The sequence below is a fragment of the Pristiophorus japonicus genome, chromosome 1 (assembly GCF_044704955.1).
Source record: "Pristiophorus japonicus isolate sPriJap1 chromosome 1, sPriJap1.hap1, whole genome shotgun sequence".
NCBI classification, from domain to species: Eukaryota; Metazoa; Chordata; class Chondrichthyes; family Pristiophoridae; genus Pristiophorus; species Pristiophorus japonicus.
This window is the reverse complement of record NC_091977.1, coordinates 195,218,178-195,290,266: the sequence shown is the minus strand read 5'-3', so window position 1 is coordinate 195,290,266 and position 72,089 is coordinate 195,218,178. Positions and strand designations below refer to the sequence as shown.

Genomic DNA, 72,089 nt, shown 5'->3' with positions numbered 1-72,089 from the left:
GACTTGCTTCCACACTAATATGAGTTCTAAGGTGACTGATGAGTCCAATGCAGGATCTACAGACTCTGTCACAGGTGGGGCAGATGGTGGTTGAAGGGATGGATGGGTGGGGTGCTTGGTTTGTCGTACACTCCTTCCTCTGTTTCTACTTGGCTTCCGCATGTTCCCAACGGAGAAACTCAAAGTGCTTGGCACTTTCTCGAATGCTTCTCCTCCACTTTGAGTGGTCTTGGGCTAGGGATTCCCAAGAGTCGGTGGGAATGTTACATTTTTTCAAGGGGGCTTTGAGGATATCCTTGAAGCGTTTTCTCTGTCCTCCTCGGACTCACTTGCCATGACGGAGCTCGGAATAGAGCGCTTCTTTCAGGAGTCTTGCATCAGGCATGCGGACAATGTGACCCGTCCATTGGAGCTGATTGAGCGTGATCAATGCCTTGATGCTGGGGATGTTGGCCTAAGAGAGAACACTGACATTGGTATGCCTATCCTGCCAATGGATTTGCAGAATTTTGCACAGGCAGCATTGGTGGTACTTCTCCAGTGCTTTGAGGTGCCTACTGCATGTTGTCCATGTCTCTGAAGCATATAGGAGGGCAGGTATCACTACTGAGAGTGACTGCCCTTGACATCGAGGCAGCATTTGAATGAGATGGCACCGAAGAGCCCTAGTAAAATTGAAATCAATGGAAATCAGGGGGAAAAATCTCCACTGGCTTGAGTCATATCTAGCACAAAGGAAGATGGATGTGGTTGTTGGAGTTCGATCATCTCAGCCCCAGGCCATAATTGCAGGAGTTCCTCAGGGCAGTGTCCTAGGCTCAAACATCTTCAGCTGCTTCATCAAAGACGTTCCCTCCATCATAAGGTCAGAAGTCGGGATGTTCACAAATAATTGCATAGTGTCCAATTTGTTGTGGAAGCTAAAAGAATATAGGATTAAACTGAACATATTCTAGTTAAACAATATAGTGCTAAACAACATTTAGTTGTAGCAGTATGGCAGAAGCAGGATGCATGTACACAGGATGTCACACCTCAAGATAAGGGTGGAAGCGGCCTTCACGATGGTGTAAGGAACCAGTTGCTCAACCCGTAACAGTGGTCCAATGGGCTCCCCAGCTCCAAGGACATCTTGTTGTATGGCACCTAGCTTTTGCACTTGAAACTTATTTGTGCACACAACCACCCAGAACACGCCCGTATATGGTGTGGGACAATACAATGTAATGTCTATAAGCATGATGCTCTAATTGTATTTGATTGAGTTGGAGGAGGCAGACAGCCATACCGCTCCTCTGCAAGCTTGTAATAAAGGTCATTTCGATTGGACTCAACATCTGACTAAGTGGTGAATTCCCACAAGTTCCATTCGCAACTCCTCAGAAAATGAAGCAGTCCATACCCGGGACTGCCAGGTACAGATTAATGGGGGGGGGGGGGGGGGGGTGGGGGGCAGATGGGGCCCAAGCCTGGAGTGGGGCCTATACAGGGTCGGATTAAGGGTAAGGATAAACAGTATTGACATAAGTGACGTAGCAACAACAGAGCGAAGCCGCGAGGGCTCAGGCGCATGTTATTCTCGACTTGATGTAAACAGACTCTAGATGCCCTTTTTCTAGAGATGCATTCTACACACAAATCGGAGGCAAAAAAAAGGAAAGAGCACCAGCTACGCGAGGAGCCAAAGAGATAAGAAGTAGCTCAAATGCTTAAACTAGATAATTTTTTTCCACTAAAAGCTCAAGATCATGAAGATGAAGGCCAAGGCAACGCTGTGCAGTCAACTTCAACATCATCATCATAGGCAGTCCCTCGGAGTGGAGGAAGACTTGCTTCCACTCTTAACATGAGTTCTTAGGTGGCTGCACAGTCCAATATGGGGTCAACAACAAAACCACTAATGGCACCGGACCTGGAGTTGGCCGAGCTGGAGCTCCAAGTCCAAAAAGCTGAACATGAAAACCAACTGGTGTATACTGAGCTGAAAGAGATGCAACTTACGAGTGACACTGGGCTGTGGGGAGACAATATCTCAGAAGACATGCAAAAGTATTGCATGTCTTCTGAGATATTGCAAAAGGTAGTGAGGACTGCCGAAACTGTGATAAAGACTTCCAAAACTCCGGCGTGATTCATGCCAAGGAAGGTTGTCACCGATATTGCTCGAAGCCCTTCTTCACACGTGTGCACCCGCTGACAGGGGAACGTCTGGAGCGAACGTAGCTCTGTTTAACACCTTCAGATGGTTGAGAGTATACTGCTTTTCTTGCAAGGTCACAGCACGAACAAGTAGCCACTTTACTCATGGGTTTAATGACTGGAAGCATGGAGAGGAGAAGATTTCATCTTACAAAAACAGCCTCCAGCATCGAGAAGCCATGGTAGTAATGTGCACTAGACAGTTGTGTGGATGGTCATATTGTCTTCCAGTTTGAAAATGAACGGCAGTACTAGTGCAAAGTACAAGCGGCTATCTGTGCGATAACATTTCTTTGTGAACGAGACATTTCATTGCGAGGCAGAGATGAAATCATTGGGTCTCCAAGTAATGGTAATTATCTGGGTGTGTTGGAGGTTCTCACAAACTACGATGTATTTCTTGCTGAACACATCAAATGGTTCACCAACAAAGGCAAGGAGCATACTTCATACTTGTCTTCCATCACTTGTGAAGAACAGATTAGTCTGATGGGTGGCAAAGTACTTGAGACGATTATCCAGGAATTGAAATCAGCGAAGTTCTGTTCAATATCTGTTGATTCAATGCCAGGTGTCACACACTCAGATCAACTGATATTTGTCATCCGCAGTGTCCTGAGGCAAAGTTCCTAAAGTTCTTGCCGATAAGCAGGGATAGTGGACAAGAAATAACAGAAATAATAATGGCCTTTCTGGATGAGAACGGGATAGACATACAAAATTGAGGCGGACAATCTTATGATAATGCTTCAAATATGAGTGGGAACTAGACAGGTCTCCAAACTACCATCAAAGAGCAATGTCCATATGCGATGTTTATACCATGTGCAGCACATTCACTCAACCTTGTGGGGAAAAACAGTGCCGAATGCAGCCCAGTGATTGTCAGATTTTTTGACATTGTACAAAAGTTGTACGTTTTTCTCTCTGCATCGACGTATCACTGGTGACTGCTTTATGAAAAACTAAAGCCTTTAGAGTTGTCTGTAATCAACAGCTTTCTGCTACTCGATGGTCAGCAAGGTATGAAGCAGTATCAGCCCTATTCATAGATAACATTCCCATAAGTGAAGTGTTGGAATCCCTGGCAACTGACGTGGAACAGAAAGTTGAATGCCAAAATGAAGCTCAGTTGATCCTTAAAAAACTGGGTGAGCTGGATTCAGCTATTCTCATTGTTATTTGGAACATAGACTTGAAGCGCTTTCACCTGACCAATCTCTTGCTTCATGAGACCGGCTTGAATCTGAATATCATGGTGTCCTGACTCGAGTCCCTTGTCGATTTTGTCAAGATCCAACGGACAGAGTTTGAGGATTTCGAAGACCTAGGGATTAAACTGTGTGGCCACAACAAGTACAATTCAGCTCAGAGGTACGTCCGGGTACACAACCATCGCTATGACGATGGAGATGCTGAAAACACTGTGCTGTTACCCAAGGAGAAATTCAAAACTGAAGTGTTCCTTGTCATCACTGATCAGTTAATCAGTACCTTGAAACACTGCCTTGAAGCATACAAGGAAATCAACTGTAAGTTTGGATTCCTGTCCAAGCAAGCCGCTCTCTCAACTCATGAGATCAAGTAAGCTGCAGCAAATCTTGCCCACTCCTATCCCAAAGATCTGGAACCTATGATTGAAAATTTTCTAGCTTGGTGGCATCCTCAACAGGGCTTCAAACCTCAATTTGTGTCAAACAAACTAAGTCAGCAGAGCTGAGAATGTACCAATTCCTCCATACACACGCCTTCACCCAAATCTTTTCTAACATTGAAATAGCTCTTCGAATATATCTGTTGATGCTGCTATCTAATTGCAGTGATTAGTGGTCCATCTCGAAACTAAAATGCATCAAGGAAAAGGTCAGGAACCGAATGGGACAAGATCGACTGAATAGTCTTTCAATCATGAGCATCGAGAGCGAAGTACTGAGAGGATGTGACTTCTCGAAAATCATTGACGAGTTTAGCCGATAAAAATCTAGGAAAAGATCAATGTAATTGTTAAGTATGTAAACATGTAAATACCATGTCTAACCACCAGAGGGCTTATCCCCTGGAGTCCCAAGGGATCCCACAATCCCTTGCGAGCACCTGCATATAGGGAGGCCTCACAGGCTGGAGAGGCACTCTGAGATCTGTAATAAAAGACTACGGTCACACCTTACTTTGAGCTTGCAGTATCTAGTCTGACTCTTTCTTCAAACATAACAACTGGCGACGAGATACAAATGACGAACCCCACCGCAACAATGCAGAGAACCATGGGCATCCGGAGAAATTTTTGGAGGGAGATGATTGGGAAACCTTCGTGGAGCGACTCGATCAATACTTCGTGGCCAATGAGTTGGAAGGAGAAATGAATGCTGCCAAACGAAGGGCGATCCTCCTCACGGTTTGCGGGGCACCAACGTATGGTCTCATGAAAAATCTGCTCTCTCCAGCGAAACCCACAGAAAAGTTGTACGATGAGTTGTACACACTGGTCCGGGAGCATCTAAACCCGAAGGAAAGCATTCTGATGGCGGGGTATTGGTTCTACACGTACAAGAAGTCTGAAGGCCAGAAAGTAGCGAGCTATGTTGCCGAGCTAAGGCGCCTTGCAGGACATTGTGAATTTGAAGGACATGTGGAGCACATGCTCAGGGATTTCTTTGTACTTGGCATTGGCCATGAAGTATAGTTCGCAAACTTTTGATTGTAGAGACCCCAACCTTGAGTAAAGCCATAGCGATAGCCCAGGCATTTATCACCACCAGTGACAATACCAAACAAATTTCTCAGCACACGAGTGCTGCTGCAAGTACTGTGAACAAAGTAACGTTGTTTTTGAATCAAAATGTACAGGGCAGGACTTACACACCTACAGCTGCACATCTGCAGATGACTCAGAGTCCACCATCAAGGGTGGTGAATACAAGGCCATTAACACCTTGTTGTCGCTGCAGGGGTGATCATCATTTCCATTCATGCGGCTTCAAAGGATACATTTGCAAGGACTGTGGAACAATGGGACATCTCCAATGTATGTGCAGGCGAGCTGCAAACCCTGCTCATCCTGCAAATCACCATGTTGCAGAGGAGGACAGATCCACGGTGGATCATGATGAACCAGAGCCTCAGACCGAGGAGGCAGAGGTATATGGGGTGAACACATTTACCAAAAAATGTCCCCCGATAATGCTGAAGGTTGAATTAAATGGATTCCCGGTGTCCATGGAGCTGGACCCTGGTGCAAGCCAGTCCATAATGAGCAAAAAGACTTTCGATAAATTGTGGTGCAGCAAGGCCTCAAGGCCAGTCCTGACTCCCATTCATACTAAACTGAGAACGTACACAAAGGAACTGATTCCCGTAATCGGCAGTGCTAACATAAAGGTCTCCTATGATGGATCGGTGCATGAGTTACCACTCTGGGTGGTACCGGGCGATGGCCCCATGCTGTTTGGCAGGAGCTGGCTGGGAATGATACGCTGGAAGTGGGACGACGTCCGAGAGCTTTCGTCCGTCGACGACACCTCATGTGCCAAGGTCCTAAACAAGTTCCCCTCGCTGTTCAAACCAGGCATCAGGAAGCTCCAAGGAGCAAAAGTGCAGGTCCATATGATTCCGGGGGTGCAACCCATCCATCACAAGGCAAGTGCGATACCTTATATGATGCGAGAGAGGGTGGAGATCGAACTGGACAGGCTGCAACGAGTAGGTATCATGTCACCGATCGAATTCAATGAGTGGGCCAGTCCGATTGTTCCAATCGTCAAGGGAGATGGCACCGTCAGAATCTGTGATTACAAAGTAACTATCAATCATATTTACTGCAGGGTCAATACCCGCTACCGAAGGCAGATGACCTATTTGCGATGCTGGCGGGAGGGAAAATGTTCACGAAACTGGACTTGACATCGGCCTACATGACACAGGAGCTGGAGAAATCATCAAAAGGGCTCACCTGCATCAACACACACAAAGATCTCTTAATTTACAACAGATGTTCATTTGGGATTCGATCCGCCGCGGCGATATTCCAGAGGAACATGGAAAGCTTGCTGAAATCGGTCCCGCGCACCGTGGTCTTCCAGGACGACATCTTGGTTACAAGTTGGGACATCGTTGAGCACCTGCAGAACCTGGAGGAGGTTCTTAGTCGGCTTAATCATGTGGGGTCAGGCTTAAACACTCGGTGCGTTTTCCTGGCGCCTGAAGTGGAGTTCCTGGGGAGAGGAATCACGGCGGAGGATTCGAAGACGGAGGCAATCAAGAAAACACCGTGGCCACAGAACGTGACGGAGCTGTGGTCATTTCTAGGCCTCCTGAACTATTTTGGTAACTTTTTACCGGGCCTTAGCACATTGTTAGAACCCCTGCACTCTTTGCCACATAAAGATGAATGGGTATGGTGTAAAAGCCAAGAAAATGCCTTTGAGAAAGCTAGGAAGCTGTTATGTTCAAACAAATTGCTTGTGTTGTACGATCCATGTAAACGTTTGGTACTAGCATGTGATGCATCGTCGTACGGGACCGGGTGTGTATTGCAACAAGCTAATGAATTTGGGAAATTGCAACCAGATGCTTATGCATCCAGAAGTCTGCCTAAGGCCGAGAGGGCCTACAGTATGATCTAAAAAGAAGCGTTAATGTGTGTTTACGGGGTAAAGAAAATGCATCAATATCTGTTCGGGCTCAAATTTGAATTGGAAACTGACTATAAGCCGCTTATATCCCTCTTTTCTGAAAGCAAGGGGATAAATACGAATGCATCGGCCCGCATCAAGAGATGAGCGCTCACGTTGTCCGCATACAACTACGCCATCCGCCACAGGCCAGGCACAGAAAACTGTGCCGATGTTCTCAGTAGGCTGCCATTTCCCACCACAGGGGTGGAGATGGCACAGCCTGCAGATTTAGTTATGATAATGGAAGCATTCGAGAGTGAGCAATCACCTGTTATCATCCGACAGATTAGAATCTCGACAAGCCAGGACCCCTTACTGTCCTTAGTAAAAAAAACTGTGTGCTCCACGGGAGTTGGTCTAGTGTCCCATTAGAGATGCATCAGGAAATAAAGCCGTACCAGCGGCACAAAGATGAAATGTCTATACAGGCAGACTGCCTCCTATGGGGTAATCAGGTAGTGGTGCCAAAAAAGTAAGGGGTACTTTCATTAGTGATCTTCACAGCACCCACCCAGGCATCATAATGATGAAAGCGATAGCCAGATCCCACGTGTGGTGGCCCGGTATCGATGCAGACTTAGAGTTCTGCGTGCACAAATGTAATACATGTTCACAGTTTAGCAATGCACCCAGGGAGGCGCCACTAAGTTTATGGTTCTGGCCCTCCAAACCATGGTCCAGGGTCCATGTCGACAATGCAGGCCCTTTCTTGGGAAAAATGATCTTAGTGGTTGTAGATGCATACTCCAAATGGATTGAATGTGTGATAATGTCGGCAAGCACATCTGCTGCCACCATTGAAAGCCTATGGGCCATGTTTACCACACATAGCCTGCCTGATGTCCTTGTAAGTGAAAATGGGCCGTGCTTTACCAGTGTCGAGTTCAAGGAGTTCATGACCCACAATGGCATCAAACATGTTACATCTGCCCCATTTAAAGCAGCGTCCAACGGTCAGGCAGAACGAGCAGTTCAGAGCTTGAAAAGGGTAACTGAAGACTCACTGCAGACTCGCTTATCCCGAGTCCTGCTTAGTTACCGCACAAGACCCCACTCGCTCACCAGGGTCCCTCCCGCCGAACTGCTCATGAAAAGGGCACTTAAGACAAGTCTCTCGTTAGTGCACCCTGATCTACACCAACAGGTAGAAAGCAGGCGGCTTCAACAGAATACATATCATGATCGCGCAATTGCGTCACGCGAAATTAAGATAAATGATCCTGTATTTGTATTGAACTATGGACAAGGTCCCAAGTGGCTTCCTGGCACTGTTTTGGCCAAAGAAGGGAATAAGGTGTTTGTGGTCAAACTCTCAAATGGATTCACCTGCAGAAAGCACTCAAACCAAACCAAACTCAGATTTACAAACTATCCAGAACAACCCACAATAGACTCCACCTTTTTCGACTCTCCAACACACACACAAGTGGCAACCGACCCAGCAGTTCACCATGAAGCAGAATCCATCACCCGCAGCAGCCCAGCAGGACTTACCACCCCAGCAGTCCAGCAAGGCCAGCTGCGCAGCAGCCCAGCGAGGGTCTAACAAACGACTCACCAAAACCAGCATTTGCACCGAGATGATCAACCAGGGAAAGGAAGGCCCCAGATCGACTCACATTGTAAATAGTTACACTATTGACTTTGAGGGTGAGTGTTATATATGTAAACCTGTAAATATCATGTCTAACCACCAGAGGGCTTATCCCCTGGAGTCCCAAGGGATCCCACAATCCCTTGGGAGCAACTGTATATAAGGAGGCCTCACAGGCTGGAGAGGCACTCTGAGATCTGTAATCAAGGACTACGGTCACAACTTACTTTGAGCTTGCAGTGTCTAATCTGACTCTTTATTCAAGACATAACAGTAATGTTATACCTGTAGTTGCCTCTGTGGAGAAAATGGAATGCAAATGACAAATGATGGTTTTCCAAAAGAATTGCGCTGTCTTGTTCTAAATTGTTGCCTTTGTCGATTTAGTTTCAAAATGTAAGAATTTTTTTTAATTAAAGCATTGTTGTTTACTATTTATATAGGGTTTCATCAATATATCGATTTGATTGTTTGGAAATCTAAAATATTAAATGAGTGTTGTCATAGTATCAATGAGAACATAACCTGAGATGTAGGATGAGGATTTTGTGAATAGCATGTTTAGTGAGTTGGTCACACTGCAGGTAAAGGGTACACAGCCAGATAGGGGATGGGTGATCAACAGGAAGGAAGGTAGTGCAGGGTCCCCTGCGGTCATGCCCCTGCAAAACAGATATACCGCTTCGGGTACTGTTGAGGGGGATGACTCATCAGGGGAGGGCAGCAGCAACCAAGTTCATGGCACCGTGGGTGGCTCTGCTGGTTTCCATATTTATGAATGGATATATTTGCTTTGGAGGCAGTTCAGAGAAGGTTCACTAGGTTGATTCTGGGGATGAGGGAGTTGACTTATGAAGAAAGGTTGAGTAGGTTGGGCCTCTACTCATTGGAATTCAGAAGATTGAAAGATGATCTTATCGAAACGTATAAGATTATGAGGGGGCTTGACAAGGTGGATGCAGAGAGAATGTTTCCACTGATGGGGGAGACTAGAACAAGGGGGCAAAATCTTAGAATAAGGGCCGCCCATTTAAAACTGAGATGAGGAGAAATTTATTTTCTCAGAGGGTTGTGGTATTCGCTGCCTGAGAGAGCAGTGGAAGCTGGGACATTGAATAAATTTAAGACAGAGATAGACAATATCTTAACCGATAAGAGAATAAGGGATTATGGGGTGCAGGCAGGAAAGTAGACCTGAGTCCATGATTGGATCAGCCAAAATCGTATTAAATAGCGGAGCAGGCTTGACGGGCCGTATGGCCTATTCCTGCTCCTATTTCTTATGTTCTTATCTCAGTAGACTACGAAATGTTACTGCAAAGCCACACTCAACCTCATCCTGCTGTGCCATTCATCACATCCCCATCACTCTGCCTTCCCTACCCTACACCTATACATCCTTACTCACATCAATTTACCTTGCACCTCCACTCATCTTTCTCTATCTACATTAGCGGGCAGGTACAACAGGAGCGGCAATGTCAGGGCAGAGGAGCAGCGAGAGTTCGTAGAGGGACGTGATCGGTGCCCAGGAGAGGCACGAGTTCGGGGCCCAGAAGAGGTGAGGGCCTAGGGGCAGCACGGGCCAGCCCACACTGCAGTATGTGTGCGCTAGGTCCATGCAGCAGAGCTGATCTCCAGTCATCTTGGTTAATCCTTGCCACTGGACAAGACCTAGCTCTGTCAAGCCTGTGTGGTGGCTGGTGTGCACCCTTCAAGATGTAGTTCTGGATCTGGAATATTAGGTCCTTCATTGAAAGACCTGTGAACTCATGCCTTTTTGCGTGGAAGCAAGTCATCGTCATTTTGAGGGACGGCCTATGATGATGATCTATATTAACACTTCCTCATCTCACTAGCCACCCCTCACCCTCATCCTAATGAAATTATACCAACTAACAACACACAAGAGTAGGCACGTGTGTGTTTTATGCAATGTTCATGTGAAGTTTCTATTAGTGTGGTGTCAAAACATTGAAACCTTTATTTTGAACACTTTGCGTTCTTGGACAGAATTGTGTGCACCTTTGGAATTGGCTTAGTGAGTTGCAGTGAATGATGAGACATAACGGTAATGGTGATGAGTGTGAAAGGAATGGCTTGGGCATTATAGGGATGCTTTATGGTGTTGGTGTGGGGTGGTGCCAACCTGGCGCATCATGTGGCAGCCAAGGTGTACATCGCCAAGTGACATAAAGCTGTCATGGTGAGGCCATCCCTGGCCTTCCAGTCAGCAATGTGGTCGGGTGCTGATGCCCTCTATGCTGTGTAGAATCAATTGATTGTGGAGAAGATTGATGTTGTAGTTGGTGCTGCTGGTGTGCCTGGTGTTGGGGATGATCGTGGTGGGATTTTGAGGACCAAGGTGAGATAGTTTCAAGGGCACCGATGCTGATGTAATAGATGGCAGGTGAGCTTGAAATGACAGAATTAATCTATCAGTGGTGAGAGAGGTTGTTCCACTGGATAGAGAGTTTACTCCAAACACTTGCAACCTGAATAAAGGTCAATCTGTCTTCCAAATGCAGTAAGCAATAGCTTCTGAGCTTGAAAATTGAATAACTGTGAGATGGGAGTTTTTAATAACACATTTGCGGTTGTCAAGTAATGAGATTATTCCATGGCCATTCATCTCCCAACCTGTTTATCTGACATAATCCCCGAGCAGCGTGGACTCCGTGGTGACCTGGTAAACTCTGAAAGTGAGCTGAAAATAGTTTTTAATCCTCTGTTAACAAAGTCATAATGAGCTAAATTGCCTTCCCCGCCATTGCATGTCGGGTCTGGTCAGCGCTGACAAATCCAACATTTGGGAAAGGTGCGTGGCAGCGAGTTAAGTGTGGGGTCCCATTCTGCTGTCAAAAAAAAACATTTTCCCACCTGACCCACCATGGATTGCGCCCACTCAACCCCTCCCCCCACCCCCCCGACCACTCCGCAAAATCCCCCCCTATAGAGTAGAAAAGCAAGGAAGTTATGCTAAACATTTATAAATCACTGATTAAGCCGCAGTTGGAGTTTTGTGTCCAATTCTGGGCCATTCACTTTCGGAAGGATGGCAAGACATTAGAGAGGGTGCAAAAGTGATTTACTGGAATGGTACCATGGATGCGGGACTTCAGTTATGTGGCGAGACTACAGAAGCTTGGATTGCTTTCCTTCGAGCAGAGAAGGTTAAGGGGAGATTTAATAGAGGTGTTCAACATTTTGAGGTGTTTTGATAGAATACATATGGAGAAAATAATTTTTTTACCCAGCAAGTACTATGATCTGGAATGCACAGCCCAAAAGGATGATGGAAGCAGATTCAATAAAAACATTTCAAAATGCAATTGGATAAATACTTGAAGGGGAAAAGATTGCAGGGCTTTGTGGAAAGAGCAGGGGAGTGGGACTAATTGGGTAGCTCTTTCAAAGAGCCAGCATAGGCATATTGGGCCCAATGGCCTGCTTCTCTGCTGTATCATTCTATAATTCTCTGAAAACCCCAATGTTAATCAGCGCTGTTATCACTACTTCCTCAACCTGTCCACAAATCATGGGCACTGCAGGTTGGAAGGCAGCCACCTCCAGTACTACTTAAAGGGATCCTCACTAATATGTCCTTACTATACAGTACAAATGCACACGAGGCCCATACTAGAGAGAAGGTCACTCTGTGACCAGTTACCTTTATTTGCCAGCACTGAAGTGATGAAGGTGGGTGGAGCTTCCCCTTTTATACCTGAAAGTCCAGGTTAGGAGTGTCTCCCACAAGTTCACCACCTAGTGGTCAATATTCTCACGGTGTACAACTTAGGTCAGTTTATACATGGGTTACAATGACAGTTGAATACATGACACTCACCTGCTGTAATTTAAAATGCTGCAATGGGTTAAGAACATAAGAAATAGGAGCAGGTGTAGGTCATACGGTCCTCGAACCTGCTCTGTCATTCAATAAGATCATGACTGATCATTGACCTCAACTCGACTTTCCCACCCGATTTCCATATTCCTTGATTCCCCTAGACTCCAAAAAGCCATCTGTCTCAGCCTTGAATATATTCAGAGACTCAGCATCCACAGCCCTCTGGGGCAGAGCATTCCAAAAATTCATAATCCACAGTGAAGAAATTCCTCTTCATCTCAGTCTTAACTGGCCGATCCCTTATCCTGAGACTGTGTCCACTAGTTCTAGACAATCCAGCCAGGGGAAACAACCTCTCAACATCTACCCTGTCAATCCCCTTCAGAATCTTGTCTGTTTCAATGAGATCACCTCTCATTCTTCTAAACTCCAGAGAGTATAGGCCCATTCTAGACAATCGCTCATCATAAGACAGCCCTCTCATCCCAGGAATCAATCTAGTGAACCGTCGTTGCACCGCCTCCAAGGGAAGTATATCCTTCCTTAGATAATTGTAGCAAGACTTCCTGGGGCCAAAATTCAGCCTCCCATTAAGGCCCCTTTCCAGAAAGCTGCAGCCATGCAATGGAGTCCAGCAGTCGCTGATTTGCTGTCGAATGGCCGCCGCTGGCGAAATTCCCCTCGGGGGTTTCTGCAGCAGTGTGGAAATCCGCCCCACTCCCCTCACTACCGTTGCACTCCTGTAGATGCGTCATTAAAGACATCACCAGAGCGCGCACTGCAACCGCTCCACCCCGGAAGCTAAATTCTTTTAAAAGTCGACTGGCCTCTAGTGGGTGCTCCTGACAGCTTTTTGTGTCGGTGCACTGTGCCGGCTCACTGTATCGGTGCACTGTGTCGGAGCACTGTGTCAGCACACTGTGTTGGCTCACTGTATCGGTGCTCTGTGTCAGTGCACTGTGTCGGCTCAATGTGTCGGCTCACTGTGTCAGTGCACTGTGTCAGCTCAGTGTGTCGGCTCACTGTGTTGGTGCACTGTGTTGGCTCACTGTGTGGGATCACTGTGTCGGTGCACTGTGTCGGCTCACTGTGTCGGTGCACTGTGTCGGCTCACTGTGTCGGCTCAATGTGTTGGCTCAGTGTCGGTGCACTGTGTCGGCGCACGGTGTCGGCGCACTGTGTCAGTGCACTGTGTCGGCTCACTGTGCCGGCTCACTGTGTCGGCTCACTGTGTTGGCTCACTGTGTCCGTGCATTCTGTCGGTGCACTCTGTCGGCTCACTGTGTCGGCTCACTGTGTCGGCGCACTGTGTCGGCTCACTGTGTCGGCGCACTGTGTCGGCTCACTGTGTCGGCTCACTGTGTCGGCGCACTGTGTCGGCTCACTGTGTCGGCTCACTGTGTCGGCTCACTGTGTCGGCGCACTGTGTCGGCTCACTGTGTCGGCGCACTGTGCCGATGCATTGTGTCGGTGCACTGTGCTGGCTCAAGACCGCCAGCAGAGTTTAAAGGCATGTTGCGTGCATGTCAAGTATGTACATTCTGTTTGTAGCCACCAGATGGTGTCATTGTTGGAGGCCAATGAGCAGCACGCACATGGTGCTGCTCTGGTATAAAAGGCCAGCCATTTTGAGAGTCAGGCACTTTGGCCTAAATAAAGCAGAGCTATGGCTGTATCTTGCTTAGTTAACAGTACTCAGTTTGAACCTTTATTGCATACATAACATTTAGCGACGAAAATACAAGAACCTTTGTTTGCAAAATGAGCACGATTGGATTTTTAGAGCGATTCCTGAAGGGAGAAGATTGGGCAGACTTTATGAGCCATTTGAACCAGTACTTCGTGGCCAACAAAATGAAGGGGGTCGACGATGCAGATCGGCGCCGGGCCGTGTTCCTCACTGTGTACGGTTCAGAGATATACAGTCTGAGAAAGAATCTAATCATCCAACAGAGAAAACGTACAAGGAGTTGTGTACATTGATACAGGAGCACCTCAAGCCAGACGACGGCATCATCATCTCGAGATACAGGTTTTATACACACGTTCGATCGGAGGGCCAGAGCGCGGCAGAATTCGTTGCCGACCTGAGACGTCTAGTGGGACCATGCAAGTTCGGGACGGTGTTGCAGACATGCTGCGGGACTTCTTTGTTATCGGTATCACCCACGAGTTGGTACTGCGCAAACTTCTGACAGTGGAGGAGTTGGATTCAAAAAGAGCCATCCAGATCGCTCAATCATGTATGATGACGGACAGGAGTCTAAAGCAAATAGCGGTGAAGAACCGAACCTTGGCAAGTATTGTAAATGCGATTTATTTGGCGTTCGGCAGAGCGACACATGGCAGGGCCTATCCGGCTGAGTTCGCGAAACCTGTGGCTGCCCAAATTCCGCCAGCGGGAATGTATCCGACTCTCCGTGTTGGCGTTGTGAAGGAAATCATCGGCACCAGCAGTGCCGATTTAAGCAATATAGTTGCAAAGGCTGTCTGAGAGTGGGGCATCTCTAATGCATGGCGACTACATGTGCGGGAAGTGCATCCGCCTGCAGCATCTCACAGACCGCGTTGCAGCACTGGAGCTGCGTGTGGATTTACTCTGGAGCATCCACGATGCTGAGAATGATGTGAATAGCACATTTAGTGAGCTGGCCACACCGCAGGTAAAGGGTACACAGCCAGATAGGGGATGGGTGACCAACAAGAAGAGCAGTGAAGGAAGGTAGTGCAGGGGTCCCCTGCGGTCATCCCTCTGCAAAACAGGTACACCACTTTGGGGGGATGACTCATCAGGGGAGAACAGCAGCAGCCAAGTTCATGGCACCATGGGTGGCTCTGCTGCACAGGAGGGCAGGAAAAAGAGTGGGAGAGTAAAGTGATAGGGGATTCTATTGTAAGGGGAATAGACATTTCTGCGGCCGCAACCGAGATACCAGGATGATATGTTGCCTCCCTGGTGCAAGGGTCAAGGATGTCTCGGAGCGGGTGCAGGATATTTTGAAGAGGGAGGGTGAACAGCCAGTTGTCGTGGTGCATATAAGTACCAAAGATATAGGTAAAAAATGGGATGAGGTCCTACAAGATGAATGTAGGGAGCTAGGAGCTAAATTAAAAAGTAGGACCTCAAAAGTAGTAATCCCATGATTGCTACCAGTGCCACATGCTGGTCAGAGTAGGAATCGCAGGATAGCTCAGCTGAATACGTGGCTTGAGGAGTGGTGCAGAAGGGAAGGATTCAAATTCCTGGGGCATTGGAACCGGTTCTGGGGGAGGTGGGACCAGTACAAACCAGACGGTCTGCATCTCGGCAGGACCGGAACCAATGTCCTAGGGGGATTGTTTGCTAGTGCTGTTGGGGGGGAGTTAAACTAATATGGCAGGGGGATGGGAACCTATGCAGGGAGACAGAGGGAAGTAGAATGGGGACAGAAGCAAAATATAGAAAGAAGAAAAGTTAAAGTGGAGGGCAGAGAAATCCAAGGCAAAAAGCAAAAAGGGCCAAATTACAGCAAAATTCTAAAGGGCAAAGTGTGTTAAAAAGACAAGCCTGAAGGCTCTGTGTGCCTCAATGCGAGGAGTATTCGGAATAAGGTGGACGAATTAACTGCTCAGATAGCAGTTAACGGATATGATGTCATTGGCATCACGGAGACATGGCTCCAGGGTGACCAAGGCTGGGAACTCAACATCCAGGGGTATTCAACATTTAGGAAGGATAGACAGAAAGGAAAAGAAGGTGGGGTGGCGTTGCTGGTTAAAGAGGAAATTAATTAATAGTAAGGAAGGACATTAGCTTGGATGATGTGGAATCGGTATGGGTGGAGCTACAGAATACCAAAGGGCAGAAAACGCTAGTGGGAGTTGTGTACAGACCACCAAACAGTAGTAGTGAGGTTGGGGACAGCATCAAACAAGAAATTAGGGATGCGTGCAATAAAGGTACAGCAGTTATCATGGGCGACTTTAATCTACATAGTGATTGGGCTAACCAAACTGGTAGCAATGCGATGGAGGAGGATTTCCTGGAGTGTATTAGGGATGGTTTTGTTGACCAATATGTCGTGGAACCAACTAGAGGACTGGCCATTCTAGACTGGGTGATGTGTAATGAGAAAGGACTAATTTGCAATCTTGTTGTGCGAGGCCCCTTGGAGAAGAGTGACCATAATATGGTAGAATTCTTTATTAAGATGGAGAGTGACACAGTTAATTCAGAGACTAGGGTCCTGAACTTAAGGAAAGGTAACTTCGATGGTATGAGACGTGAATTGGCTGGAATAGACTGGCGAGTGATACTTAAAGGGTTGACGGTGGATAGGCAATGGCAAACATTTAAAGATCACATGGATGAACTTCAACAATTGTACATCGCTGTCTGGAGTAAAAATAAAACGGGGAAGGTGGCTCAACCGTGGCTAACAAGGGAAATTAAGGATAATGTTAAATCCAAGGAAGAGGCATATAAATTGGCCAGAAAAAGCAGCAAACCTGAGGACTGGGAAAATGTTGTAATACAGCAGGGAAGGACAAAGGGTTTAATTAGGAGGGGGAAAATAGAGTATGAGAGGAAGCTTGCTGGGAACATAGAAATGACTGCAAAAGCTTCTTTAGATATGTGAAAAGAAAAAGATTAGTGAAAACAAACATAGGTCCCTTGCAGTCAGATTCAGGTGAATTTATAATGGGGAGCAAAAAATGGCGGACGAGTTAAACAAGTACTTTGGTTCTGTCTTCACGAACGAGGACACAAATAACCTTCCGGAAATACTAGGGGACCGAGGGTCTAGTGAGAAGGAGGAACTGAAGGAAATCCTTATTAGATGGGAAATGGTGTTAGGGAAATTGATGGGATTGAAGGCCGATAAATCCCCGGGGCCTGATAGTCTGCATCCCAGAGTACTTAAGGAAGTAGCCCTAGAAATAGTGGATGCATTGGTGATCATTTTCCAACAGTCTATCGACTCTGGATCGGTTCCTATGGACTGGAGGGTAGCTAATGTAACACCACTTTTTTAGAAAGGAGGGAGAGAAAAAATGGGTAATTATAGACCGGTTAACCTGACATCAGTGGTGGGGAAAATGTTGGAATTAATTATTAAAGATTAAATCGCAGCACATTTAGAAAGCAGTGATGGGATTGGCCCAAGTCAGCATGGATTTATGAAAGAGAAATCCTGCTTGAGAAATCTTCGAAAAATTTTTGAGGATGTAACTGGTAAAGTGGACAAGAGAGAACCAGTGAATGTGATGTATTTGGACTTTCAAAAGGCTTTTGACAAGGTCCCACACAAGAGATCGGTGTGTAAAATTAAAGCACATTGTATTGGGGGTAATGTGCTGATGTGGATAGAGAACTGGTTGTCTGACAGGAAGCAGAGAGTCAGGATAAACGGATCCTTTTCAAAATGGCAGGCAGTGACTAATGGGGTACGGCAGGGCTCAGTGCTGGGACCCCAGCTATTTACAATGTACAATAATGATTTGGATGAGGGAATTGAGTGTAATATCTCCAAGTTTACAGATGACACTAAGCTGGGTGGAGGCGTGAGCTGTGAGGAGGACGCTAAAAGGCTGCAGGGTGACTTGAACAGGTTAGGTGAGTTGGCAAATGCGTGGCAGTTGCAGTATAATGTGAATAAATGTGAGGTTATCCACTTTGGTGGCAAAAACACGAAGGCAGAATATTATCTGAATGGCGGCAGATTAGGAAAAGGGGAGGTGCAGCAAGGGGAAGTGTCATGGTTCATCGGTCATTGAAAGTTGGCATGCAGGTACAGCATGCGGTGAAGAAGGCAAATGGTATGTTTGCCTTCATAGCTAGGAGATTTGAGGAGCAGTGAGGTCTTACTGCAGTTGTACAGGGCCTTAGTGAGGCCTCACCTGGAATATTGTGTACAGTTTTGGTCTCCTAATCTGAGGAAGGACGTTCTTGCTATTGAGGGAGTGCAGCGAAGTTTCACCAGACTGATTGCTGGGATGGCAGGACTGACATATGAGGAGAGACTGGATCGACTGGGCCTGTATTCACTGGAGTTTAGAAGGATGAGAGGGGATCTCATAGAAACATATAAAATTCTGACGGTACAGGACAGGTTAGATGCAGGAAGAATGTTCCTGATGTTGGGGAAGTCCAGAACCAGGGGACATTGTCTAAGGATAAGGGGTAAGCCATTTAGGACCAAGATGAGGAGAAACTTCTTCACTCAGAGAGTTGTTAACCTGTGGAATTCCCTACCGCAGAGAGTTGTTGATGCCAGTTCATTGGATATATTCAAGAGAGAGTTAGATATGGCCCTTACAGCTAAATGGATCAAGGGGTAAGGAGAGAAAGCAGGAAAGGGTACTGAGTGAATGATCAGCCATGATCTTATTGAATGGTGGTGCAGGCTCGAAGGGCCGAATGGCTTACTCCTGCACCTGTTTTCTATGTTTCTATGCAAGTGTCCACAGATGAGTTCCTGGGTCTACTCAACTACTTTGGGTCCCAAATTGATCGCTGGTATGGTCGTGGCCAAGGAGGGCAACAGAGTATTCGTTATTAAGCTCAAGAATGGGCACACTTGCAGGATACACATGGATCAGACAAAGCTGAGGCACACAGACGAGCCGGAACAGTCGGATGAAGAAACCATCGAAGACCAACCAACCTACCAGCAGTCTTCAGAGGACTCGAGGGTCATCAGTGAACCCAGAATTTCCATCACAGACCTGTTCAACATAAATGGACTTGCAAATTCCTGTCATGGCCACTGCCACCCCCAACAAGTCAGTCATCCAGCCATCAGCCACAACAGACCCAGCACACTCACCCAAGGCTGGAATCGAACTGAGACAGTCAACCCGGGAGAGCAAAGCACCGGACCGTCTCAACCTGTGAAAGAATGAGATAAGATCTCAGAGGGGAGTATTGTCATGTATGTACATTCTGTTTACAGCCACCAGATGGCGTCATTGTTGGAGGCCACTGAGCAGCACACACATGGTGCTGCTCAGGTATAAAAGGCCAGCCATTTTGAGAGTCAGGCATTTGGGCTTAAATAAAGCAGAGCCAAGGTTGTACCTTGCTTAGTTAAACAGTACTCAGTTTGAACCTTTATTGTATACATAACAGTGCATCCCCATTTTTTTTCCCCCAAATTTTTCGACTTCTGAAAACTTTGACACTCGCCCTTTTCACAGCAGCATTGAATGCTAGTGGACTGGGGGCCTCAACCTGTACTCCACAGGCCTCATTGTGGAGGTTGAGCTTGCAGAGGCAATGGGCTCAATGCTGGCAGCGGAACGCCTCCTGCACATTGTGCGCGGCAGGGAGGCACGCAGGAGAAGGCGGCGGCGTCTCCAACGGCTCCAGCGGCAGCGGGCGAGGAACGCAGCAGACATGGATGCCCAACATAGAGAAGGGCCGGAAATGGTGACAGACCACATTGCAGAGAGGTGGCCCAGGAAAGACCTGGCTTGAGGAAGAGGGTCAGGTAGACTGACCCCCCACACCAGATAGTGGGTGACATAGAAAGAAGGCAGGATGCTCAGGAGGCGGCAGATGCTTGCCAGCAGCAGGCTGCAGAGGCCGAAGAGCATGAAGAGCATGAGGGAGAAGACAGTGAGCCAGCTGCCATAGGAGGAGCCGACCATAGGTTTGGGGGAAGAAAACCCCATCGTGCAACGGTCTACAGGCAGCAGTTTTCCTTCATGGACCTTACGGATGACCAATGTCGCAGGCTTAGATTCAGCAAGGACATTGTCAGGGAGCTGCGCAGTCTCCTGCGGTACATCTGTAACCTCAGACAAGGCTGAGGACAGCTCTGAGCATCGCAACCAAAGTGATCATAGCACTAAATATCTAGGCCACAGGCTCTTTCCAATCTGTCACTGCAGACATTTTGAACATTTCTCAGTTCTCCGCCCAGTGCTCCATTCGTCAACTGGCAGATAATCTCTATAAGAGAAGGGGTGAATACATTTCTCTCCCGATGAGCAGGGAGAAGCAGATGGAGCGGTAGACCGGATTTTTGCACATTGCAGGGTTCCCCAGGGTACAGGGCGCCATAGACTGCACCCACATCACATTGAGGGCCCCACAAACCAATGCATAAATGTTCATCAACCGAAAGTGTTATATATGAATGAAGAGTCTGACTGGATACTGTGAACTCAAAGTAAAGTGTGACCTTATTATTTTATTGCAGGTCTCCAGAGTGCCTCTCCATCATGTGAGGCCTCCTTAAGTACCTGTGCTCCCAAAAGTTAACAGTGTAACTATTTACAAGGTGAGTCGATCTGGTGTCTTTCTTTCCCTGGTTGATTGTCTCGGTGCAAATGCTGGTTTTGGTGAATCGTTCGTTGGGCCCTCACTGGGCTGCTGTGCAGCTGGCCTTGCTGGGCTGCCTGGTGTGGTGAATCCTGCTGGGCTGTTGCAGGTGATGGGTTCTGCTTCGTGGCCAACCGCGGTGTCGGTTGCCACTGGTGTGTATACTGGGGGGTCAAAGAAGGTAGGGTCCAAAGTGGGTTGCTCAGGATAGTCCGTGAATCTGAGTTTCATTTGGTCCAAGTGTTTCCGGTGAATGAGTCCATTTGAAAGTTTGACCCGAAACACCCTGCTCCCCTCATTGTCCACAATAGTGCCGGGAAGCCACTTGGGACCTTGTCCATAATTCAATACAAATACAGGATCATTGATTTCAATTTTGCGTGACACATTTGCGCTATCATGATATGTACTTTGTTGAAGCCGCCTGCTCTCGACCTGTTCATGTAGATCAGGGTGAACTAACAAGAGCCTTGTCTTAAGTGCCCTTTTCATGAGCAGTTCAGCAGGTGGAACCCCAGCGAGCGAGTGGGGTCTCGTGCGGTAGCTAAGCAGAACTCGGGATAGGCGAGTCTGCAGTGAGTCTTTATTTACCCTCTTCAAGCCCTGCTTGATAGTATGCACTGCTCTCTCTGCCTGACCATTGGATGCTGGTTTGAACGGGGCAGATGCAACATGTTTGATCCCGTTACGGCTCATGAATTCTTTCACCTCGACCTGATAAAACATGGCCCGTTGTTGTTCACAAGGACATCAGGTAGTCCGTGTATGGCAAACATGGCCCGCAGGCTTTCAATGGTGGCAGCGGACATGCTTGCCGACATTATCTCACATTCAATCTAGTTGGAGTATGCATCTACAACCACAAGGAACATTTTACCCAAAAACGGGCCTGCATAGTCGACATGGACCCTGGACCACAGTTTGGAGGGCATTGAATTAATTGGATCTGCACTTTTGCTCCTTGGAACTTCCCGATGCCTGGTTCGAACAGCGAATGGAACTTGTTTAAGACCTGGGCACACAAAGTGTCGTCAGCGAACGACAGTGCTCGGACGTCGTCCCAGTTCCAACGTATCTTTCCCAGCCAGCTCCTGCCGAGCAGCATGGGACCATCGCCTGGTACCACCCAGAGTGGTAGCTTGTGCACTGCTCCATTGTAGGAGACCTTTACAGCAGCACTGCCGATTACGGGAATCAGTTCCTTTGTGTAAGTTCTCAGTTTCGTGCGAATGGGAGTCAATATTGGCCTTGAGGCCTTGCTGCAACACAATTTTTCGAAAGTCTTTTTGCTCATAATGGACGTGCCTGTGTCCAGCTCCATTAACACCAGGAGTCCATTTAATTCAACATTCAGCATTATCGGGGGACACTTTGTGGTAAATGTGTGCACCCCATATACCTCTGCCTCCTCAGTCTGAGGCTCTGGTTCGTCGTGATCCTTGTGGATCTGTCCTCCTCTGCAACATGGTGGTTTGCAGGTTTAACAGGATCAGCAGCTCGCCTGCACATGCATTGGAGGTGTCCCATTATTCCACAGCAAACGTACCCTCTGAAGCGGCATGAATGGAAACAATGATCAGCCCCGCAGCGCCAACAAGGTGTTAATGGCCTTGCATTCATCATCCTTGATGGTGGACTCTGAGACATCTGCAGACATGCAGCTGCAGACATGTGGGGCATCACTTTGTTCACAGTACTTGTAGCAGCACTCGTGTGCTGAGAGATTTGCTTAGTATTGTCACTGGTGGTAATGAACGCCTGGGCTATTGCTATGGCCTTACTTAAGGTTGGGGTCTCTACAGTCAAAAGTTTGCAAAGTATCACTTCATGGCCAATGCCAAGTATGAAAAAGTCTCTGTGCATGTGTTCCAAATGTCCTTCAAATTCGCAATGTCCTGCAAGGTGTCTTAGCTCGGCGACATAACTCGCCACTTCCTAGCCTTCAGACCTTTTGTAGGTGCAGTACCTCGCCATCAGAACGCTTTCCTTCGGGTTCCGATGCTCCCGGACCAGTGTGCACCAGATTTCTCTGTGGGTTTCGCTGGAGTAAGCAGATTTTTCATGAGGCCATACGTTGGTTCCCGCAGACGGTGAAGAGAGTCGCCCTTCGTTTGGCAGCCACGAAGTATTGGTCGAGTTGCTCCATGAAGGTTTCCCAATAATCTCCCTCCAAGCATTTCTCCAGGATGCCCACTGTTCTCTGCAACATTAGGTTTGTCATCTGTATCTCATCGCCAGTTGTTATATATGAATAAAGAGTCTGACTGGATACTGTGAGCTCAAAGTAAAGTGTGACCTTAGTCTTTTATTGCAGGGCTCCAGAGTGCCTCTCCAGCCTGTGAGGCCTCTGTGGGATCCCTTGTGGGACTCCAGGTGATGAGCCCTCTGGTGGCTGTACAAGGTATATTAAAGCTTACCTACATAACAGAAAGGGATTCCACTCGCTCAACATGTAGCTGGTGTGCAACCATCACCGCAAGATCATGGCACTTGATGCCCAGTATCCTAGCAGCAGCCACGATGCCTTCATTCTGCACCAGACGGATGTGCCCGCCGTATTTTCCGGGCCAAACCAAGATTGCGACTGGCTGCTTGATGACAAGGGGTACCCATGGTGCACTTGGCTGCTGACTCCCCTTCGCAACCCCAGGACTGCTGCGCAACAAGCCTACAACAGCTCTCATTAAGCCACCTGGTTCATAATTGAGAACTACATCGGGATCCTTAAGCAAAGCTTCCGTTGTCTGGACCGCTCTGGTGGAGTGTTGCAGTACTCGCCAGAGCGAGTCTCCCTATTCATGGTCATCTGCTGCATGCTTCACAACCTGGTAATCATGAGGGGCCAGCCTGAGGAGGCACAAGAGAGGGAGGTGGAGGAGGAGAAGGACCAGGATGTGGGTCGCCAGCCACCCAGGAGGCGTCATCGCCATCCAAACCCTGCAAGGGAAGTGCAGACCCGTCTCATTGCTGCTCGTTTCCGATGAGTTAATGGCCAGTTCGCCCTTCATCTTTGCATTTCCATGGCTATCCCAATGAGCACTTTCACACATCTTTGCCCAAAGTGAAATGATACACCTGCACAGATATAGGAACACAAAATAAAGATTTATTACAGAATAAAGAAAGATGGAAAAAATATACATAATCATTTCTCACCCTTGTGCATCTCCTTATAACCCCTATTACACAAGCCTAATCTATTGCTACACACAGTGTCTCCCCTGTGGTTGCCTCATGGATCTGGGAAGGCTGCTGTCTTTCAGGTATAGAAGCTACAGATATCCTTCTAGGATGCCCTCGACAAGCTCTGGCCCTGGAAGGGTCTGCTGAATACTGGGGAACACCCTCCTCAGTGCATTCAGTCGGCCTTGGCTCGGGCAAGTCCATGCTTCTCAGCAATGGCGGAGTGACAGGTCTGGGGTCAGGAATGCTGTGAGCCTGAGAGAGCACATCATCATCATCCTGGTCCGAGGAGCCTGCGCCACTCCCCGGGGGCAGCATACCACCATCGACACCAATCTGAGGGAGCACAGGTCGGTGGTGTGGCGCAACACCGGAAGGTGGACCGTGGTGGACCCAGCTGCAATGGTAACACTGAGGTCGCGCGTGGCATCCAGCTGAGACTGCATGAGAGCAGACACAGTCTCAAAGCCACCAGAGACAACAGCAGTATGATCCTCCGTGGCCTGTTGCCCAGAGTGCATGAGCATTCTGAGCTTCCAGGGCCACGGCCATCCTAACCAAAGCAGCACTCAGATGCTCGTTCATTGCACCTGTGCGGTAATGGCAGCTGCCACATCCCCAACAAGTTGCAGCATCACAGGGGGATCTGCACGGTCTCTCTGGAAGTCCACCATCATCTGCACACTGCAATAATGGGCTCCATGGTGCGTGCAGAGCTGTCCACAATGCAGGAGGCGGACTCCTCCACGCTCCTGCCCAATTACAACAGCCTCTTGGGCACACTTGCCACTGCCCCCAACATCTGGGAATACATGACCTCCACCCTTCTTTCATAAGCCCCAACATCGATGGGCTCGTCTGAGTCCTCTTCAGCAGAACTCGTGTACGCACTCGCCCCCGGAGAAATGGCACCCGAGGATCCCTTTGTCCCGCACCATGCTGAAGCCCGCTAGGCCCCGGTGCAACACCCAGTATAGACCCAGCTGCTATCTCTAACTGATCGGATCAGTATCTGAGCTGGCGCGTGTGATTGTAGGAAGAAGTGACGCAGTGCTGCCAGCAATGGCCCCCTCTTCCTCCAGCTCATTGGACATCGCGCCAACATATGGAGTGGTCTCCAGGGTGTTGTCCAGCCTCACGCTCACAATGGCTTCTACGATGTCAGCACGGCCACGGCTACCATTGCCCTCAAGACTGTCTTCCTACCTTAGCCTCCCAATATCATCATCAGCCTCTCCTTGGCCTCGGCTCCTAGTGCCCTCAAGGCTGTCATCCTGGCTTGCCGTTCTACTCGCATCAGTGCTATGTCCCTGGCCTTGGCTCACACTTGAGTTCTCATCTGCAAGCGTAAATGGCACAAGGGCTGCCGTGAGGGGCTGATAGGACATTGACGCATGCAGGCTGCAACTTGCACACTTTCATAAGGAAACGCGCGGTAGGTACTGCCGCTTTCAGGGAGAGATGGCATTTAAGGAAGACCTTCACTTACCCATGCTGCACATAGCGGCATCAGAAATGAGTGCACAAGTTTGTGTCCCTGACATGCAGCTGTAATTGTGACATGAAAGGGAGCCTCCATTGCGAGAATGCACACATATATATACATATATACAGGCCTCAACAACCAAATGGTGCTTCACTGACTATATAGTGAAGGTGGGAAATAAGAGAAGGTGAAAGAGAGGCTCGCAGATGGAAAGTCAGGAGTTGGGGGAACATGTACTCACTTTCATCAGTGAAATGATGTCAATCAGCCTTTTGCTGTATTGGGTCGGGGTGCGGTCATGAATGAAGGTCTCAGAGACCTCAGCAATATCTCTCCAGGCATTCGTGAAAACTTTGCAAATCGGTATACCTACATCGGGGTATATAAGAACATAAGAAATAGGAGCAGGCGTAGGCCATTTGGTCCCTCGAGCCTACTCCGCCATTTAATAAGATCATGGTTGATCTGATCATGAACTCAGCTCCACTTCCGTGCCCGTTCCCCATAACCCTTTACTCCCTAATCGCTCAAAAATCTGTCTATCTCCGCCTTAAATATATTCAAAGACCCATCCTCCACAGTTCTCTGGGGCAGAGAATTCCATAGATTTACAACCCTCTGAGAGAAGAAATTTCTCCTCATCTCAGTTTTAAATGGGCGGCCCCTTATTCTGAGACTATGCCCCATAGTTTTAGTTTCCCCTATGAGTGGAAATATCCTCTCTGCATTCACCTTGTCGAGGCCCCTCGTTATCTTATTTGTTTCGATAAGATCATCTATCATTCTTCTGAACTCCAATGAGTATAGGCCCAAACTACTCAACCTATCTTCATAAGTCAACTCCCTCATCTCCGGAATCAACCTAGTGAACCTTCTCTGAACAGCCTCCAATGCACGTTTATCCTTCCTTAAATACAGAGACCAAAACTGTACGCAGTCCTCCAGGTGCAGCCTCACCAATATCCTGTACAGTTGTAGCAGGACTTCTCTGCTTTTATACTCTATCCCCCTTGCAATAAAGGCCAGCATTACATTTGCCTTCCTGATTACTTGCTGTACCTGCACACTAACTTTTTTGTATTTCATGCACAAGGACCCCCAGGTTCCTCTGTACTGCAGCACTTTGCAATTTTTCTCCATTTAAATTATAATTTGCTTTTCTATTTTTTCTGCCAAAGTGGATAACCTCACATTTTCCCACATTATACTTCATCTGCCAAATTTTTGCCCACTCACTTAGCCTGTCTATATCCATTTGCAGATTTGTTGTGTCCTCCTCACAATTTGCTTTTCCACCCATCTTTGTATCATCAGCAAACTTGGTTACATTATACTCGGTCCCTTCATCCAAGTTATTGTAAATAGATTGTAAATAGTTGAGACCCCAGCACCGATCCCTGCGGCACCCACCCCCCCTCTCCCGCCCCCCACTTACTGTTTGCTAACTGAAAAATTACCCATTTATCCCAACTCTCTGTTTTCTGTTAGTTAGCTAATCCTCTATCCATGCTAATATATTACCCCCAACCCCATGAACTTTTATTGTGTGCAGTAACCCTTTAGGTGGCACCTTATTGAATACTTTCTGGAAATCCAAATATACCACATCCACCAGTTCCCCTTATCCACCCTACTCGTTACATCCTCAAAGAACTCCAGCAAATTTGTCAAACATGATTTCCCTTTCATAAAACCATGCTGACTCTGCTTGATTGAATCATGCTTTTCCAAATGTCCTGCTACTGCTTCCTTAATAATGGACTCCAGCATTTTCCCAACATCAGATGTTAGGCTTAACTGGTCTATAATTTCCTGCTTTCTGTCTGCCTCCTTTTTTAAATAGGGGCATTACATTTGCGGTTTCCCAATCCACTGCGATCTCCCCAGAATCCAGAGAATTTTGGTAGATTACAACCAATGCATCCACTATCTCTGCAGCACTTCTTTTAAGATGCTAGGATGTAAGCCATCAGGTCCAGGGGACTTGTCCACCTTTAGTTCCATTATTTTACCGATACTACTTCTTTAGTGATAGTGATTGTATTAAGTTCCTCCCTCCTTATAGTCCCTTGATTATCCACGATTGGGATGTTTTTAGTGTCTTCTACCATGAAGTCCGATACAAAATATTTGTTCAACGTCTCTGCCATTTCCTTGTTCCCCATTATTAGTTCCCCAGTCTCATCCTCTAGGAGACCAACATTTACTTTAGCCACTCTTTTCCTTTTTATGTACCTGTAGAAACTCTTACTATTTGTTTTTATATTTCATGCTAGTTTACTTTCAGAATCTAGCTTCCCTCTATTATTTTTTTAAGTCGTTCTTTGCTGGCTCTTAAAAGTTTCCCAATCCTCTGGCCTCCCATTAGTCATGGCCACATTGTATACCCTTGTTTTCAATTTGATACCATTCCTTATTTCCTTAGTTAGCCACGGATGGTTATCCCTTTTTTTATGGTCTTTCCTTCTCATTGGGATATATTTTTGTTGCGAGTTATGAAATATCTCCTTAAATTTCTGCCACTGCTCATCAACCGTCCCATACTTTAATCTATTTTCCTCGTCCACTTTAGCCAACTCTGCCTTCATACGTTTGTAGTCTCCTTTATTTAAGCTTAGGACTGGTTTGAGATCCTACTTTCTCACCCTCCAACTGAATTTGAAATTCGACCATGTTATGGTCACTCATTCCTAGAGGATCCTTTACTAGGAGATCATTTATTAATCCTGTCTCATTACACAGTATCAGATCTAAGATAGCCTGCTCCCTGGTTGGTTCAGCAATGTACTGTTCAAGGAAACTATCCCGGATAGACACTATGAACTCTTCCTCAAGACTACCTTAGCCAATTTGATTTATCCAATCAACATGAAGGTTAAAATCGCCCATGATTATTGCCGTTCCTTTTTTACAAGCCTCCATTATTTCTTGATTTATATTCCATCCAACTGTGTAGCTACTGTTAGGGGGCCTATAGACACCCCCAGTGACTTTTTCCTCTTATTATTCCTTATCTCCACCCAAACTGATTCAACAGCTTGATATTCTGAGCCAATATCGTTTCTCACAAACGCACTGATCTCATCCTTTATTAACAGTGCTACCCCACTTCCTTTTCCTTTCTGTCTGTCCTTCCGAATTGTCAAATACTCCTGAATATTTAGCTCCCAGTCTTGGTCACCTTGCAACCACATCTCTGTAATGGCTATCAGCTCATACCCATTTGTATCTATTTGTGCTGTCAACTCATCTATTTTGTTACGAATGCTGCATACATTCAGATAAAGAGCGTTTAAATTTGTTTTTTGCCATTTTTTCCTGCTTTGACCCCACTTTCTGATTCACCTTTATGTTTATACATTCTGTCCCTTCCTGGCATGTTCTGGTTTTCATTTCCCCCAGTGCTACCCTGCTCTATTGTACAGGACACGCCTCCTTCCCTCCACAGCCTCCATGATAGTCTCCAGTTCAGCGTTGGAAAATCTGCTGGCTCTCCTTGCTATTAGTGCATTAGCTATGGCCTCCACTCAAACGGCTTCCCTGCTCAGGGCCTAGCTGAAAACCCTGCCCTTTAAGAAGGCCCGGGAGCAGCTGGCTAGTTAGCAGCAAATCAGCATCAGCTGAATTTCGCGGTCCAAATGCCACTCGGCACCCAGATTGTTGCAAACTGCCGATTCCTGCCAACCAATACCGCTGGGGGTTACTGTTTTTTTTTTAAATACTGAATTTCGCTCTCATGGCCACCGCAACCATCGTGGCGGTAATGACTGCCAAAAAGCGATAGGTGTGCCCCGTTTCAGGCAGAGGTGAATTTCGGACCACCCTTGACTCTTATACTACAACCCCCTTGCAATAAAGGACAACTTAATATTTGCCTTCCTTTTTGCTTGCTGTACCTGCACGCTAGCTTTCTGTGGTTCTTGCACAAGGACCCCCAAATTCTCTGAACATCAACTTTTAAAAGTTTCTCACCATTTAAAAAAATATTGTTTTTCTATTCTTCCTACCAAAGTGAATAACCTCACATTTTCCTACATTATACTCCATCTGCCACCTTACTGCCCACTCACTTAGTCTATCTATATCTCTTTGCAGATGCTTTGTGTTCTCCTCATAGCTTACTGTCCCACCTAGCTTTGTATCGTCTGCAAACTTGGATATATTACACTCGGTCCCTTCATCTAGGTCATTAATATAGATTGTAAATAACTGAGGCCCCAGCACTGATCCTTGCGGCACCCCACTAATTACTGCCTGCCAACCTGAAAAAGTCCTGTTTATCCCTACTCTCTGTTTTCTTTCCGTTAACCAATCCTCTATCCAAGCTAATAGTTACCTCCAATCCCATGAGCCCTTATTTTGTGTAATAATATTTTATCTGGCACCTTATTGAATGCCTTTTGGAAATCCAAATATACTACATCCACTGGTTCCCCTTTATCTACCCTGCTAGTTACATCCTCAAAAAACTCTAATAAATTTGTCAAACACAATTTCCCTCACATAAAACCATGCTGACTATGCCTAGTCATGTTATGATTTTCTAAGTGCCCTGATACCACTTCCTTAACAATGGATTCCAGCATTTTCCCGATGATTGATGTCAGGTTGACAGGCCTGTAGTTCCCTGTTTTCTGTCCCTCCTTTCTGGTTTCTGAAGCTTTCCCAATCCTCAGGCTTATTACTATTCTTCACAACATTATATGCTTCTTGTTTCAATCTAATGTTATCCTTAACTTATTTGGTTAGCCACGGATGGATCACTTTTCCTGTGTAGTTTTTGTTTCTCAATGGAATGTATTTTTATTGAGAATTATAAGAACATAAGAAATAGGAGCAGGAGTAGGCCATTTGGGCCCTCGAGCCTGCTCCGCCATTCAATAAGATCATGACTGATCTGATCATGGGCTCAGCTCCACTTCTCTGCCTGCTCCCCATAACCCTTTACTCCCTTATCGCTCAAAAATCTGTCTATCTCTGCCATAAATATATTCAATGACCCATGCCCCAATATTTGTGGCCTTGCTGCCGACTGCCGTCGAGTTTTCCTGCCGTTTTCCTCTCCTTGACATTTTCCTCTTGGGCTGGAACGGGTGGGAGGGGAGTACCGCCAGGAACTGCTCACTGACGTCCTCTGGTGGCCAAGTCGCGTAAGTGATCTCCCGTCCACCGAGATGCCAGATTTGTGTGGGTGGGAGTCGGCGCCAGCAGGAGGAAGGACCGCTGTATGGAGGCTGTTCTTACCCCGATGATAGATATGAAGACCTGCAAGAAAAGGTTAGTGAACATCTATTAAAAACATTTTTTTACAGCGACACCTGCATGGGGTCCCCTGAAGATGTTCCGGTGGGTCTTTTTTGTAATGTTTTTTTACTTTTCAGGTCTTCCACCCTCCCTGGGCCCGACTCCGTTCTCGGCAGCACTTGGGCGGCAACCTCATTCGTCACCAAGATTGAGAGCTCCCACCTGTTGCCACCCAGATTGACGGCGTAAGCCGTTATTTGGCCATCTGGCAGTACTGTCACCTCTTTTAGAGGAATCTTTCAGGCAAAGTACCGCCCGGTCTCTCAGTGGCCATCGATGGTCCTTTGGGCGGCAAATGAGTAGGCCTTGCAGCTCCGGAGCCCAAGTCTCCACAGCTCTCTAGGGCAGAGAATTCCACAGACTTACACCCCTCTGAGAGAAGAAATTCCTCCTCATCTCAGTTTTAAATGGGCAACCCCTTATTCTAAAAGTATGCTCCTAGTTCTAGATTCCCCCATGAATGGAAATATCCTCTCTACATCTACCTTGTCGAGCCCCCTCATTATCATATATGTCTCAATAAGATTACCTCTCATTCACCTAAACTCCAATGAGTTTAGGTCCAATCTACTCAACCTTTCTCCATAGGTCAACCCCTTCATCTCAGGAATCAACTGAGTGAACCTTCTCTGAACTGCCTCCAATGCAAATATATCCCTCCTTAAATATGGAGACCAAATCTGTACACAGTACTCTAAGTGTGGCCTCACCAATACCCTGTACAGTTGTAGCAGGACTTCTGTGCTTTTATACTCTATCCCCCTTGCAATAAAGGCCAACAGTCCATTTGCCTTTCATCCACAAGGACCCCCAGGTCTCTTTGTACTGCAGCATTTTGTAATTTCTCTCCATTTAAATAATAAATTGCTTTTTTATTTAATCTGCCAAAGTGGATAACCTGACACTTTCCTACATTATATTCCATCTGCCAAATTTTTGCCCACTTACTTAGAATGTTTATATCACTATTATGTAATAGCTCTTTAAATGCTAGCCATTGCTTATCTACTACCATACCGTTTAATCAATTTCTTCAATCTATCTTAGCCAACTCCCCCTTTATACCTATATAAATTGGCTTTATTTAAGTTTAAGACTCTAGTTTCTGACTTAATGTCAAACATAATGTGAAATCCCATCACATTAACCCAGAGAATCCTTTACTATGAGGTTACTAATTAGCCCTGTCACATTACATGATACATGATCTAAAATAGCCTGTTTCCTGGTCGGGGGGAACATTTTACTTTAGGCAGCTGAAAGGCTTCTGAGCCTTGGATGCATTGACAATTTGGATACATTCTGACTGCTAATAGTGTAGTCTTTAATGAAGGCTGACCTGTTACAAGAGCACAAGTTAAGGCAAGTTAAGTACTGAACTGGAACAACAGCATTGTGCTCATTTGCAAACTTGCAGTTCCTTGCCATCTCCTGCTGAAGGACCTTGGTACCAGCAGGTCGTGCCTCAGCAGGTCTGAAGATGGGATATAGTTTCGGCAGGGAGGTAGGCAGCAAATTTTAAATTGCACACCTTCCTTCTAAATAGCACATTCAACACATGCTAGCTAGCATAAATATTCTGAGGTAATCTGGGTGCACAGTCCTCCAGAAAATGTTTTTAATATATATTAAACATGTTGTATTCTGGTTAATTTTCACAATTATTTTTATTTCACAGCTGATAAATTTTTTTGAGGTTAGCCACAACATATATTCAAGGTTATAAGGACACAAGACATTTTTACAGCAAGAGTTTGTCACTTTTTTGTATGCAAGTTCATAGTTTTTGAAGACGATCAGGTTTTACAATCACTTCATAGTTCTATCAACATTTTATTGAGAAACGCTTAATGAGCCTGTACATTTGTGACTAATCCAACACATAAAATTCTACCCATATAATTTAACATGTACAGTAATCAAATTAAATATCTAGTCTTTATAAAGTCTGCTCCCTGCTCAATTAAAATGTCCTTTCTGTAGTTTTCTTCATGAGGGCAAGTAGCAAAAATAATATGGTCTGCATGCAAGACTTTGCATCATGATGGGAACATGAATCAATGGCCAGTATCATGCAGTACAATCACCTGTACAATTGATCTGAATTACAGTACAGCACCTCCTCTCCAAATAAACTCTTTCCACTTCAATAATGCGATTAAAGTCACCCCAACTCTCACCCTAGATTAGGTTTCTTTTGGCACAATCAGGAGGTTGCCAATTCTGAAACTGATGGAAAATATGATGCATTGTTACACACACACAGGAACACTTCTTTGAGCCTGCTTTACTTTCAGTTTTGAAATCTATTGATCGCAACAGTGTCCCAACTAAAAAAAAAATACAAATCTGAGTAGGTTTGCCTCTGCTCATGGGTTTTGGGCTCCATCCGGGTCATACAAATACCACTCCTCAATTGATATGGTTCAGCAACCTCTTTAGACTATTAGAATTCTAATGAAAACACCAATAGAGTATAGTAACTACAGGACCAAAATCCCTCAATATTGAAACAGATAGTCAGATAATTTCACATTAAAGTAACCTGTTCCATGTATGGACATTCCTTCTAGCAGATTCAGCATATTACTACACACCCGCAAATGAATGCACGTTAAGAAGGAACAGGTATATCCATTTTTTTTTAAAGCCTCAATGATTCAAGAGCTACAGCACCTATAAATACACCCATTTGTGTTAGTAGCATGAAAACTAGTCAGCAAATGAGGTATGCAAGCTCCATCATTGGATTTAGCAAGGTACTGAAGAAACAAAGGAAAGAAAAATTTATTTTTCATCTCAGAAATAGGCCACCTTGACTTCAATAGAACACACATGGGGGACTGGGTAGCAGACTGGGAATGGCGAGAGAGAGGGAGGAGAGGAGAGGAGAGGGAGAAGAGAGAAGAGGGAGAAGAAAACATGGACAACTAAAAGAAAGGAGAAAGCAAGCAAAAGAAAATGAGCGAGAAAATAGCAAGAAACAAAAAAAGGGAGGCAGCACTATAGATCGGGCCTAATATTTGTCACACGACTGGATGTTAGCTGGGGATAGATACAGGGCCAGGCTAGATGCAGTGCAGGCCAGTTGTTATGTTCATACTTTATTTGTTTGTTACAGCTCACAGGACGGGTAGTAGGACCCTGCAGGAGCTATTCACAGTTGCTGTATTCATTCTGGTTCATGCCGGTTTTGGACTCCATTTTTGGGTTGTATAAAAGCACAGTTAAGTTACTTTTCTCCTGGCTCAGTTTGTCAGTTATTTACGCGTACATAACATAATTTGGCGACAAGGATGGGATGTGATTTTCTCCTTAAGTGTGGTGAATGCCTGTGCCTGGGAATCTGTCCATTCCCAAGGGACGTCCTTGTGCAGCTACTTGCGAAGTGCTTCGGCAATGTGCTGTCAAACTTCAGATAAAAGTTGCAAGTGCTGAGGAATGATGAAAGTTCATTGATGTTGGTAGCCTGCTGCTTTCGCTGGATCGCGTCAATGTTGTCAAGCATCGGCATGACACTTGTGCTGTGCGCTCGCAATGGATTGGAACACCCAGTGGCCTTCGCCTCTCACACGCTCTCGTTTACAGAACATAAATACTCTACAGAGGAACACGAAGCACTCGCTTGCATCTATGCATGTGAACGCTGGCACATCTACCTGTATCCAGAAAATGTACCCTCTGTACGGATCTATGCTGCTCGTTACAACTGGATCTGTGCACAGACCACTACGAATCAGCTAATGGTCAGATCACCTTCATCAGTATAACTTTGATATACAGTACATCGCTGGCAGTCACAACCATGTAGCTGACATGCTCAGCCGCTCGACACCTGTTTTGGACTCTGGTGCTGATTTGTTCATAGATGACTACACATATGTCACATCAATCATCACTCAGTCCATCAGAAACCTTGTCTCCTGCGACAAACTTAAAACCAAATCACAGCGTGATGCTACGCTCCAGCACATATGCCACTTCCTCCAGACTGAGTGGACTATGCAAATTCCGGAAGAGCTGAAAACATTCCACAGATTTTGCGATGAATTTTCCATTTGGAACAATGGCTGCCTAGCTCGTGGTGATAGAGCAGTAATTCCCAAGTCATTTCAACAGTGCCTTCTCTCATTAGCACACAATGGACACCCTGGCATTGTCTTCATGAAGCAGAAATGTCACGATTCAGTATGGCGGCCTGGGATTGTCACTCGCATCGAGGAGTTTGTCTCACACTGCGAAGCGTACAGTCTGAGCGAAAAAGCCACAAACATCCGACCAGCGCCAATGAAGCCAATTCCATGGCCACAAAGACCATGGCAACAACTTCAGTTGGATATCTTCGGTCCAGGTGAAGCAGCTCCACAGCACCAGCGTTTCCTTGTTGTAGTACATGACCTGCATTCCAAATGGCCCAAAATCGCCACAAGTTCAGTGACCTCATCAACGATCGTCACTATTCTGCAGCGTATGTTCACAAAGCGGGGCCTCCCAGAGGTCATAATCACTGACAATGGACCACAGTTTGTGTCCGACCAGTTCGCGGATTTCCTCATTCGTCATGGTATCGAGCATCGCCTTACTGCTTGGTACAATCCTCGAAGCAATGGAGGTGTTGAGCGTTTTAACCGCATAATCAAACAGGGTTTGAAACCCAACCTCACAGTAGGCCAAACATTCGACGAAGCGGTTCAGACCATAACTCCGCACATACCGTTCGACAAAGCACTCGCTAACGGGGAAGACACTCGCTGAGCTCATGATTGGGCGGAATCTTCACTGGCTACTGGACATTCTCAAAACGCCAGCCAAACTGAGCATGAAGAGACCAGCAGGATGGAACAGAGGCACCGTTCTGTTCCCCAACCGATAACCTCGATCAAACACTGCAAGCTCCATGCCCGTCTCAGCATATCAGAACATGATCTGGCTATCTCAATGATTTTGTCTGTACATGGACTGTGGTTTTAAAAAGGGGGGAAATATGTTGTGTTCATCATACTCTATTTGTTTGTTACAGCTCACAGGATGAGCATTGGACCCCGCGGGAGCTATTAATAATTGATGTATTCATTCTGGTTCATGCCAGTTTAGGACTCCATTTTGGGTTGTATAAAAGCACAGTTAAGTTACTTTTCTCCTGGCTCAGTTTGTCAGTTATTTACGCGTACACTACACCAGTGTTGAGCACAACCACTTCACACCACATTCTATGGCATCAGAGGCACTGAGAGGGTGTGGAGGAAATTCAAGCAGACAGCCAGGACCATCTTAAGAAAGGGGAAAAATTCACTATCATCCCATTTGGGGTGCTAATTTTTTTAAGTTTGAAAAGTTAGCACCAGGCGGCAACAATTTCAAACTTTAAAAAATTTGCCGTTTGCGCTCCAAGAAGGAAGTGGAGCAAACGGCAGCAGGCGGGGCAGAAGCTTCTGCAGCGCTGCACACTGGGTCGTGTAACGCTGCCATGTTCAATGGCCCCTTGCCTTCCTTAAAGGGAAGAGCCATCACTGCAGGCTCAGCAATGTAAAAGGAATACCTGGACCACCAAGGGAGTGGCGATCCCACGTGATCAGCCCAGCACTCAAGCAGAGTGTTGGGCTGAACGTTCACAGGCAGGAACCTGTAAAAGTAAACAGCAAGAAAGGTAAAAAAAAAATTTTTTTTTTTTTTTACTTACCTTGGCTACCTCAGCTTTAATCACTCTCAAAGCAGCTGGCCGCCTGATGCATGCCTTCTGCAGCTGTCAGTGCTTTTGCCCAGCACTGCTGAAGGGGGCGGAAATCAATTTCGGGGTAACGTGCACAGCGATGACGTCATGATCTCCAGGCACAGGATATCGGGGCTTAACGTTGTAGTGCTGCCACAAAATTCCCACTGAGTATGGCGGGAGTCAATGTCAGCGCCACGCCTGGCCGCCTGGCCATTTGCGTCCTGTTAGTGCCCACCTGGGGCCGGTACGGGAGGTGCAACGGCACCAAATTATCAAGCTCAAAGACAACTACAGGTTTGCAATTAATTTTTAAGGCAGATAATATAGAAATCAGAAACTTACCTGTAAAGAATAGCTGTGTAAAGGCGAGGCAGTAGAGTTTAACTTCTCCAGCAGAATGTAATTGGCTGGGTGATGGAGGAGAAGGGAGCTATAGCATCATAAGTGATGCAAGGCCTATGACAGACAGGGAATTTGTTTACTTCTTGGGTAGGATTTTTCCCATTACAAATATTTAAATACTATTTTATAAAATATTAAATGTTGACTTAAAAAGCATGATTCAAAGCTGTGACAACATGAATACGATTTTTAAGACTGGATGAATGCATCATATGAAAGATTTTTAAGTTATCATCATCATAGGCAGTTCCTCGAAATTGCATCCACTCTAAAAATGAGTTCTCAGGTGACTGAACAGTCCAATACGGGAATTACAGTCTCTGTCACAGGTGGGACAGACAGTGGTTGAAGGAAAGGGTGGGTGGGGAGTCTGGTTTGCCACACGCTCCTTCTGCTGCCTGCACTTGTTTTCTGCATGCTCTCGACGAGGCTTGAAGTGCTCAGCGCCCTCCCAGATGCTCTTCCTCCACTTAGGGCGGTCTTTGGCTAGGGATTCCCAGGTGTTGGTGGAGATGTTGCACTTTATCAAGGAGGCTTTGAGGGTATCCTTGAAATGTTTCCTCTGCCCACTGGGGCTCGCTTGCCATGTAGGAGTTCCGAGTAGAAAGCTTGCTTTGGGAGTCTTGTGTCGGGTATACGGACAATGTGGCCCGCCCTACAGAGCTGGTCGAGTGTGGTCGATGATTGGGATGTTGTCCTGGTCGAGAACACTGACATTGGTGCGTCTATCCTCAAGAGATTTTCAGGGTCTTGCGGAGACATTGTTGGTGGTATTTTCCAGCAATTTGAGGTGTCTACTGTATATGGTCCACATCTCTGAGCCATACAGGAGGGTGGGTATCACTACAGTCCTGTAGACCATAAGCTTGGTGCCAGATTTGAGGGCCTGATCTTTGAACACTCTCTTCCTCAGGCAACCAAAGGCTGTGTTGACGCACTGGAGGCGGTGTTGGATCTTGCCGTCGATGTCTGCCCTTGCTGATAATAGGCTCCCAAGGTATGGAAAATGTCCAAGACCGCACCGTGGATTTTGATGGCTGGGGGGTAGTGTTGTGTGGCGGGGTCAGGTTGGTGGAGGACCTTTGTCTTATGGATGTTTAGTGTAAGGCCCATGCTTTCATACGCCTCGGTGAAGATGTTGATGATGGCTTGGAGTTCAGCCTCTGAATGTACAGAGACGCAAGCGTCATCCACGTACTCTAGTTCGACAACAGAGGATGGGACAGTCTTGGATCGAGCCTGGAGGCGACAAAGGTTGAACAGGTTCCCACTGGTTCTATAGTTTAGTTCCACTCCAGCGGTAAGTACAGATAAAAGGGTATCAGGAAGAAGCAGGAAAATGAGACTGTAAAAATTAACCCAAAGAGGAGCTGCATTCAACACAGGCAAAAAAAGCTAACTAGAATTTTCCTTTCTAACTCCTCGGGTGACGATATTTTCTGTTACATCATAAAAAAGAAAGATTTGGATTTATATAGCACTTTTCACGACCACCAGACATCTCAAAGCACTTTACAGCCAATGATGTACTTTTGGGAAGGTAGTTACTGTTGTAATGCTGCAGCCAATTTGCACACAAGCAAGCTCCCACAAACAGCAATGTGATAACAAAAAAACAGATTATCTGATCATTATGTTGATTGAGGGACAAATATTGGCCAGGACACCTAGGATAACTCCCCTGCTCTTCTTCGAAATAGTGCCATGGGATCTTTTACGTCCACTTGAGAGAGCAGATGGGGCTTCGGTTTAACGTCTCAGCTGAAAGACAGCACCTCAGACAGTGCAGTGTTTCCTCAGCACTGCACTGGAGTGTTAGCCTAGATTTTTTTTGTGCTCAAGTCCCTGGAGTTGGACTTGAACCCACAACCTTCTGACTCAGAGGCGAGAGTGCTACCCACTGAGCCACAGCTGATTTAGGTAAAACCTAGATTATGCATCAAAAGATTTTAAAAAAACAAGAGCAAGAGTGGCGGGCAGAGAAATCAAGGACAAGAATCAAAAAGGGCCACCTTACAACATAATTCTAAAAGGACAAAGAATGTTAAAAAAAACAAGCCTGAAGGCTCTCAGTCTCAATGCGAGGAGCATTCACAATAATGTGGAGGAATTGACTGCACAGATAGCTGTAAACGGATATGATGTAATTAGGATTATGCAGCCATGGCTCCAAGATAACCAAGGCTGGGAACTCAATATCAAGGGGTATTCAATATTCAGGAAGAACAGACAGGAAGGAAAAGGAGGTGGGGTAGCATTACTGGTTAAAGAGATTAACGCAATAGTAAGGAAGGACATTAGCGTGGATGATGTGTAATCTATATGGGTAGAGCTGCGAAACTTCGACGGTATGAGATGTGAATTGGTTAGGATAGACTGGAGGATGATACTTAAAGGGTTGACGATGGATAGGCAATGGCAGACATTTAAATAACACATGGATGAACTACAACAATTGTATATCCCTGTGTGGCGTAAGAATAAAAAAGGGAAGGTGGCTCAAACGTGGCTAACAAGGGAAATTAGGGAAAGTGTTAAATCCAAGGAAGAGGCATATAAATTGGCCAGAAAAAGCAGCAAACCTGAGGACTGGGAGAAATTTAGAATTCAGCAGAGGAGGACAAAGGGTTTAATTAGGAGGGGGGAAATAGAGTATGAGAGTAAGCTTGCAGGGAACATAAAAACTGACTGCAAAAGCTTCTCTGGATATGTGAAGAGAAAAAGATTAGTGAAGACTAATGTAGGTCCCTTGCAGTCAGAATCAGGTGAATTTATAATGGGGAACAAGGAAATGGCAGACCAACTGAACAAATACTTTGGTTCTGTCTTCACTAAGGAAGACACGAATAACCTCCCGAAAATACTAGGGGACCGAGGATCGAGCGAGAAGGGGGAACTGAGGGAAATCCTTATTAGTCAGGAAATTGTGTTAGGGAAATTGAAGGGACTGAAGGCCGATAAATCCCCAGGGCCTGATAGTCTGCATCCCAGGGTACTTAAGGAAGTAGCCCTAAAAATAGTAGGTGCCTTGGTGGTCATTTTCCAACATTCCATGGACTCTGGTTCAGTTCCTATGGACTGGAGGGTAGCTAATGTAACCCCACTTTTTAAAAAAAGAGAGAAAACAGGGAATTAGAGATTTGTTAGCCTGACATCGCTGGTGGGGAAAATGCTGGAATCAATTATTAAAGATGTAATAGCAGCGCATTTGGAAAGCAGTGACAGGATCGGTCCAAGTCAGCATGGATTTATGAAAGGGAAATCATGCTTGACAAATCTTCTGGAGTTTTTTGAGGATGTAACTTGTAGAGTGGATAAGGGAGAACCAGTGGATGTGGTGTATTTGGACTTTCAAAAGGCTTTTGACAAGGTCCCACACAGGCACGGTATTGGGGGTAATGTATTGACATGGATAGAGAACTGGTTGGCAGACATGAAGCAAAGAGTAGGGATAAACGGGTCCTTTTCAGAATGGCAGGCAGTGACTAGTGGGGTGCCGCAGGGTTCAGTGCTGGGACTCCAGCTATTTACAAAATACATTAATGATTTAGACAAAGGAATTGAATGTAATCCCTCCAAGTTTGCAGGTGACACTAAACTGGGTGGCAGTGCGAGCTGCAAAGAGGATGCTAAGAGGCTGCAGGGTGACTTGGACAGGTTAGGTGAATGGGCAAATGCATGGCAGATACAGTATAATGTGGATAGGTGTGAGGTTATCCACTTTGGTGGCAAAAACAGGAAGGCAGAATATTATCTGAATGGTGACAGATTAGGAAAAGGGGAGGTGCAACGAGACTTGGGTGTCATGGTACATCAGTCATTGAAGTTAGGCATGCAGGTACAGCAGGCGGTAAAGAAAGCAAATGATATGCTGGCCTTTATAGCGAGGGGATTTGAGTATAGGAGCAGGGAGGTCTTACTGCAGTTGTAAGGGCCTTCGTGAGACCACACCTTGAGTATAGTGTGCAGTTTTGGTTTCATAATCTGAGGAAGGACATTCTTGCTATTGAGAGAGTGCAGCGAAGGTTCACCAGACTGATTCCCGGGATGGCAGGTCTGACATATGAAGACAGACTGGATCGACTAGGCTCATATTCACTGGAATTTAGAAGAATGAGAGGGGATCTCATAGAAACATATAAAATTCTGACGGGATTGGACAAGTTAGATGCAAGAAGAATGTTCCCGATGTTGGGGAAGTCCAGAACCAGAGGTCACAGTCTAAGGATAAGGGGTAAGCCATTTAGGACCGAAATGAGGAGGAACTTCTTCACCCAGAGAGTGGTGAACCTGTGGAATTCTCTACCACAGAAAGTTGTTGAGGCCAGTTCATTATATATATTCAAAAGGGCGTTAGATGTGGCCCTTACAGCTAAAGGGATCAAGGGTTATGGAGAGAGAGCAGGAATGTGGTACTGAAGTTGCATGATCAGCCATGATCATATTGAATGGTGATGCAGGCTCGAAGAGCCGAATGGACTGCTCCTGCACCTATTTTCTATGTTTCTATGTTTCTAATACTGTCATTTAATATGTCATCAGGAGGAGAGATTATAGTTAGGATCAAAGAATGTTATAATATAGAAAAGATTATATCGGCCATCAAATCAGCATTCGTGTTTTTCTCTATATTATCCACCTCGTCTCATTCCATATTACTGCTTGCACCTCATATCCTTTAATATTCATGTTATAGTAAGACTTGAGAGATTAGGGCTTTCACTAGAGTTGAGAAAGTTATGGAGTGACTTGATAGATGTCTTCCAAGATTATAAAAGGTTATGGTAAGGTAAATAGTAATAGATTGTTTCAATTGGTCAGTGAGAACACAAATGCAAGACAATCGCAAAGAAAATCAAAGGGGAGATCAGGAAAAAAAAATCTTTACAGTAGACCGGGTACTTGGTACTTGACCCCGACGCATCTCTGGGGGGGGAGGGGGGGGTACGCGAGAGAAATTGTCTAATGGTGGATTTTATTAATTAATTATATTAATTTAATTTATTGAATTTTTATAATAAGCTACTCAGATGAAGCTTTAAAACTCTATGGGAATTTGTTATATAAAAGTAGTTAACTTACTTCAAGACGTACCAATGAGAACACAGATACACAGAGACGATGATGTCCAGAGCCCTCATCTCCAATCATCGTACACTACAGTATGATTTCAGTTGCCCAATAACTGTCCAGTCTAAAACCTGTATGCTGGTAGGGGTATGCAGGCAGCTGGTAGTTCTGGAAAGGGATATTTGATAAGTAAAGTTTGGAAATCTCTGCAATAGACAGATGAGAATGTGGAATTCTCTGTCACAAACAATTATTGAAGCAGAGTTCATAATTTTTTTTTAAAGTAATTATGTAGCTTCTTGAGAAGAGGAATATTAAAAAGGAGTGGGGTCAGGTTAAGAGGCTCATGTGGAGAACTCTCCCTCCCCTCACCAACACACAGATTTGATGAGCAAAATGGCCTCTTTCTGTTCTGCAAAGTTCTATGAAGAGCCTGATGTAATTTAACTAAGTGTGGAGCAAAAAAACCCCACAAAACCTAAATATTTATTTGTCTAAGCCATTATTAGATGAAGTAGTTGGTTGTTCAGCTGAAGTCTGTGGATCTTTTTCCTCATACATTGGTGGTAAGTCAGATGGAAAGCAGCAGGCACCAGATATATATGGTAAGGCACTGGAAACCGTAACAATCAATCTGCCATCTGTCATGTTGGAAATAGAGTTCTCATCTGTTTGGGACCTGTTAAGAGTTTAAAATCAAAATTCAGCATTCGACAGCAAAAATTCATTCATTTTGGAAAGTTCAACAGTGGATAACTTATCCATCAATAAAATAATTCTTCCATATAAATAGTTCTTCCATATAAGAAAGGTTTTGTAAAAAGGCACGAACTGTGAGAAACGGGTCTGTTCTGAAGATTGCAAAAACAAAAACAATTAAAAGGATGATGCAAGGTCTAAAGACCAGATTAGAATAATTAGGATTCATTGTATTAGGATAGTTTTACTGTGATTTTGTTTTAAAGCCTTAATAAATAATTGAGAACTGAACTGTATTAGAAGATACAAAGCTCATTTCAAGGGACATCAAACAGCGCGAGAGCGGGAGGAACGGCAAGCCTACAAAGAGCGCGAGAGGAGCAGTCCAGCGGGACAACAAACAGCCAGCCCAACCAGCACCAACCGACCTGGGAAGATAAGAAGTAAAAAGAATCAAAATCGAAGTGTGACAGCACATTAAAGCAGGGAAGTGATTGGTTGGTCAGTTTTTCTCTCTTTTCTGGAGCATTGGTTTAAATTAAGGGCTGGGATTAAAAACAAAAATTGAAAACTTAATTAATTGAATACATTAGTGATGGCAGGGCAGGCGATGTGTTTCTGATGTTGCATGTGGGAGCTGGTTGACCCCATTGAGGTCCACAGCGACCACATCTGCAGTAAGTGTCTGCAGCCTCGAGTAACTTCGGCTCAGAGCTGATGAGCTGGAGCCCGAGCTGCAGACACTGCGACACATCAGGCAGGGGGAAGAGTTACCTGGACGCTGTGTTCCAGGGACAGTCACACCCTTTAGATTAATTCATTCAAATTTGGTCTGTGGTCAGAGACAGGAGGGTGTGACTACAAGTGAGGAAGGTATGGGGACCCAGGAGGTAGTGATGGAGAAGCCTCTGCCCTTGCTCTTTTCCAATAGGTTCGAGGCTTTTACTCCCTGTTTGGACGAGGGCAGGGACTGCAGGGAGGATGAGCAAACTGACCACAGCACCGTGGTACATGGACCATTCAAGTGGGGGCAGTAAAAAGGAACGTTGTAGTGGTAATGGTAGGGACAGTATCATTTGGGGGATAGATACTGTTCTCTGCAGCCGAGAGCGTGAGTCCTGAAGGCTGTGTTGCCTGCTCGTGCTAGGGTTAAGGACATCTCCTCTGGGTTGGAGAGGAACTTGGATTGGGAGGGAGAAGATCCAGTTGTTGTGGTCCACATAGGTACCAACGACATAGGTAGAACAAAGAAAGAGGTTCTGCTGAGGGAGTATGAGCAGCTAGGGGCTAAATTAAGAAGCAGAACCACAAAGGTAATAATCTCTGGATTACTATCTGAGCCACAAGTAAATTTGCATAGGGTAAATAAGATCAGAGAGATGAACGCGTGGCTCAAAGACTGGTGTGGGAGAAATGGGTTTTAGTTCATGGGGCACTGGCACCAGTACTGGGGTAAGAGGGAGCTGTTCCGTTGGGACAGGCTTCACTTGAACCATGCTGTGACTAGTGTCCTGGCGAATCGAATAACAAGGGCTGAAGAGAGGGCTTTAAACTAAATAGTGGGGGGGAGGGGGGGGGGCGGGTTCAGGTGAGTGGAAATGTAAAAGTCAATGAGCAAGGAGAAGGCAATAGAGCAGTGGGGGAAATGATAACCAGAATGTGACAGGGACAGATTGTATAAAAATAAGAGTGTATCAGAAAGTGGGGTCAAAGCAGGAAAAATGGTAAAAAGACAAAATTAAAATCTCTTTAGCTGAATGCATGCAGCATTCATAACAAGATAGGTGAGTTGATGGCACAAATAAATAGAAATGGGTATAATCTGACAGTCATTTCGGAGACATGGTTGCAAGGTGACCAAGCCTGGGAACTGAATATTCAGGGGTATTTGACAATTTGGAAGGATAGACAGAAAGGAAAAGGAGGTGGTTAATAAAGGATGGGATCAGTGCGTTAATGAGAAATGATATTGGCTCAGAAGATCAAGATGTAGAATCAGTTTGGGTGGAGATAAGAAATAATAAGGAAAATAAGTCACTGGTGGGTGTAGTCTATAGGCCCCCTAACAGTAGCTACACGGTTGCACGGAGTGTAAATCAAGAAATAATGGAGGCTTGTAAGAAAGGAATGGCAATAATCATGGCTGATTTTAATCTTTATATTGATTGGACAAATCAAATTGGCCAAGGTAGCCTTGAGGAAGAGTTCATAGTGTATCCAGGATGGTTTCCTTGAACAGTACATTGCAAACCAACCAGGGAGCAGGCTGGCTTAGATCTGGTACTGTTTAATGAGACAGGATTAATAAATTATCTCCTAGTAAAGGATCTTCTAAGAAAGAGTGATCATAGCATGGTTGAATTTCAAATTCAGTTGGGTGAGAAAGTTGGATCTCAAACCAGTGTCTTGATGTTAAATAAAAGAGATTACAAAGGTATGAAGACAGAATTGGCTAAAGTGGACTAGGAAAATAGATTAAAGTGTAAGATGGTTGATAAGCAGTGGCAGACATTTAAGGAGCTATTTCATAATGCTCAACAAAAATATATTCCAGTGAGAAGGAACGACTGTAAGAGAAGGGGTAACCATTCGTGGCTAACTAAGGAAGTAAAGGATGGTATCAAATTGAAAGCAATGGCATACAAAGTGGCCAAGATTAGTGGGAGGCCAGAGGACTGGGACACTTTTAAAAATCAACAAAGGACAACTAAAAAAATAATGAGAGGGAAGATAGCTTATGAAAGTAAACTAGCAAGAAATATAAAAACAGATAATTTCTATAGAATTTCAACTGGTATATAAAAAGGAAGAGATTAGCTAAAGTAAATGTTGGTCCCTTAGAGGATGAGACTGGGGAATTAATAATGAAAAATAGGAAAATGGCAGATTTTGAACAAATATTTTGTATCGGTCTTTACAGTAGAAGACACTAAAAACATCCCAATAATGGATAATCAAGGGGCTCTCGGGAGGGAGGAACTTAAAACAATCACTAAAGAAAAAGTACTCGATAAAATAATGGAACTAAAGGTGGACAAGTCCTCTAGGCCTGATGGCTTGCATCCTCGGGTCTTAAAAGAAGTGACTGCAGAGATAGTGGATGCATTGGTTGTAATCTACCAAAATTCCCTGGATTCTGGTGAGGTCCCAGCAGATTGGAAAACCGTAATTGTAACACCCTTATTTAAAAAAGGGTGTTACATCATGGGCCACTCCGAGCTGCGAGAGGACACCATCGCAGGTCGGGAGTATAAGAGCTGGAGCATGCCATTGCAGCTTCCAGTGCGAGCCGACACAAATGTGCGACGACTTTGAGGTGGGCGACTGGGTGACATCATCAGGACCCAGGTCGCATTTGGAGCGTGGGCAGAAGCATCGGCGGGGCCCTGGTACAGCAGAGGAGTGGGAAAGTCATGGCGAACTTGCGACAAGTGATCGGGGCGGAAGAGTGATGAGGGATCGTGGCTGAGATTTGGTGGGTGATTGTGGCGGAGGTGCGGCGAGAGTTTGTGGCGGAGGAGCGGCGAGAGTTTGTGGCGGAGCTGCGGCGAGAGTTCGTGGCGGAGGAGCGGCGAGAGATCGTGGCGGAGGAGTGGCGAGAGATCGTGGCGGAGGAGCGGCGAATGAGGGCATGGGGCCCAGAAGAGCCGAGGGCCCAGGGGCAGCACGGGCCAGTCCATACTGCGATATGTGTGTGCACTAGGTCCGTGCAGCAGAGCAGGTCTCCAGTTGTCCTGGTTAACCCTTGCCACTGGATAAAGGCCTAGCTCTGTCAAGCCCGTGTGGTGGCTAATGTACAATGGTCATCACACGTTAAAAAAATCCATGCACAGGCATCTTCCACCCTTCAGTTGGAGTTCAGGACGGGAACATCGGGTCCTTCATTGAAACATCTGTGAATTCATGTGGAAGCAAGTCATCCTCGTTCAAGGGACCACCTCTGATTTAAAAAAGGAGGCAGACAAAAAGCAGGAAACTATAAACCAGTTAGCCTAACATCTGTGGTTGGGAAAATGCTGGAGTCCATTATTAAGGAAGCAGTAGCAGGACATTTGGAAAAGCATGAATCAATCAAGCAGAGTCAGCATGGTTTTATGAAAGGGAAATCATGTTTGACAAATTTGCTGGATTTCTTTGAGGATGTAACGAGCAGAGTGGATAAGGGAAACCAGTGGATGTGGTGTATTTGGATTTCCAGAAGGCATTCGATAAGGTGCCACATAAAAGGTTACTGCACAAGATAAAAGTTCATGGGATTGGGGGTGATATATTAGCATGGATAACTAACAGAAAACAGAGAGTCAGGATAAATGGGTCATTTTCCAGTTAGCAAACGGTAACTAGTGGGGTGCCACAGGGATCGGTGCTAGGGCCTCAACTATTTACAATCTATATTCATGATTTGGATGAAGAGAGACAAGTTTGCTGATGATACAAAGACGGGTGGGAAACCAAATTGTGAGGACACAATAAATCTGTAAAGGAATATAAACAGGCTAAATGAGTGGGCAAACATTTGGCAGATGGAGTATAATGTGGGAAAGTGTGAGGTTATCCACTTTGGCAGAAAAAATAAAAAAGCAAATTATTTAAATGGAGAAAAATTACAAAATGCTTCAATACAGAGGGACTTGCGGGTCCTTGTGCATGAAACACAAAAAGTTAGTATGCAGGTACAGCAAGTAATCAGGAAGGCAAATGGAAAGGGGATTGCAAAGGGGATGAAGTGTAAAGCAGGGAAGTCCTGCTACAACTGTACAGGGTATTGGTGAGGCCACATCTAGAGTACTGCGTACAGTTTTGGTCTTATTTAAGAAGGGATATACTTGCATTGGAGGCAGTTCAGAGAAGGTTCACTAGAATGATTCCTGAGATGAAGGGGTTGACTTATGAAGAAAGGTTGAGTAGATAGGGCCTATACTCATTGGAGTTTCGAAGACCGAGAGGTGATCTTATTGAAACATATAAGATACTGAGGGAGCTCGACAAGTTAGATGCAGAGAGGATGTTTCCCCTCATGGGGGAATCTAGAACTAGGGGGCATAGTTTCAGAATAAGGGGTCGCCCATTTAAAACTGAGCTGAGGAGGAATTTCTTCTCTCAAAGGGTTGTAAATCTATGGAATTCTCTGCCCCAGAGAGCTGTGCAGACTGAGTCATTGAATATATTTAAGGCAGAGATAGACAGATTTTTGAGCAATAAGAGAGTAAAGCATTATGGGAAGTGGAGCTGAGCCCAAGATCAGATCAGCCATGAACTTATTGAATGGCGGAACAGGCTCGAGGGCCAAATATCCTACTCCTATTTCTTATGATCTTATGGTAAGTCAGTAACAAACATGACTATCATCGACGGGTTTTGTTTCATTGAACATTATATACAAAGGAATATGGATCATAACTTAAGCTGAACTCACTTAGGGCCAAAACTCCATGATCTTTTAAGCCCTGTACAACCAAATGGTTGGTCAATGCTCACACTTAAATAATGGCTATTTGGATGAATTTATTGGAGGACACCCAATACGGAATCGACACCTTCAGGAGAGGAGGAGATAAATTGGCAGGAAAATAACATTTTGGTACTTTGAAATTGAATTAAATATTTAACCCATCAATCAATTTTAAATCTTACGATGATTTGCCCTCCTCCCTCCAATTAAAATAATCACATTAATCTGTTATGGACATTTTTAGAAGATAAATATTTTTCAAGAAATCTTGCTCAAGGTTTCCCAGAATGTTCTACTTCAATTTTGGAATTAATGTTTGAAGAGTTCATAAGATTGCAATTTAGAAAGAAGCCTCTCAGGAAATGTGACCTTGAGCATCTGTCCTGCATCGATTTGAATTTTCATAATACTATTTTTTTTTCCCCCCGAAAAAGAAATTCCACAACTAAAAGTTATCCTGAAGTTACAAAGCACAAACATAATTGTTTAAAAGTTATAACCTAACAAGATTAGTTATTAATTAAGGTGGTCATTGTAATAAATTCTGATTTGTTCAGAAGGTTCACCCAATAAACTTAGCCTTGATAAAAAGTACGAGTGGCTGACTCACAGGAACAGAAACACAAGATTGTAAGTAGTGGCCAATAGTTTGGGTTTACACAGCATAAAATAGACATTGCGCTTCTGTGTGATTCTGTCATGAGAAAAGATTACTGTTTAGCTAATTAAGATAGTCATCTGATATTCTCAAGTACCTGGTGGGACATTACATGCAAGTTTCAATTGTAAAATAGTCAGTTATTTTACCTGCAAAAGACGACACTGTAATAAGAGGGAGGATTCTCGCTGGGAGGGGGATGACAGGCTCCACTACAATCATTTACAATTGGTGGGGGTTCGCGGAAATAAGGTGGTGGTGGTGGAAGGACCACCATAGAGTTATCTGAATGAAAGTAAGAATATCCAGTTAACACATTTAGTACAGAGTTCTAATTCAACCAAAACATCATATTGCATATATATGGAACCTTTAACATTAAAAAAACATTCTAATGCGCTTCACAGATGGGCAAAAGGAAAACAGGCACCATGACAGGTTAGGAGAGGTAACCAAAAGCTTAGGTCAAAAATAGGTTTAGAGAAAATTGTTTAAAAGGAAGTGAAAAATGGAGAGGTTTAGCAAGGGAATTCCAGAGAATAGGTCGGAGGCTACCGAAGGCCCGGCCACCAATGGCATAATGAAACGGGGAGTTGGTGGGAGTGTACAAAAGGTGTACAAAAGAGAGGTGTACAGAGTAATAAGAATGGAGTGTGCCAAGGGCAGGGGTACACAGTGCCAAGAAAGCAAAAGAAGGGCTGAAGGAGATTGCAGAGAGAAGGAACAGAAGCCATTGCTGGAGATATGTTGACAGCATTCAGATAGGTAGAAATGGAATGAAGCAAAGGCAGTCCCATTGCGGGGAGGTGGGGAGGAAGGTTGCTTGGTTTAATGCTAGGCGGAGGTTGAGATGATCACTGAGGACATTAGTTTTTACTTTGCTTACAGCCATTTAATACCGTGAAATAGGACATAGCTGAACTGGAGGGAACTAAACATGAAATTTCCAAAATTAGGGAGTTAGAGAAAAGGGAGACTGGAGATGCGACAATAGTTGGCGAGGATGGAAGGGTCGACAGTGGACATTTTTTTTGGGGGGGTGGAGGGGGGGGGGGTTGATAATATTGGTTGTAAAGGAGACCAGGGTAGTGCCTGACGAAAGGGAACCATTGACATTGTGAGCTAGCATGGTGGCCAGGAAAGGGAGTTGGGTGCGAAGGAGATTGAGGGAGTAGGAAGTCTATCTCTTGGACAGGTGAAGCTTGGAGCGGGCAGGGCTAGAGTAGGCGAGAGACTGCCGAACCAATTTGAATGGATAGTCTCTTACAAAGAAATCCGCAAACTCCTCATACTTGATGTTTGAGGGTGAAGGGTGGGGAAAGGTGCATTTAAGCAGGAGGTTGGCTGTAGGAAAAAAGGAGCCTGTGAGTAGACATTTCTTCTTCCCGTCCCTCACCACTAAATGAAACAGTTTGGCAAGCCAATTAAAAAAGCTCATTAGATTGGGCTGCGTACAACTCTGGAGCAAGAAAACATCAGGACAGCTTAGCAAAAACATTACACAAGATAATTTGAAGTTTGAAGAGATTTTAAAAAGTGATATCTATCTTCTCTCTGTATAAAAGTCTTGCATCTAGCATATACTTCTTCCTCACACATACTTGCTATGCTATGAAGGTTACACATGGGTAGTACAATTTTGTCATGCCTCAAAAAACATTTAAACTGAGAATTGGTTTCTGTACTGATCCTACTTTTCAGGTTCCCCCAACATTAGGTGGCACTGTTGCTCATTCAAGCAGTGTTTCTAACTCCAGTTCTCTCGAGGCCACCTCATATTAAGTTAATAAAGGCCTGGAATTTGTGGTCGGGATGATGGCGAATTGGCAGCATTCACCATCATTCAGCCTTTGAAACTGACTGCAATTTCGGGATTTGCCGCTCCGACACAGGCTGTGCTGTGCCCCCTACACCCCCCCAGAGCTGGCAATCAGTGCATTCAGCCAAAACATTGAAACTGACACAAACTCTGGCTCTTCCGCAGTAAGTATGCTGTTAAAGTCCCCACTAAAAGTTAGACCCCAAGGGATTAGGTGTAACTGGGGTTTTAAAAGTGTATTGACTGCTAAACAAATGTTGAGGACCTGGAAAACTAATTTTCATTTTGTGTAGTGTGAAATTAAACGTAAGAAACTTCAGAAATTATTTTTTTTTTTTTAATTTGTCCATCTTTATTTCAGGTTTGCCTTTTCCCCATGTGAGAATCCCAATCTCGGTTTTGCTCTCTAAAATTTTGTTTAAGTTAGAATTTTAAGAGCTTAACTCACTACCTTGTTCGCTGTCTGTGAGAATTCTGCATTTTAATTGGCTGCTTAGTCAGCATGTTGACGTCACAGCAGCTCGCACAAGAGGATCGCCACTAGTCCGTTGATTTGAATTGAAGGTCGGAAAACCCAAAGTTCTCGACACAGGGATTGTGATACCTTTGTGTGAAGCGTACTTCGGGGTCAACAGCAAACACCTTCGATTCACTGCTGACTGCAAACTCCAGGTCAATGTATTTAAATACCAAGAAACTTGCAACTTTTAAGGGAAGCTTAGATAAACATTTTAAGTAGAGGAAGATACAGGGATATAGGTAGACAGCAGTGGGACATATTTTGAATTCCTCCAGCAAACAGCGTCAATATCTGCTGAGTTGAATAGTTTCCTTTGAAATCTAATGTTCCTTTCAGCTACCTTCATGGGCTTGGTCTGTACTTGCCCTCATGGGCTTCTGGAAATCAGGCTGAGAAACCCCCCCACTCTCCAATTTGGCACCAATATTGACATTCACCCCATCAGTCCATATTGGATTCAAATTTGCACCTAAACCACCTAAATGCTATTATCTCCTAAAATAGTTATTAGCTCTTAAAATATTTAGCCCCACAAAAACAATGGAGAAGACATATTCAGTAGCTAGATATCATGCAACATAATTGTATTTGTTTTTTTTTAATGCAATGTTCAATGCATACTGAAAACAAGAGTTCATGAAACTAATGTCTTGTAGTTAGGAGCTTGGAATTTTAGCACACACTCCTTGGTCCATTCTTTACACCCCACAGGAAAAAAAAGTTAACCCAATTAACCGAAGTTAGAAGAGGGAAAAAGGGATGATATACAAACACATCAAGCATTCTTATGCTAATATTGAAAGAGCCCAATTTCATTGCACATAATCCGAAAGGGCCGAAGGAGTTTACTTGATTCTTATCAAAGTACATTACTGTACAAGCACTTCATGGTCGGTAGACCAGGTGTGTGCATTCATAATTTTTGTCTGCCTGTCAGTGTGCTAACAGTTCATGAAACAGTTCTAACTTACTGAGTTTGTGTCCATGGCAGATGGATGGAGAATTAAACAGAGCTAAAGGAGGGATACACAGCTCTTGTAAAGACTCTGCTACTTCTTCCAACATTGTTGTTGTGGGAGAGGGCAGAGAAGAGGAAGGCCCATTACAAATATTTCCCTAAATTACAACAGTAACTACAATCAAAAGTTCTTCATTGGTGGTAAAACGCTTTGGGGTGTTCTGAGGTTGTGCAAGGTGCTATATAAATGCAAGTTCCTTCTTTTCTTATTTACTAGAGTTTAATTAACCACTTTTTCAAGGTACTATTCTGTATAATTCACAGGTTACCATCAGTTTTATTCATTTCACTTACCTATTGCAATTTGACACGGTCCTGTTCTTTGTGGCTGCTGATCATTTGTGGATGTACTTTCTTCCTCTGCACTTAAAGCTACCTTCCTTTTGAAATGAGCAATCAATAAGAAGCAAATACCAATAAACGTTACAACTGGGCCCATGATTTGCAAGAACAGCAGTTTACATTTCTCATTTCCATTAGCTTTACTAGTTAAATTGAATCCTTGACCTTCCATGATGCCAGGGCAGGTGATAGCCCAAACACCAATCATAGTTAGCAGCACTCCACTAAAACAAAAGAGGACACCAAAGATGAGAAAACGGATGAAAGAGTCCTGTTTGCTGCAAGAAAGATAGCACCATCGATCTGCTGAGTTTGCCAGCTGTCTCAGATTAATCAGAGTCCTGGATCTTGACAGCAGTATGAATAACAATGCAATACCACATAGACTGGGTCCAGTTGCCTTTAGGGTCATATTGCAGCTGCCACCATGATGATCACATGACTGGTACCCAACAGTAGCAATAATGACTCCAGCGGATAGAAATGAAACTCCAAATAGGAGTAGAAATAATCCTGTTTTACAAGAGCTTCCATTGCCTTCTGTTCTCTCCAACGCTGGAACAGTACACATTATCAACTTCTCAGCCGTGAAATGTTCTTCTTTAATCTGATGTGGCTGAACCTGTGAATGTAATGAAATATTGTAGCAAGTTTTCATTTTAGCACATATAATGTCAAACACTTCGGGGCTAAATTTGCGGTCGGAGGCTTCCCGCGGACGGATGCCTCCAAACAGCAAAAAAATCTACGAACTTACCTTCTGCATCGGGATTCACGGAGACTCGCGCTCTTGGGCCTGCAAGCACAGGCCTGCGTAAAGGCCCTTGTATCCCAGGGGGGGGGGCATGCGGTTCGCAAGCATCCCTGGCATCACATGGGCCAGCCCAACCAATCAAAGAAGGGAATCCTCATTCATGCTCACATAAAAAGTACATCTAGACATCAAATAAATAAAAAAAGATTACATATTTAAAATTAATTAAGATGGCATTTAATTACATATTTTAAACAAAAATGTAATTTAATTTTTTTTACACGTTTTAATGGGGCTAAAAATTAACTTACCTTATGGCACAGGGTTGTTAATGTATAAATTATTTATTTGTATTGAACTGGAATGCTGGTAAAAGCAGGCCTTATTCCGGCTTTTACCAGGCAGAAGTCTCTGCCCATGGAGGCCCTTTTGCTCGGGTGCGTGCAATCTGTCAAGAGAATTCTTGACAGATCACAAGTTATGGGTTTTCGCGCACGCGCTTCGCATGCCTAAACCCTACGGATGCATGCGCACCTCGTACACACCTGTAGGGGCCACAAATTATCATTTGGTCTCTAAAATTCAGTATGGCTAGCACTCTTCATTAAAAAACAAGTTATTAAGTAATAAAAACAGATGACCTAAAACATTAACTCTTTTTCTCTCCCCACATTTGCTGCCTGACCTGCTGAGTGTTCCCAGCTTTTTCGGATTTTATTTCCGATTTCCAGCATCTGCAGTATTTTGCTTTTGTATTAGGCTATTAATTAAATTATTTTTTGTTGTAAATCAGTTATGTTTTATGAATTAACATCTTCAGTGCAGTATTGAGAGAGTGCCGCAGAGTTACAGTCTTTAGGATCAGATATTAAATTGAGGCCATATCTGCATGTTCAGGTGGATATAAAGGATCCCATGGCACTTTCTCGAAGGAAAGAGAGCTCTTCTGATGTCCTAGCCAACATTTATTCCTCAACCAACACCACCAAGACAAATTAATTGGTCATTCTTCTGCTTGAAAAGTAATTTATTGAAGCCCTTTGGGACATGTTGAGGACTTGAAGGGTGCTGTGTAAATGTATATCTTTCTTTCAGTAGCTGTGGTAAAATTAAAAGTTAACATCCAAAACATATAGCCAATATAAAAATAGATCATCCTAACCATGTGAAATGATATAGCTCTACCAAACATGAACACGGCAAGTCACGCCTCTCCAAATTCTATGAAAGCTATAGTGAAGACACACAACAAATTATAAGAGAGACATTCCACTTCGTGTCAAAAGGAGATAAAAATGTCTGTAATTTCTTGGCGGTTGGCATGTTAATTGTGGGAGCAGATAATGAACGTATTTGCAGACATTATGCAACTTTGTATTTTGTCCTGTGTATGGCACCCGGGACCGAATCCAAGTGTTTGTTTCCAGAATATCTGTGAGCTGGACTTAATTTCCCATGCAGACAAAGTTCACAATATTTTGGCAGAAATGGCGATGGGAGTAATGGCTTTAAAGACCAATATGAATGAAAGTTACTCAGATTGATAATGGGAAACAAGGAAATGGCAAAGATTTTGAACAAATATTTTGTATCGGTCTTTCCGGTAGAAGACACTAAAAACATCCCAATAATTGATAATCAAGGAGCTATTGGGGGGTGGGGGGAGAGGGGCGGGGGCGGGGGCGTGGAGGGGGGGGGAAAGACTTAAAACAACCACTATCACTAGAGATAAAGTACTAGGCAAACTAATGGAACTAAAGGTGGACCTGATGGCATACATCCTAGGGTCTTAAAAGAAGTAGCTGCAGAGATAATGAATGCATTGGTGGTAATCTACCAAAATTCACTAAATTCTGGAGAGGTCCCAGCAGACTGGAAAACCACAAATGTAACATCTCTATTTAAGCAAGGGGGAAAGACAGAAAGTAGGAAACTATAGACCAGTTAACCTAATATCTGTCATTAGGAAAATGCTGGAAATGCATCATTAAGGAAATATTAGCAGGGCATTTGGAAAAGCATAATACAGTCAATCAAAGCCAACATGGTTTTATGAAAGGGAAATCATGTTTGACAAATCTGGAGCTCTTTGAGCATGTAAAGAACAGAGTGGATAAAGGAGAATCAGCTGATGTTGTATATTTGGATTTCCAGAAAGCATTCGATAAGCTGCCACACAAAAGGTTACTGCACAAGATAAAAGCTCACAGGGTTGGGGTAATATATTAGTGTGGATAGAGGATTGGCTAACTAACAGAAAACAGAGAGTCGGGATAAATGGGTCATTTTCAGGCTGACAAACTGTAACTAGTGGGGTGCCACAGAGCTGGCCAGTACAGTAGACACCTCAGTCACTGGAGAAATACCACCAACGATGCCTTCGCAAGATCCTACAAATCCCCTGGGAGGACAGACACACCAACATTAGCGTCCTCAACCAGGCCAACATCCCCAGTATTGAAGCATTGCCCACACTTGATCAGCTCCGCTGGACAGGCCACATTATCCGTATGCCAGACATGAGATTCCCAAAGCAAGTGCTCTACTCGGAACTCCTTCATGGCAACCGAGCCAAAGGTGGACAGAGGAAAAGTCACAAAGACACCCTCAAAGCCTCGATGAAGGCAACATCCCCACCGACACCTGGGAGACCCTGGCCAAAGACCGCCCGAAGGAGTGGAGGAAGTGCATCCGGGAGGGCGCTGAGCTCCTCGAGTCTCATCGCCGAGTGCATGCAGAAAACAAGTGCAGGCAGCGGAAAGAATGTGCGGCAAACCTGTCCCACACTCCCTTACCCTCAACGACTGTCTGTCCCATCTGTGTCAGGGACTGTGGCTCTTGTATTGGACTGTTCAGCCACCTAAGGACTCATTCTAAGAGTGGAAGCAGTCTTCCTCGATTCCAAGGTGATGATGACAGGGCTGGGGTCTCAATTATTTACAATCTATATTAATGACTTGGATGAAGGGACTGAGTGTAACGTAGCCAAACTTGCTGATGATACAAAGATAGGTGGGAAAGCAAGTTGTGAGGATGATGCAAAGAATCTACAAAGGGATATAGATAGGCTCAGTGAGTGGTCAAAAATTTGGCAGATGGACTATAATGTGGGAAAATGTGAGGTTATCCATTTTGGTAGGAAAAATAAAAAAGCAAATTATTATTTAAATGGGGAGCGATTACAAAATGCTGTAGTACAGAGGGATCTGGGGGTTCTTGTGCATGAAATACAAAAGGTTAGCATGCAGGTACAGCAAGTAATCAGGAAGGCAAATGAAATGCTGGCCTTTATTGCAAGGGGATGAAGTACAAAAGTAGGGAAGTCCTACTCCAACTGTACAGGGTGTTGGTAAGACTACACCTGGAGTACTGCGTACAGCTTTGGTCTTATTTAAAGGAAGGATATACTTGCATTGGAAGCAGTTCAGTGAAGGTTCACAAGGTGGATTCCTGAGATGAAGGGGTTGTCATATGAAGAAAGTTTGAGCAGGTTGGACCTATACTCCTTGGAATTTAGAAGAATGAGAGGTGATCTTATTGAAACATACAAGATTCTGAGGGGGCTTGACAGGGTAGATGCAGAGAGGATGTTTCCCTTTGTGGGGGAATCTAGAACTAGAAGGCATAGTCTCAGAATAAAACGTCGCCCATTTAAAACAGAAATGAGGAGGAATTTCTTCTCTCAAAGAGTCGTGAATCTTTGGAATTCTCTACCCCAGAGACCTGTGGAGGCTGGATCATTGAATATATTTAAGGTGGAGATAGACAGATTTTTGAATGATAAGGGAGTCAAGTGTTCTGGGGAACGGGCGGGGAAGTGGAGTTGAGGCCAGGATCAGATCAACCAAGTGGCCTACTCCTGCTCCTATTTCTTATGTTCTTATGATTGGAGTAGAATCATAGAATGGTTACAGCACAGAAGGAGGCCATTCGGCCCATTGAGCCCGTGCTGGCACTCTGCAAGAGCTCTACAGCTAGTCCCACTTTCCCCGTAGCCATACAAATTATTTCCCTTCAGGTACTTATCCAATTCCTTTTGAAAGCCATGATTGAGTCTGCCTCCACCACCCTTTCAGGCATGCATTCCAGATCCTAACCACTCGCTATGTAAAAGGTTTTTCCTCATGTCGCCTTTGGTTCCTCTGCCAATCACCTTAAATCTGTGTTCTCTGGTTCTTGACCCTTTCTCCAATGGGAACAGTTTCTCTCTATCTACTCTGTCTAGAACCCTCATGATTTTGAACACCTCTATCAAATCTCCTCTCAACCTTCTCTGCTCTAAGAAGAACCACCCCAGATTCTGCAATGTATTCATGTAACTGAAGTCCCTCATCCTTGGAATCATTCTTGTAAATCTTTCCTGCACCCTTTCTAAGGCCTTCACATCCTTCCTAAAGTGCGGTACCCAGAATTGGACACAATACTCCAGTTGAGGCCGAACCAGTATTTTAGAAAGGTTCAACATAACTTCCTTGCTTTTGTACAATGCCTCTATTTATAGAGCCCAGGATCCCTTACGTTGTTTTAACCACTTTCTCAACCTGCCCTGCCACCTTCAACGATTTGTACACATACACCCCCGTCTCTCTGTATATGCACCCCCTTTAGGATTGCACACTTTAGTTTATATCTCATTCTTCCTAGCAAAATGTACCACTTTGCACTTTACTGCATTAAATTTAATCTGCCATGTGTTCACACATTCCACCAGTCTGTCTATATCCTCTTGAAGTCGATCACTATTCTCCTCACTGTTCATAATACTTTCAAGTTTGATTTCATCTACAAATTTTGAAATGTGCGCTGTACACCAAAGTCTAAATCATTAATATCTATCAAGAAAAGCAGTGGTCCTAGTACTGACTCCTGGGTAACATTACTGTATACTTCCTCCAGTCTGAAAAACAACGTTCAACACTACTTGCTCTTTCCTGTCACTTAGCCAATTTTGTATCCATGCTATCACTGTCCCTTTTATTCACAGAAACATAGAAACATAGAAAATAGGTGCAGGAGTAGGCCATTCGGCCCTTCTAGCCTGCACCGCCATTCAATGAGTTCATGGCTGAACATGCAACTTCAGTACCCCATTCCTGCTTTCTCACCATACCCCTTGATTCCCCTAGTAGTAAGGACTCCATCTAACTCCTTTTTGAATATATTTAGTGAATTGGCCTCAACAACTTTCTGTGGTAGAGAATTCCACAGGTTCACCACTCTCTGGGTGAAGAAATTCCTCCTCATCTCGGTCCTAAATGGCTTCCCCCTTATCCTTAGACTGTGTCCCCTGGTTCTGGACTTCCCCAACATTGGGAACATTCTTCCTGCATCTAACCTGTCTAACCCCGTCAGAATTTTAAACATTTCTATGAGGTCCCCTCTCATTCTTCTGAACTCCAGTGAATACAAGCCCAGTTGATCCAGTCTTTCTTGATAGGTCAGTCCCGCCATCCCGGGAATCAGTCTGGTGAACCTTCGCTGCACTCCCTCAATAGCAAGAATGTCCTTCCTCAGGTTAGGAGACCAAAACTGTACACAATACTCCAGGTGTGGCCTCACCAAGGCCCTGTACAACTGTAGCAACACCTCCCTGCCCCTGTACTCAAATCCCCTCGCTATGAAGGCCAACATGCCATTTGCTTTCTTAACCGCCTGCTGTACCTGCATGCCAACCTTCAATGACTGATGTACCATGACACCCAGGTCTCGTTGCACCTCGCCTTTTCCTAATCTGTCATCATTCAGATAATAGTCTGTCTCTCTGTTTTTACCACCAAAGTGGATAACCTCACATTTATCCACATTATACTTCATCTGCCATGCATTTGCCCACTCACCTAACCTATCCAAGTCGCTCTGCAGCCTCATAGCATCCTCCTCGCAGCTCACACTGTCACCCAACTTAGTGTCATCCGCAAATTTGGAGATACTACATTTAATCCCCTCATCTAAATCATTAATGTACAATGTAAACAGCTGGGGCCCCAGCACAGAACCTTGCGGTACCCCACTAGTCACTGCCTGCCATTCTGAAAAGTCCCCATTTACTCCTACTCTTTGCTTCCTGTCTGACAACCAGTTCTCAATCCATGTCAGCACACTACCCCCAATCCCATGTGCTTTAACTTTGCACATTAATCTCTTGCGTGGGACCTTGTCGAAAGCCTTCTGAAAGTCCAAATATACCACATCAACTGGTTCTCCCTTGTCCACTCTACTGGAAACATCCTCAAAAAATTCCAGAAGATTTGTCAAGCATGATTTCCCTTTCACAAATCCATGCTGACTTGGACCTATCATATCACCTCTTTCCAAATGCACTGCTATGACATCCTTAATAATTGATTCCATCATTTTACCCACTACCGATGTCAGGCTGACCGGTCTATAATTCCCTGTTATCTCTCTCCCTCCTTTTTTAAAAAGTGGGGTTACATTGGCTACCCTCCACTCCATAGGAACTGATCCAGAGTCAATGGAATGTTGGAAAATGACTGTCAATGCATCCACTATTTCCAAGGCCACCTCCTTAAGTACTCTGGGATGCAGTCCATCAGGCCCTGGGGATTTATCGGTCTTCAATCCCATCAATTTCCCCAACACAATTTCCCGACTAATAAGGATTTCCCTCAGTTCCTCCTCCTTACTAGACCCTCCGACCCCTTTTATATCCGGAAGGTTGTTTGTGTCCTCCTCAGTGAATACCGAACCAAAGTACTTGTTCAATTGGTCCGCCATTTCTTTGTTCCCCGTTATGACTTCCCCTGATTCTGACTGCAGGGGACCTATGTTTGTCTTTACTAACCTTTTTCTCTTTACATATCTATAGAAACTTTTGCAATCCGTCTTAATGTTCCCTGCAAGCTTCTTCTCGTACTCCATTTTCCCTGCCCTAATCAAACCCTTTGTCCTCCTCTGCTGAGTTCTAAATTTCTCCCAGTCCCCGGGTTCGCTGCTATTTCTGGCCAATTTGTATGCCACTTCCTTGGCTTTAATACTATTCCTGATTTCCCTTGATAGCCACGGTTGAGCCACCTTCCCATTTTTATTTTTACGCCAGACAGGAATGTACAATTGTTGTAATTCATCCATGCGGTCTCTAAATGTCTGCCATTGCCCATCCACAGTCAACCCCTTCAGTATCATTCGCCAATCTATCCTAGCCAATTCACGCCTCCTACCTTCAAAGTTACCCTTCTTTAAGTTCTGGACCATGGTCTCTGAATTAACTGTTTCATTCTCCATCCTAATGCAGAATTCCACCATATTATGGTCACTCTTCCCCAAGGGGTCTCGCACAATGAGATTGCTAATTAATCCTCTCTCATTACACAACACCCAGTCTAAGATGGCCTCCCCCCTAGTTGGTTCCTCGACATATTGGTCTAAAAAACCATCCCTTATGCACTCCAGGAAATCCTCCCCCACCGTATTGCTTCCAGTTTGGTTAACCCAATCTGTGTGCATATTAAAGTCACCCATTATAACTGCTGCACCTTTATTGCACGCACCCCTAATTTCATGTTTGATGCCCTCCCCAACATCACTACTACTGTTTGGAGGTCTGTACACAACTCCCACTAACGTTTTTTGCCCTTTGGTATTCTGCAGCTCTACCCATATAGATTCCACATCATCCAAGCTAATGTCCTTCCGAACTATTGCCTTAATTTCCTCCTTAACCAGCAATGCTACCCCATCTCCTTTTCCTTTTATTCTATCTTTCCTAAATGTTGAATACCCCTGGATGTTGAGTTCCCAGCCCTGATCATCCTGGAGCCACGTCTCCGTAATCCCAATCACATCATATTTGTTAACATCTATTTGCACAGTTAATTCATCCACCTTATTGCGGATACTCCTTGCATTAAGACACAAAGCCTTCAGGCTTGTTTTTTTAACACCCTTTGTCCTTTTAGAATTTTGCTGTACAGTGGCCCTTTTTGTTCTTTGCCTTGGGTTTCTCTGCCCTCCACTTTTCCTCATCTCGTTTCTGTCTTTTGCTTTTGCCTCCTTTTTGTTTCCCTCTGTCTCCCTGCATTGGTTCCCATCCCCCTGCCATATTAGTTTAACTCCTCCCCAATATCACTAGCAAACACTCCCCCTAGGACATTGGTTCCGGTCCTGCCCAGGTGCAGACCGTCCAGTTTGTACTGGTCCCATTTCCCCCAGAACCGGTTCCAATGCCCCAGGAATTTGAATCCCTCCCTGCTGCACCACTGCTCAAGCCACGTATTCATCTGCGCTATCCTGCGATTCCTACTCTGACTATCACGTGGCACTGGTAGCAATCCCGAGATTACTACTTTTGAGGTCCTACTTTTTAATTTAGCTCCTAGCTCTCTAAATTCGTTTCGGAGGACCTCATCCCTTTTTTTACCTATGTCGTTGGTACCAATGTGCACCACGACAACTGGCTGATCTCCCTCCCTTTTTAGAATGTCCTGCACCCACTCCGAGACATCTTTGACCCTTGCACCAGGGAGGCAACATACCATCCTGGAGTCTCGGTTGCGTCCATGGGCTTCAACTTTGGCTGGCAAGCCTATTATGTGGCACTTTATCAAATGCCTTTTGGAAGTCTATGTACACCAAATCAACCGCATTTCCCTCATCAATCCTCTCTGTTACCTCATCAAAAACTCAATCAAGTTCGTTAAATGTGATTTGCCTTTAACAAATATGTACTGGCTTTCGTTAAGTAATCCACACTTGTACAAGTGACTGTTAACTTTGTCCCCGATTATCGTTTCTAAAAGCTTCCCCACCACCGAGGTTAAACTAACTGGCCTATAATTGCTGGGTTTATCCTTACATCCTTTTTTGAACAAGCGTGTAATATTTGCAATTCTCCAATCCTCTTGCACCACCTCTGTATCTAAGGAGGATTGAAGTATTATGTCCAGTATGTCCGCGATTTCCTCCTTAACTTCCCTCAGCATCCAAGGATGCATCCCATCCGGTCCTGGTGACTTATCAACTTTAAGTACAGCCAGCCTTTCTAGAACCTCCTCTTTATCAATTTATCTCTCATGCAGTATCTCCATTACCTCCTCTTTCACTATGACTTTGACAACATCTTCTTCCATAGTGAAGACAGATGCAAAATACTCATTTATTACCTCAGCCATGCTCTGCCTCCATGCATATGTCTCCTTTTTGGACCCTAATCAGCCCCACCCCTTCTCTTATTATTTGTTTATTATTTATATGCCTATAAAAGACTTTTGAATTCCCTTTTATGTTGGCTGCCAATCTATTCTCATACTCTCTCTTTGCCTCTCATTTTCTTCTTCACATCCCCCCTGAGCTTTCTATATTCAGTCTGTTTCTTACTTGTATTCTCAACCTGACAACTTCATATGCGCTCTTTTTCTACTTCATCTTATTCTATCTCTTTCATCATCCAAGAAGCTCTGGCTTTAGTTGGGAATGTACCTCGACTGTACCCGAATCATCTCCTCTTTAAAGGCAGCCCATTGTTTGATACTATTTTGCCTGCCAATATACATAAGTATATGAGTAAAGAAGTCATACTGCAATTATATAGGACCTTGGTGAGGCTACACTTGGAGTAATGTGTACAGTTTGTTTTCCTTACCCAAGGAAGGATATACATGCCTTAGAGGGAGTGCAACAAAAGTTCACTAAACGGATTCCTGGGACGGGGGATTGTCCTATGAGGAGAGATTGAGTAGACTAGGCCTATATTCCCTAGAGTTTAGAATAATGAGAGGTTATCTAATTGAAACATACAACATTCTTAAGGGGTTTAACAGGGTAGATGCAGGGAGAATGTCTCCTCTAGCTGGGGAGTCCAGAACCAAGGGACACAGTCTCAGAATAAGGGGTCGGCCATTTAGGACTGAGATGAGGAGAAATTTCTTCACTCAAGTGTTGTGAATCTTTGGAATTCTCTACCCCAGAGAGCTGTGGATGCTCAGTCATTGAGTACTCTGGAAATAAATTAAAAACATAAAATGCTGAAAATGTTGACCAGAATGCTCATGATAAGAGAGTTCCAGGAAGCTCATGTAATTACACATAGCTCGTCTTTCCAGTGAAGAATTCCCCAAGCGGGGTCAACTGGCTGCCCATAACAAGTCAAAGGAAAAATATTTTGTGAAAGAGAAGCATTATTGTCTCTTCCTGCTCTCTCAGAAGATGTCATGCATGGTACGCTTGAAGACTTTTGAATTATGATTATGGATGTCAGAATTTGTGGGTGATGTGCCTGATCCTCAAAGCCTGATCAGTTCTATTATTTCCTTAAACTATACAGAAAAATGTAATGAAAACTGTAACCAAGAGGAAACATTAGATTTGATACCTTTGCAAGTTTTTTTTCATACTCCCATTTTGCTGAAAATCCGTTCTCATTTTTATGCATTAACATACTCAAAGCAAAGTTAAAATCTATTTCTTCCAATTGGTGCTTGTAAAGTTTGCTATTTCATGTATATATTCTTTAATGGAGCTTTGAAATTAAATATAAATGATGTGCATTCCAATATGTGGCAACACAGACAAGTGTGATGATTGTATAACATATCTACTTGTTTGAATCGGGGCTAACTATAGATGAAGGGTCTATATTTAAAATATTAATCTGCCTTTTTGTTATTTGCTCTTTAGTGATGCAGTGTATATCCAGGACTTGTTTATATTTCACACTTTCAGTACCACTTTCAAAATGTTTTTGAAAGTATAGTGCTACAACAGTTTGCTTCTTACAGCATCTTTAACATAGAAAAATGTCCCATGGTGCTTCACAGCAGCATGAGGGAAAAATAGGCTGGGCCAAAGAGAAAGATCAAGAAGTGTGACTAAACGCATTGTCAAAGAGTGTGTTTTAAGGAGGATCTTAAAGGCGAAGATGAAAGTGGAGAGGCAGAGGGGTTTAGGGAGATAATTTCATAGCATGGAGCTAGGTGAATGAAGAAATGGACACCAATGGTGGAATGAATGGCAGAAATATAGGGGGGGGGGGAAGATATTGTAAGGTTGGAGGAAGTTAGATAGGGAGGGCGGAGACCATGGAGGAATTTAAACAGTAGGGTGAGAATTTTAAATTTGAGGTGTCCTGCTTGACCCCGGAGATGAGCTGTCAACCTCATATGCTCTTCGGGAACCAGTGCAGGTAAGTGAGGATGGGGTGGTGGGAATTGATGTGGGATAAAACATAAGCATCATGGTTTTGGATGAGCTGAAGTTTGCAGAGGGTGGAGGATGGAAAGCTGGCCAGGATACCATTGCAGCAATCGGGTTTGGCGATGACAAAGGCATAGATGAGGGTTTCTGCGGAAAATGGGCTGAGGTTGGAGCAGAAGCAGGTGAGGTGATGATGGAAGTTTTTGTGATAGAGACTATATAGAGTTGGAAACTCAGCTCAATGCCGAACAGGACACCGAGGCTGCGAACAGTGTGGTTTAGCCTGAGAAATTAGCCAGGGAACAGGATGAAGTCAGTGGCAAGAGTATACAATTTGTAGTGGAAGACAAAAACAACTGGAGAAAATTACATCATCTGATACAGAATGTCAGACAAGCAGTTTGATAGAACAGAGGCAGTGGAGGGGTTGAGAGGTCAGAGGTAGAGCTGATTCCATTTCTGTGGACAATATCACCAAGGGGCAACATGTAGATGGTCAACAGAGAAACAGTGGGAAAAGAAGCCATTACTAGAGCTATTCTGGCTAGAATCAGATAGGTAATAGTGGAACCAAATGATGGCAGATCCAACAGAGCAGAAGTTTTGGAGTATGATGGTGTGATTCACCGTGTTGAAAGCTATAGAGAAATCAAGGAGGAATAAGGAACCATGGTCACAATCACTTTGATACAGGCCATGATAAACTCTGGAGGAGGGGTGGAATCCAGATTGGAGGAATTGAAAACTGAGTTTCAGGAGATATGCGGTGGATCTGGAGACAACCACACATTCAAGGACTTGGGGCGGGGGGGGGGGTGGGGGGGTGGAGGAAGATTGAAAATAGGGCAATAGTCAGCAAAAACACAGGGATAGAGTGTGTGTGTTATTTGTTTAAAAGGAGGGGTGTGATATGGTTTTGAAAGGGAGGGGAACAGTGCCCAAGGAGAGGGAACTATTCACAATATCAATTAACATGGGGGCTTGAAAGGAAAGCTGGGTGGTCAGGGCATGTGGGAATGGGATCGTGGGAGCAGGAGGTAGGTCTCAAGGACAAGATGAGCTTGAAGAAGACATGGAAGTAGTAACAACAGCAACTTGTATTTATACAGTGGATTTAACATAGTAAAATGCTGCACAGGAGCCTTATCAAAAAAACTTTGACACTGAGCCACAGATTAGGACAAATGACCAAAAGTTCAGTAAAAAAAGGTAGGTTTTTCAGACAGTCTTAAAGGAGATGAGCGAAGTAGAGAGGTTTAGGGAGGGAATTCCAGAGCTTAGGGCCTAGGCAGCTGAAGGCACGGATGCAATGGTGGAGCCAAAAAAATCAGGGATGCACAAGAGGACAGAATTGGAGGAGCACAGAGATCTCGGAAGGTTGTAAGCCAGGGGGAGGTTATAAAGATAGGGAGGGGCGAGGCCATGGAGGGATTTGAAAACAAAGATGAGAATTTCAAAATTGAGGTGTTGCAGGACCAGGAGCCAATGTAGGTCAGCGAGCACAGGGGTGATGGGTGAACAGGACTTGGTGCAAGTTAGGACACGGGCAGCAGAATTTTGGATAAGCTCAAGTATACGGAGGATGCAAGGTGAGAGGTTGGCCAGGAGATGCAGGAAGAATGTTCCCGATGCAGGGGAAGTCCAGAACCAGGGGATACAGTCTAAGGATAAGGGGTAAGCCATTTAGAACTGAGATGAGGAGGAACTTCTTCATTCAGAGAGTTGTTAACCTGTGGAATTCCCTACCGCAGAGAGTTGCTGATGCCAGTTCATTGGATATATTCAAGAGGGAGTTAGATATGGCCCTTGTGGCTAAAGGGATCAAGGGGTATGGAGAGAAAGCAGGAACGGGGTACTGAAGGAATGATCAACCATGATCTTATTAAATGGTGGTGCAGGCTCGAAGGGCCGGATGGCCTACTCCTGCACCTATTTTCTATGTTTCTATGAGAACATTGGAATAATTGAGTCTGGAGGTAACTTGAGATGGGCAGGGGTTCAGGTTAACAGTAAGAGATAGGCAAAGGTAGGCTTAGCTTAGTGGGCAAGGGCAAACTTCGGAGGGAAGCAGCAGAGACAGCCAAATGGATGGTTTCTAGCTTATTAGCAAAGAAGCTTTGTGAGCTTCTACTTCTTGTTAAAGAAGTGTGGAGGGTTTAAAAAGATGTATTTGTTGCTATCAAATCAACTTCACTCCCTTGCTCTCAGATTGTTTAACTGAACAAAAAAAAACAATGTCCCTTGGATCAAATTTCAATTTACTTCTAACTATAATGCATTAATGATTGAAATTCAGAGCCTCTAAGGCTGCATTCTATTGCAGCTCGCATATTTAAGGTAAGGAATAACCCAAGTCATTTCACAAGTTTGCAAAGGAAACAGACACCGAGATCAGAAAGCCTCAGACGAGTATTTGTGAAGTACAATGTGCACCCAGCAGACCAGGGTGCTAAGTGCAACAGTCCATGTCACAGCAAGCTCCACCACAAGGGAGCATTCCACATACATACTTTGAGAGATCAATAGAATTTCTCTCCTGGCTAATTTTTGGTGTTGGGAGAGCATAAGGTGGAGCATTTAAGAAAGTTTAAGAAAGAAAGTCTTGCATTTATATAGCACCTTTCTCAACCTTAGGACATCCCCAAGTGCTTTACACTGAATGAAGTGCTTCTGAAGTGTAATCACTGTTGTAATGTAGGAAAGGTGGCAGCCAATGTGCAAACAGCAAGGCCCCACAAACAGCAGTGAGATAATGACCAGATAATCTGTTTTAGTAATGTTAGTTGAGGGATAAATATTGGCCAGCACACAGAGGAGAATTTCCCTGCTCTTCTGTGAAATAGTGCCATGGGATCTTTTATGTCCATATCTGAGGGCAGTTGGGGCGTACGTTAACGTTTCATCCAAATGACATTTCTGACAGTGCAGCACTCACTCAGTCAGTACTGCATTGATGTGTCAGTCTGGATTATGTGCTCAAGACTCTGGAGTGGGACTGAAACCTCGAACCTCAGAGGCAAGTGTGCTATCACCGGGCCACGGTTTAAAAGTTCTCAGTTGCTCCATGTTTAAAATGTGGCGGTGTACTGCACTGGACCTATATCACAGCTAGTGCAAACTCAAACTAGTGCAGTATAGTTTCCTGGTGATGGGTTCACAACACTTAGGCTTTAGTGTGCTCAGGCATTAGATGAGACCCTGACAAGTTATAATTGCACGTTCATCAACATGCACCTGAAACTGCTTTGCAGTATAACTTGTAACCTTAGTTTAATATGAAACGCTGTAGGAAGTTACTTTAATTATTCCCTTTAAACCATAACTAAGCCCCTCTCACCCAACCTAAAGAAAGTCTACATCAACTGAAGATCTTCACAATTACAAAAATTACTACGATAATTCTTTAAAGGCAGAGATGACACAAGAGGCAAACTGTTCATGTTAGTCAATTCTATATTTTTAAAGTGCAATTATTCTGTGACTTCTGATAGTGTACATACCAACAAGACCAATAGCTATAGGATCACTCCCAGCACTACTGCCCTGGCTTCCCCTGGCTTCCAGTCCGACAGAACTGAGCACATTCTCGCTTACACACAAATGCTGAGCTCCTCTCCCAGTTGCTACATTTTAAATGTTCTGACAAAAGGTCAGACCTGAAACGTTAACTCTGTTTCTCTCTCCACAGATGCTGCCTGACCTGCTGAGTATTTCCAGCATTTTCTGTTTTTATTACATTTTGAATGTTTTGAGAGCATGACCAGGAGCGCCTGCTGTCTCAAAACATTTAAAAGAACTCTGCCTAAATTTCGAAAGTGCCAGGGGGTCTGCGCCTGCTGTGGATTGTCCAATGGCATTTTTTAAAAAACAGGTTGACACGACACTGAAATTTTACTCCATGCACGGTCAAAACCTAGAGGCGCCGGATTACTTCCCGAACTTTGATGTTACACGGAAACTTTTGGCAAAACAAGAACAGCCTTCACTGTGGTGGAGCGGACAAAGCAGTGTCCGCAATTTCAGGGCTGGGTCAGGAGAACAGTCGGGGCACAGAAAGAATCAGGCCAGATTCCAATCTACAGGTAAAATAAAGGCAAATCTAAATGACACTGAAGATAAATGAAAGGACTTTTCCAACTCGCTAGATGGTGCAGCAAAGGGTGAAAAATCCCAGATTTCAAGCAGTGCGACGGCGATTAGAAAGGTGAGAGAAAACGCCTCAGCTTTGCCTGGAAATGAACACCGAGCGACCTAGATGTGCAATGTCCATGATACAAAGGCTGGCAGACTGACCCGCCACACCGTGCAGACAGTGCCCGGGAGCAGAGCGGGTGCGGCGGGCGGACAGACTGGAGGGGTTACCTTGCTGGGCTGTGCGGAGCGGCGCTGGACCATGCAACAGCTGCAATTACCGGGAACCACCGGGAGGATCACTGCTTCATCCGGCTCATGTTAAACATGTGCCGCCGACGATCTACCAGGGACGTGTAACCAGATAAACACAGGTATAGCAGCTCTCGAGCAGTTATTTATACCTAGCAGAAGTGGGGGACGTTCACGCCCCTGATGCGACAGACAGATAGTTACGTGCCTACCTGGTTAAACCACTCTCAACTCGTTCTGACTGATCCCGTCTGCAACCCAATTCTCCTGTCTTAACCCCGAAAGTGTTTGATGAAGGAGACGAATCAAAACTTCTAAATCGCTTTGCCATCAGATAGTATATAAAAACGAACATATTAATAATGACATTTGTGGTCCAAACTTAACATTAGTGCACAGGATTCTAGTAAAAAAAACACTGAGCAGATTTTCACAAACCAATATTTTATTTTAGGTAGAAACAAACAATGCTGGGAAGACTCAGCAGGTCAGGCAGCATCTATGGAAAGAGAAAGAGCTAACGTTTCAGGTCGATGACACTACAGTTTAGTGATCTGTGTTCATGGACCCCTATATGTCTTTAGATCCCCACTATTCCCAGCTTTTCACCATTTGAAAACTACTCTGATCTATCTTAATTCCAAAATGGATTACCTCACACCTGTGTTGAAATCCATCTGCCACAGTTTTGCCCACTCACTTAATCTATCAACGTCTCTGTTATGTATGTAAACTTGTATATACCTTGTACAGCCACTAGAGGGCTCATTCCCTGGAGTTCCAAGGGATCCCACAATCCCTTGGGAGCACAGGTACTTAAGGAGGGCTCATAGGCTGGAGAGGCATTCTGGTGACCTGCAATAAAAGACTAAGGTCACACTTTACTTTGAGCTCACAGTATCCAGTCAGACTCTTTAATCATATATAACAACTGGTGACGAGATACAGATGACGATCCCAACGATGCAGAGAACAGTGGGCATCCTGGAGAAATTCTTGGAGGGAGATGATTGGGAAACTTTCGTGGAGCGATCAACCAATACTTTGTGGCCAACGAGCTGGAAGGAGAAGCGAATGCTGCCAAACGAAGGTCGATTCTCCTCACCGTCTGTGGGGCACCAACGTATGGCCTCATGAAAAATCTGCTTACTCCAGCGAAACCCACAGAGAAATCGTACGATGATTTGTGCACACTGGTCCGGGAGCATCGGAACCCGAAGGAAAGCGTTCTGATGGCGAGGTACCGGTTCTACATCTACAAAAGATCTGAAGGCCAGGAAGTGGCGAGTTATGTCGCCGAGCTAAGACGCCTTGCAGGACATTGCGAATTTGAAGGACATTTGAAGCACATGCTCAGAGACTTTTTCGTACTTGGCACTGGCCATGAAGTGATACTTTGCAAACTTTTGACTGCAGAGACCCCAACCTTGAGTAAGGCCATAGCGATAGCCCAGGTGTTCATTGCCACCAGTGACAATACTAAGCTAATCTCTCAGCACACAAGTGCTGCTACAAGTACTGTGAACAAAGTGAAGTTGTTTTCAAATCGTATTGTACAAGGCAGGCCCCACATGCCTGCAGCTGCACGTCCGCAGGTGCCTCAGCGTCCACCATCAAGGGTGATGAATGCAAGGCCATTAACACCTTGTTGACGCTGCGGGGGTGATCATCATTTCTATTCATGCCGCTTCAAAGGGTATGTTTTCAAGGGCTGTGGAACAATGGGACACCTCCAACATATGTGCAGGCAAGCTGCAAACCCTGTTAATCCTGCAAACCACCATGTTGCAGAGGGGGACAGATCCACAGCAGATCACGATGAACCAGAGCCTCAGACCGAGGAGGCAGAGGTATATGGGGTGCACACACTTACCACAAAGTGTCCCCCGATAATGCTGAAGGTTGAATTAAATGGACTCCCGGCGTCAATGGGGCTGGACAGGGGCACGAGCCAGTCCATTATGAGCAAAAAGACTTTCGAAAAATTGTGGTGCAGCAAGGCCTCGAGGCCAGTCTTGACTCCCATTCGCATGAAACTGAGAACTTACACAAAGGAACTGATTCCCATAATCGGCAGTGCTACTGCAAAGGTCTCCTACGATTGAGCGGTACACAAGCTACCACTCTGGGTGGTACCGGGCGATGGTCCCACGCTGCTCGACAGGAGCTGGCTGGGAAAGATACACTGGAACTGGGATGACGTCCGAGCGCTCTCGTCCGCTGATTACACTTCGTGTGCCCAGGTCTTAAACAAGTTCCCTTCGCTGTTCGAACCAGGCATCGGGAAGTTCCAAGGAACACAAGTGCAGATCCACCTAATTCTGGGGGCGCAACCCATCCATCACAAGGCGAGAGCAGTACCGTACATGATGAGAGAAAGGATAGAGATCGAGCTGGACCGGCTGCAATGAGAGGGCATCATTTCACCGATCAAATTCAATGAGTGGGCCAGTCCAATTGTTTCAGTCCTCAAGGGAGATGGCACTGTCAGGATATGTGGTGATTACAAAGTAACTATCAATCGTTTCTCCCTGCAGGTTCAATACCCACTACCAAAGGTTGATGATATTTTCGCTACGCTGGCAGGAGGAAAGATGTTCACGAAGCTGGACTTGACCTCGGTCTACATGACGCAGGAGCTGGAGGAATCATCGAAAGGCCACAACTGCATCAAAGGTCTCTTCATTTATAACAGATGCCCGTTTGGAATTCGATCAGCCACGGCGATATTCCAGAGAAACATGGAAAGCTTACTGAAGCCAGTCTTTTACACAGTGGTCTTCCAGGACACAGTCGAGCATCTGCAGAACCTGGAGGAGGTTCTTAGTCGACTCAGCCGTGTGGGGCTCAGGTTGAAATGCTCAAAGTGTGTTTTCCTGGCGCCTGAAGTGGAGTTCCTGGGGAGAAGAATCGCAGCAGACGGCATCGGGCCCACCGATTCGAAGATGGAGGCAATCGAGAACGCACCAAGGCCACAGAACGTGACGGAGCTGCGGTCATTTCTAGGACTCCTGAACTACTTTGGTAACTTCTTACCGGGTCTCAACACACTGTTAGAACCACTGCATGTCTTACAATGAAAAGGGGATGAATGGGTTTGGGGCAAAAGCCAAGAAAATGCCTTTGTGAAAGCTAGAACATTGTTATGTTCACACAAATTGCTTGTGTTGTATGATCCATGTAAGCGTTTGGTACCAGCATGTGATGTGTCATCATACGGTGTCGGGTGTGTATTGCAACAAGCTAATGAATCTGGAAAATTGCAATCAGTTGCTTATGCATCCAGATGTCTGTCTAAGGCTGAGAGAGCCTACAGCATGATTGAAAAACAAGCGTTAGCGTGTGTCTATGGGGTAAAGGAAATGCATCAATATCTGTTTGGTCTAAAATTCGAATTGGAAACGGACCATAAGCCACTAATATCCCTGTTTTCCGAGAGTAAGGCGATAAATACGAATGTATCGGCCTGCATCCAGAGATGGGCGCTCACGTTGTCCACATACAACTATGC

The 72,089-nt window shown here is 44.9% G+C and overlaps 1 protein-coding gene across 1 annotated transcript; it reads right to left on the bottom strand.

Moving 5' to 3' along the window:
• Positions 1–42,276: 42,276 nt before the first annotated feature.
• Positions 42,277–52,861, bottom strand: LOC139259897 (transmembrane protein 171-like). The gene is given in 4 exon segments (XM_070875862.1): positions 42,277–42,406; positions 42,408–42,461; positions 48,741–48,876; positions 52,243–52,861. Coding segments are annotated over 4 exon segments (939 nt in total).
• Positions 52,862–72,089: the final 19,228 nt, after the last annotated feature.